A 72,089-nucleotide genomic window follows, 5' to 3' on the forward strand; every position below is an offset into this window, starting at 1 on the left:
TCGCCAAATTAATTGTTTTATTTAATTTTCTAGCAGAATTTCTTAAAGTTGCACAATCACCCCATTCCAATGTTTGATCCTAACATTAAAGAGACTGAGATTTAATGTGCCGCTTTACTTTTTTCTTACTTTTTTGGAATTTCTAAGTCAACTGTCGTCAGAGTGTTCAATAGCACATTAGATGTAATGTTTGTCAAATTATCAGATCTAATCTTATGGCCACCAAAATAAAATAAATTAATCTCCCGATACGTTTCAGAAATAACTGTAAGAACTGCACCTCCATCATTGATTGTTTTCGAAATATTTATAGAAAAGCCAAGTAACCTGAGATGCCGTGCACAGACATACTGACAGTACAAGCACCAAAATACCTGATTTCAATAACACCACAAGGTGTTATCTTACGTGTCAAAAGGAGGGGGTGGTCGCACAAGTGAAAAGCACATCACAGAAAATTGCGGCTTTCTTGATAAATTGTCACCAGGAGATGTCATTCTAGCTTAAATAATTTTGCATCGTGCAATATATATATCAACAGGAACTGAAATGATAGCCTACTTATATCAACGTCATATTTTTGTGTTTCTTCAGCATTGTTTCATGTGTGACATCCCTAACCGATAAGAAACTGAATAACAAATTATCATAGTCATGGATTTCATCAGTTCCCTTGCCACAGGTGTATTAAATGAAGCACCTAGATTAATGCAGACTGCATGGTGCTTGATTAATGCACCTGTGGCAAGGAACCTGTTGAAATCCATGATTAGGCTACAGCTGTCGCCTACTTTGTTCCCCCCCTTTAGTGTTGGAGCGAGGTCACTTGTTTTTTACATTGTTCAACGTCACTATTTGCATGAGCCATGACTAAGAAACATGTTTGATATTGTCGTAAGCCAAAACTAGAAAATAACTGTCTCTGACTGACTTAAAACCGCTAAGATTGGCACCTTACACTAAACGATCTAGTTGACGGGAGCGCACTGCGACTCCAGTACAACTCCCTTGATTTCTGTCCGATGTTGGAAATTTAGTCGCCGACTGTCATCACACCAAAATCGTACAATAAAGGGTTGGCTTAAGGCATTTTCAACCCAAAAAAGTTTACAAACTCGATCAAAGGACATCAAGGATTATAACTAAATTAATGAAATAGGTGTGGCATGGGATCTTTATATGGCCTTGGGAAGTGTGGTCAATGAACTCAACGGGACTTTAATGTCCCTAAAGAAACTGTAGTTGAAACTGTTCAATCTGATGTTAAAAGGTTGAATCAGCGATTGCAGGCCTAAACATAAATGTTCACTTTCATCTAATCTTTACTCACGATCCAATAGCAGCCGTCAAAAAACGTGTCTCTGTAGTCGGCCTAGGCTCTGCGATCTGTACACAAAAACAATTGCTACCAACCACTCACTACGAAGCAGGGTATTTTCCTAAACGAATATCTGGCCATCTACGTTTCCAAATAAAACTGCATTTACACGAGACCGTATTTTTTTTAAAATGTGTTTACACGAACCCGTGTACATACATGCTGTCATGAGCACGCCAAACCACAGTGGCAGTCTAACGATAAGCTCAAGCTCACATTAACAAATCAGAATCCTGAAAAGTTGCCCGAGCCACCGGAAACGGAAGTGTACTCTCTTCTTCGGATAGCAGCGGTAAAGCAAGTTGTTGTCGATACGACAAAAAGGGTCTGCACCAACATAAACGCGATGGCGCATCCATGATCACCTCAGCCCCAAAATGTGAAGTCGCACGTAAGAACATGTACGTCGCACGTAAGAACATGTCGCATACTGTGATGTTGGCTGCCCAAAACTCCAGTTTACAACCAAACGCATAAACGAAGTTTTAAAAAAAAAATCACTTTGGCCGGAGTTTTTTTGGATAACCGTTTTACGGGGCAAATTCTCCGTTTGCGTCTAAATGAAAGGCTCAAACGTAGGGAAATGTCTTCGTTTATAAAAATACACATGCTCGTGTAAACGGGGTCTCAATTAAACGGGAGGGAGTAGTGAACGTCAACAGAAATGACGTTACCCCTCTATCACTGATACAACCTTTAAAGTTCTCATTTAAAGGTCTCGTTTTAAATGTCAGGGCCCTCAGAAGTCTACCAATGAAGTGTGGAGCTACTTTGAGCCTTGTTAATGGTGTAAAATAGTAATTTATTTGCATGGCTAGCCCGATGCCCGAGACACTCCCATTGAAAGCCTGTTGGTAACATCGGCTAACTAGCGCCGGATTTCGACAAGCAGCATAACACATAACTAATATAACACAATACGACAATACGATAACTAACAACGGTTATGAAGAAATATGTATATGTTCCTGAAACTATGTACACTACCAGCCTAATTCGTTTCCAATACCTCAGTGTTGAGAGGACGAATTCAGGTCATAGCTAATGCTGACCATAATCTCCAAAGTAAAACGGTTAGCTTGCTAGCTAGCTATCTAACGGTGGAACTTGTGTACAACATAGCTATCTCACCTTCTAGTTGTAGAACGTAAGTTATGGAATTAAAACGAATTCCATAAACACACAAGAACTCTTACACCAACCTTATTTTGTGCCTTTTATTCATGTTTTTTCAAAGATTTAGTAAGCATGTGGGTCATGGACAGAAGGTGTGACCTGATTTTTTTAGCCTTCTAGCTGCTTATTAACACCCCCAAATCCAGCTACACCTTTGCAAAGGCCTAATCTATAAGGGAGTGTTTTACCAACACAAAACCTAGTTGGACTTATTAGTCACGTTCCGTTATTCTGGTCAGAGCTCATAGTGACTGTCCAAACATAAATGTGCATTTGGGGCTTTAAAGCTACTTATGGGAAATTAATTCACACAACACTAAATGCTTTGAACATATATTAACATTAATTTAATATTATAAAATATATATATATATTTAAAAACACATACACACACAAACAGTCAGGTGCTGCCTCTCTCCCACTGGCCCATTGGGCTCAGGGGAGGCCCTCTTTATCGCTGGTGGAGTCCTCGTCAGTGCTATTAGGGACCATCTGTGAAGTCATCTCATCTTGTTGGACCAGTTTCCTAGAGACGTCCAACCTGGACATCTCTATTAACCTTCCATTTTTTGTTAGGAACTTGTAACATGCACGCTGTGGTGCCTCCGTATGCCAGCACGAGCGGCCGACATGGTGGAGGCACCACCAGCCTAAAAACTAAACTAAAACCACTAAAAACAAACAACTTAAAACAATAAATATATAAATTAATTAAAACTAAGCTAAAACACAGTAATCCCACACACTGAAAAGGAAACAGCGTTTACCCGGGCAAGATGTTGAATTTCAAACTCCAAGGAGAAAACTGCTGCTTAGCACCGAAAAAGAAAAAGGACAAAAAACAACACACAAAAGACAAAATGAAAAAACACTAATATTCACAGAAAAAAACACCCCTTCCAGGCCCACCCCTCTTCGGACAGCCGCGAACCAAATGGGCCCCGATACAGCAGTGATCTGATAACCAGAGCGGTAGATAAAACAGAGTGGCGACACTCCCATAGACTTCCATAGGAAACAATGGCGGTAGATAAGAACAGAGTGGCGACACTCCCATAGGAAACAATGGCGGCGCTTTTTCCAGGCCTTTTCTGCCTGATATTGCCAGTGGTAAGTAGACGAACGTTTTTTTAATTGGCATATGCATTTCCTATACCAACTGCACTAGTAGATACTGGTATTGTTCTTTGAGGTTTTTGTGCTGCTTGTTTAACTGATATTTATAGCTTAAATATTGACCGAAATGTCAAAGCCAAAAGTTTGCCTGCAAACCTTGATGTGGAGAGAACAACTAATCAAACTGATCATGTTTGTGCATGCCCATAGCCAGCCACTCTGAAACAGTCAAAGGCTATTCAAAACGAGCCAGAAAGTCGAGACAGGACCCATCGTCAAAATTCATTTTGAAAATATTCATTTTGGAATGTGTGACGACACATTTCGCGGAAACATGAGTGTGATATGGAGAGAAAAGAAAAACGTGAGCAATTTGAATATCCTTCATATCAAGTAGAAGGCTAAAGTTAAACTTGAATGCTAAGCCTATATTCTTTAGGCAATTAATACAACTGATCCCTTTAGTTTTAGGCTTATGTGTATTGACGTTGCCAAGCTTATTCGTTGTTGCACTAAATAAAATTAAAATAAAAAAAATTATATAAATAAATATTGTCGTTGCTCTTAGGTCTTTAGGATTTAAGTTTTCTGTTTAAGGTGCGATCGTGAAGCGATTTCACTTGAGCAAGATGATTTTTAAGTTGAGCGGGGAGCGAAATTGAGCGGAGCAATCTGACGTGAATTTGAGCGGAGAAGCGGCCGAGTAAACAGCCACCTGAGCGAGGAGCGTGATATTCACACTGCTCAGCTCAACTCACTAGCTCTGTTAGCACTGGACAATACAATGACTTTTTGCAGGTCATCTCTGTGTTTATATCAAACTAGTGCAGTGCCCGTTCAAACATGCCATTGCTGAAGAAAACCCGTAGCTCAATTACATGCCCACAGGTATGCCTGCTTTAAAAATAGGATGATAGTGAAACATCATTCCAGCTAAGCATTCAATAATGAATAGGCTACTGAACATTATAATATATTAGCCTATAATTAATGTGGCCTCTAATAGGCTACATGTGTAATAAATGTAGGCATGGCTGCATGTGACATTTCTCAATCAGAAGAGAGAGATCAGAATGACATAAGCCTAACAACTGTTTTGAGTTAAGGCTAAATGCGGTTTGATGGGTTTCATCAGGTCCCTTTCCACAGGTGTATTAATCAAGCACCATGCAGTCTGCATGATAATCAAGATGCTTGATTTTATACACCTGTGGAAAGGGACCTGATGAAACCCATGAATAGCTTACTGAATAACTTCCTAATGTTATTAGAAGCGTCAGTTTATTGCACATACTTTTATTTTGAGTGGTCACTACATACCCGTGTTTGATGGCGTGATAAGTGACGTCGCTCAGTCTGCAAGTTGTTGTCTAATGTTGGCTATGTGGTATTAGCCTATCGCTCGTTTCAATTTGGGACGTTGCAGTCGGAATTGTTGTTTGTTTAGTCAAAGTCTCAAGTCCAAAGTAGCCTGGGGGGTATTCCATCAACCTCGGTAAAGGCCAAACCTGGCTTATTTCGATAAGTCTCGCTAATTTTAGTGAGAATTCCATTCCATTAATGAGGTTAACGTGAATCCCAGCTTGGTAACCATGGGAATTTATGCCACAGAACTAACCTGCTCCGTAGCAGATTAACTTTCAAGCTAAATTAAGCTGTGTTGCAAAAAAAAACAATCAGTCGGAAAACAAGTCCAAAAAGATGGTTCCTTCAACCTGTGCTCCGTCACCTAGCCTACAACTTCAAAAATAGAAGTAGGCCTATAGAAATGTTTTTTTACGACAGTGCACCAAGCATGAATTTACACATTCACTAGCTCCAAAGAATTCATGAAGATTATACGATTAAAAATGTTTTAACTTCACATGCGTGTGGTTCTAGGAATCGTGCTAGTCTACGTCACTTACGTTCGGTGGTGGTGTAACGTGCAACGAGATGGCATTGCAAAAGAATAACTTTCTTGCGTGTTCGCAGGTTCGCTTCCCATACGAAGTATTAAGGCTACATTGTTTATCACCTTGATAATGGCATTTTTAGTTATAATCTTTGATGAAAGACATATGTCTACTGCTGATAAAGGGTCATGCACATTTGGTAGGCTGTCCAGTGACTATATTATATCTGATGCAAGCCAAAGGATAATTATTCTGTAGCCTAGGCAGCTAATAATTAAAACTGTTTCATGTGTCTACGATTGTTCATGAATGTTAAATCAACTGTGTGCTACACAGATTAAATACTAGGCATAAATTGAATTGAAAGCCATTGTATTTCAGATCATTTTATTTCAAACACTTTGGGGACTTATGGGAGACAATAGGCTATATGTTAATTTATTTTATGACCACCTACACCTATAGACAGTAATTTGGAGTGAACTCTTTTAATATAAGAACATAGGTTATAGATAGTTTTGAATATATGCCAAAGTTGTTTTTGAGTTTATACTATTTATTCATTCACTTGTTTTGTTAAGCACTGTATAGTCTATGTGTTCAAGTGTGAAGCCAATCAAACTCGCAATTGATTTCAAACCATTACCATTTTAAATGTATGCTTTCATTATTCTCCAATTTCTGTAGGCAATCTATTTTTTCTCTCGATGTTAAATTTGAAAATCCTGTAGATGGCGCTTGCCTATCGAACAGAAATCGTCTAGTATTGTCTTAATTTTACGACGTATATCGTCTTTTCGTCAATCTACTGTTTTGGTCTAATTTTCTACCTCGTGCACGAGCAGAGATGAAGCTGAACTTCCCGCACCACAATAAAGAAGATGGAGCCACCTCAAAACAACCTGGCCAAAACCCATCCTCTCCAGGACCAGGAGAAGAAACTGATGATTGTACCGATCAAAGGCCTTCTCCTGGTCCACACTTAACACTGCTGAAGGCAGGCCTCTCTGCTCAGACCAGGCGATGATGTCATGCAGAAGGGAGAGGTTCAAACCACAACACCCCCCCCCCCCACACACACATCTGAACCTCCCCAACCACCGAGGCCATGGCTTTCACCACAACCTTGTAGTCCACAGCCAAGAGAGTTATCGGCCTCCAGTTGGCCAAACAAGTCACTTCCCCCTTTTTAAAAAATCTGACCTCATGGACAGGGGCAAGGAACCCCCCCTTAAAATTCTCCTCTAACACCTCCACCAAACCTGGACCCAAGATGCCCGGAAAAATTCAGCCGCCTCACCTGCCCCTCAAAAAAAGACCCCATTTCCCCCTTCAAAAACTCCACTCTCTCCACAACCTCCGAGCTCCCACCCCTCAACCGGGGCCATAGGGCCTCCCGCTCCCGAGACACCACCACTACCCGCCACTTCCTCTCTGAATTCTCCTCCGCCACCCAAGACTGGCAGAAGGCCACCACCCCTGCCTTCATGGCCTCCCACCCATGACGTGTGAAACCCTCCACACCCTCCATCCTCTCAACATGGCCCCACACTGCTCCCTGAACTCCTCGACCTCTCAAGGTGCAGGATCACCTGTCAGTCCATTTCTGAACAAGCCAGTACTTGTTCTAGAACAGGTTTCCATGGTGTGACAGCCATTCCGCAGCGATCCGGGCTCTATCCAGTGAGAATGTCATAGTAGGTTTACACATAAACAAACAGTGTGTGTTTTTTAACATTATCATTTTTAGATTTATAAATACACATATGTAATGGTTGTACTTGTACGCACATTTCTTTGTCACAGATGGACATTAAGCCAATTTCAGCAGAAATCGAGTAATTATGTACCAAAGTAGCTATGATTTTTTTTTTTTTCAATATTTAAAAAAATGTGATATCTCTACAAAGTATTCAAAGCTCACATCATTGGAATTTACATTTCATTATTTTTTACCACACATCATGTGCAAAATTTGTCTTGACAATACAGTCGGCTACTACAGATGACATTGCATGTACATTTGTGAATTGCCTAATACAACTCAAAATCATTTCAATGTTATACATTTTTCTCAAATTCACCTTAAAAACACAATTAATGTATGTGTTATCCATTTATAAATAATCAGTTGGTAGACATGCACAACAAAAATTACACAAACTTAAAGGTCTCATCTCATCGTTTTTTTTATTAATTTTGCAGTGGTCTGTAGTGTTGATGAATGCCCTGTGAGCCGGTTCTGGTGAAAAAAATGTTGTCCTGCGTCTGTTTCATGCTGTTCTAGTTTGGTGGGGAAGGTGGGCGGGGAGGAACGACTGGATTTCGCCTCTAGTCATGAATATTAATGACATGCTAATGAATTCACCTCTGATTGGCTAACAGTACTGTGACGCTTCCTCCAGTGCGACCTCATCCTGTGCTATGCTCCATATTCAACTTTACAGTGCTAAAACCTGGCTAAAACTCGAGTCAAAACTGTTGCACAAAATGTCTTCGGAGATACAACTTCATGTGTTTGATCCTAGTATCCGAGTAGGAAGAAGAACCGCTTCCTGATCGTTTGTCGGTGAACGTTGGTTTAATAGAATGGTAACAATTGCCTGTCAGCTTAAAATTTCTCCTAAAATCATCTTGCTTTCAAGTAATAAACAGTTGGAAACGTTTTAAAATAAAGACCTATTTCTTTACACAGTCAAAAGTGTTTGCAATCTTCCTAGTAGATATTTTACTTCACAACACAGGTACACACCCTAAATGCAGTTCAGCCACTGACCTAGCATGCTAATGCTATCGGAATAGATAGTATCATGGCATTCAAACCATAACTATCATTGAAAGACCACTTGGTCATAGCCCAATATATATATATATATATATATATATAGATCTAAATGCAAACGAGAACTATGGCTTTGATAGCCTGACAGAGGTTAGCCTACTCAAGTTCTTTTCTGTCACGTATGACAGAAAAAGTAGCCTACTATAGGAATCTTATAGTATTTTGGGACTAAATATTACAGTAATCTTATAGGCATACTATAGTATTTGGACATACTATAGGTACTATAAGACTACTATAGAAAAACTATAGCGGATACAGGATATTATAGAGTTATTAGTAGTACTTCTATAGTATGTCCCAATTATTGCTATAATAATTATTCCTATAAGATTACTATAATATTTTGTCCCAAATACTATAATATTCCTATACTACTTTTTCGTAAGGGGATTGCTCATGTAGTTAGAAAAATGGGCAACACCAGTTCCCCTGTTGTCTGTATGAGCCTGTACCCAGGATTAGAACCAGTCTGCCTTAGCATAATGTACTCTCTTCAAAATGCACTAAACATTCGTCTATGACGACTATGGCCCTCTGTGAGACAGAAGATATGAAAGGGAAGATAAACCTTTAGCTTAAAAGGGACAACAACTGATGAAACTCCTAAAACAAATATACAAAACAGGTCAATTTTCAATAAATAACTTTATTATATTTACATACAGCAGTGGTACTCACTCAAGTGTTCCACAAGTAGATGTGGTAAAATATAATAGATGAGTTGTTTGCAATATTGAACCAACTTGTATGTAAATCCAAACAGTTCTGCAACACTGATGTAACCTATGCCAGTTTAAATCATATGAATCCTCTGACACCATAAGCAAGGTGCAAAGACAACAAGCAAGGTAGTTCAGTGAGAAGGCCTATTGTGTAAATATACTGTTGAAGTAGGTCTACTGTTTTTTTTTTTTTTCTAGGTGGTCCATGAAACACTGACAAATAGTAATATTGCAGTCTATTAAAATAATGCAAACACAACACAAGAACATCCAAACTATGCACAGAATTAACAATGTCCTCTTTTTGCCAGACGATGCAGACATCTGGCCTACAGATCCTTTGTAAGATGGTGCTGGGATTATTTAGGGAAAAAGGTCTGAGTTGTTGTTTCGGCTTGTGTTGTCCTGGGTATCCGAAGGGACAACACACAAAACACATTCGTTGGCTGTGATGATTCTATTACATTGCTCATTGATTGCGCTAGAAGTTAGAAGATTATAGGTTCAACAAGCTAAATCTCTGGGTAGTGTGGTCATACAGTTTCTTATGAGTTTAGCTACACCAGGCACGTAACTGAAGCATTTCGTTCGCGTTGCGTCTTCTGCAACAATTAGCTTCCAATAGGTCTAATCAATGGAAGTAGCTACACCTGGCGCGTGGCCTGTAGGCTACGTTAAAAAAAATAGACCATTCCTCTAATGGATTTTACCAGAGCCCTTCCTATTAGACATTCTCTGATTTTACACGTCGCGAACAGAACACTTCAGTTATGTGCCTGGTGTAGCTTCCTGTAATATAGGCTAGCCTAAGCCTAGCTTGTGCCCTTTTCATGCATGCTAACGTGAAGAATATGAACATGCTATTTTGTAACAGACGTCAGGTGGAAAAGTTTGTTTGTACTTACAGCCTGAGCTGGTGGTCGATCATCATGACGGTACAGAACCAGGTTTTCAGAACATCGATGCAAAACCACTTTCTAACTGTAGGCAGTGACTGTGGTCGAAATGATTGGAACACAGAACTAATGTTGCACAACTTCGGTGGTGGTGTTCCAACGATAAATCCGAACCATTTCTTCCTCAACTCATGTTTCTAAGGCAAGACATGCAACATTGATGTGTTATTGCCACAAATAACACAGGCATGATTTTTTTCCGCCATGTTAGCAACTTGCTGTTAACGCCTACTAGCTGCAGAGAGACAATCCCCTAGCCGCAAAATCTTCCAGTCTTCCTGTAGGCGGTCACAAGCCAAGGTGGGCGAGGCCATGAATAATCAGTTTCCCTTCGGCCTCATTGGGAAGGGCTCTTTCTGATTCGCTTGTTTTTCCCGTGTATTTTCTTTCATTGGCTAATGCGGGCAATGGGGGTAGAAGATCATTTTCACGTGTAGCATGCATATGCAACTTGGAGTGAGCTATAGTATTTCGAAAGTAACAAGTATTAAACGGTTTCTCAGTGAATGAGACCTTTAAAAGGGGTCAAATGTTTCTTGATGTTAATTGACTTAACTGACAATATGGTCTGCTACTTAAAATGTTTGAGAACTTGAATTTGACACCTGGTCCACAATCATGTCTACTGTTTATTACTGTTAAAGACTGCATTTGGTACATGTGGTATGCATCTGTATTGAAAGTTTATTAAACTGTTCAGTATGAATGTGTGTACTTATACACCCCTAATATCTATTCTCCTAGCACTACAAGATGGCCTATACAGAACTATTGGCAGGATGCTGGCTGTGGCTTTCATCCAGGGGGGCTTGCCTGTTCATTTTTTTTCTGATAGACTTTATAGTCAAATTAGTGGACTACATCCCCAAAATACAGAGTAGAAGATGTAGTGGATTATGACATTAGATCAATATTGGAGAAGGTAGGTTATGCTTGAATCACTCTTTTTGGAGCATGATATTATGTTGGTGTGGGAAAGTCTGAGATCGGTGTGGTTATTGTTACTTCAAGGAAAACAAATTAGGCTACTGTCTTTAATGCACTGTCTGTGTGTCTGTATTTGTATTCTAGATAAGTACGGCTGGAACCGTGGAGGCTGCAAGGTTGGAGGTGATGGCTGCAGCAGAGACCCTGGGTGTGATGGGCGCGCTGAAGTTCATTAATAACCTTGAGGACCGAGATGTCGTTGTCCAAATTGCCCTTCAGTTTTATTTAGAAGACCGACTTGCCCAGGCTCTTACACAGTGAGTATAATCAAAGTCTTATAGGCAAGTCACCACTCTCTTGGTAACAGTTTCGGGTAGTTATTTCGGAACATTATGTCAATATTCAGTCCAACAATGTGGTTGGTTATTACGGCTTCATGATTTGGGGAAAATAGCTAATTCTGATTTTTCTGACTGATATTGTGATTGGCGATATTATTTTTTTTAATGTCAATCAATTGATTCAGTTCAATATTCCAAAAGTCTCTTTAATTTGTGCCACCCTTGATTGGTGAGCATGCACAAGATGCACAGCACCCCGACCGACTGTGAAGCTCACCAAGTCAGAATGTCTGGGCCCCTCATGCACTACACACACCCACCAACCAGAAGTGGCACAGTCTAAGAGGATGAAATTAATTTTAATGTCAGAAATGTGACAAAATTAACTCTGCTTACTGCTTGGTTGAATTTCCCATTGTCCTACATAATTTAGAAGGACCATTAACCATATGTTATTTGCACACCTTTGAAGTAGATCCATTTGTTTGGCCGTATCACACTTGTATATTAATTCGCTGAACTCATGAAGTTTAAATGACCATGTTGCATCCGAGCTGTAAAATGCAGATGTTCGTCATATGCTACAATGTTGCTATGTTCTGGAGGTGGCTTTTAGCTAGATGGATGACAGCAGGCTAAGTAAAATAGCGATGTTTCAAAGCTCATCAGAATCCTGGGATACGCCTGCAGTTCTACAAACAAGACAGTTTTAGCGATTAAAACAGGAACTGAACACAATGCAAGTGGCAACAGTGGAATAAGCGGGATAATGGACTCCACGGTGGTCTGTTCACCGAAATTAATGCACTTACGAGGTTTAAACAGCCCTCTGTTTGCTTTGGGGCCGTTTTACAACCTCGACCGTGCATTCATTTTGGTGAACAGACCACCGTGGAGTCCATTATCCCTTACATGATTGTTTGTAGCTTTTGCGATTAGGTAATGGGATGGCTCATATTGTGATTACAATTGCAATGGGGATAATTGTGCAGCCCTAACTTGCATTACAGGAAGTGAGTGGTAAACTGCCATATTGGCATTACGAGTGCTGTCTCCTCATAAAGTCTGTTTGTATAATGTGAAAATAATAGCTGACTACTGTAATGCTTCTGGGGAGTGTTTCACAGAAGTACTGTTTTCCCTTTGTTATAGGTTTAAGGAGGGCCTTTTGACATTGGGGCTCCTTGATGAGGTGATGTGCAACCCAAGAGCCTTCCAAAGAGCCTTTACACAACCTCCACTCCCACTGACCGCCACCGACCTGGCCAACCTCTTCACCCCAACGCTGTCTCCAGTGGGCAGCAACAGAAGAAGATTAGAGAACCGCACTATTGCCCACTGGAGGGATTGGTTGTTGGAAGTGGAAGGTAAGGAACTTGCCTGTATCATTTTTACCTATAATGGCCTCCTTACACCAAACAACTTTGACAAGATTTGGGAAAGATTCTTGAAAGATTGTAGTCTTTTAACTTATGCCCCCCATTCAAGCTTTACTCAAAAGACTACAATCTTTCAAGAATCTTTCCAAAATCTTGTCAAAGTTGTTTGGTGTAAGGAGGCCATAAGACGAATATGTTTGAGGCTCTGATTTGTGTTTTGTTTCTGTGTTTTAGAAGGTAACATGGACCATGTTCAAGTAGAGGATGTACTCGTCCTCTGCAGTGGAGCCTCCCGAGTGCCACTTTCTGGCTTCCCGGAGCCACCAATGCTGGACTTTTTCCTTGTTACAGACTCCAACAGTTTACCTCTTGCAAACACGTGTTCAGTCACACTAAGGCTACCTCTGCATTCTAATTATGCTGATTTTTCAAGGGCAATGCAGCTGGCTGTGGCTTGCTCAGGGGTATTTGGCTGTGCGTAAGGGAGGGAGGAGGGGTGTTGTTGGTGTGGGTGTGTTGTGGGTATTGGGGGGAGGGGGGTTGACTCCCACGATTTTTTTTTTTTTTTTTTTCCTGAAAGGAGCCACCAATGCTGGACTTTTTCCTTGTTACAGACTCCAACTCTTGCAAACACGTGTTCAGTCACACTAAGGCTACCTCTGCATTCTAATTATCCTGATTTTTCAAGGCCAATCCAGCTGGCTGTGGCTTGGTCAGGGGTATTTGGCTTTGCGTAAGGGAGGGAGGAGGGGGGGATTGACTCCCACAATTTTTCTTTTCTGAAAGTGTGTGTTTGAGGTTATGTATAGTTTAGGTCTACCTTTTTCACAGGTCCCTTGAGGAAGACTTCCGTTTTGGCCTGGATGAAGAAAAAACCTTCAAGTTTTGAGTCATTTTGTCAGTTTGACTGTGGCAAATGTGGAGTGAAGAAGTTTGTGTTCTCTGGTTTACCGCTGGCCCACTGTGTGTACCAGGCATTCTGTGTGGAATGGGGAGGGTGGAGGGCTGACTCCCAAGGTCTTTTTTCTTTTTTGTAATTAAAGAACCAGGTGTTAATAATTAATGTAAATGTGAAGTAGTTTGTGTACTCTGATTTACCACTGACCCATTGTGTACCAGGCATTCTATGTGGAATGGGAAGGATGGAGGGCTGACTCCCAATGTCTTTTTTTTTTTTTTTTTGTAATTGTAATGTATGGGTGATTTATTGGCCAGGTTTGTATTGGTCTCTGCCCTGCAAAATAAAAATGCAACTTCTTGAAAGTGTAACATTCTATTCAAACATTTGTGAACTTTTAAACATTATTCTCTACTATCTTAGATTTTAGTTTCACATTATAGACATGACCAATAGGGCTGCAAATTGTGGGTAACTAGTGTTGAGTAGTTGTGGACCATAGGAACTTTAATCATAGCCTATAGCCAAATATAAATACAATGCGAATTTATGGTAATCCTGTTGGTTAGACTGGCGACCCACAGCTGGATAAGCAGGTCCCCTGAGCATTATGCATTGCCAGACACTGTGGGCTTCTCTGTCCGCTGATGTTTTGCTCAAAGGTCTAGGTGGTCCACTACAAACAGTCAATCAGCCTTCATGCAATTTCAGCTCAAAACCTTTTAATTCAAACTGCAGTCCGAAGGATACATTTGTCCAGAAAACGTTAAACTTAGCCTAGAGGCTGGGATACATATTTACAAATTTGAAGATCTGAAGTGGGCTCATTCTTTCACACAAACATACGGGTAGTTTTTTACGAGGTAACCAGGTACGCCATGTTTTTGGAGGTGCAAACAAACACTGCGTTGCTATTGAGATTACATAGTAAGGAGCTAGCTCAAGGGTTATAAATGTATTTTGTTGTGTTTAGTTGTATAATGAAAGCACAGCTTTTATGGCCATCCATGCGTCTTCCCTTCTGGCTCTTTGGCTATGAATTTGGTAACTATAGCTGACTATTTGACATCTTTAGAACACTAAACAGGTGGAGGTATCAAACATTCTACATTTTTTGACGTTAATCACTCCTTTGAGGTAATTGCTATTGTCTATCCAAAGTAAAGTATCTGTTTTGAAGTTAACTTTGATGGTCAAATCAACCAAAACTCCGATTGTTTGCACCTCCAAGTGGTGTGTGAGGTAGGTCTGTGACGCGAGTTTGTGAAGAGAAAATGTGATAAGCCTATTAGGCCAGCCTATGGCATTTTTCATAGTTATGGTCCTGTTTTGCAGATAGTTTTGCAAAGCGACTAGGCTACATACGCATAATACATTTAAGCAACAATAGCAATTATCACTAATAACGACACAAATAGGCTAATGAATGTTTGTTTAATGAAGTTTCAACATTGTACAGTGTTCCTACATGTATTCATGTTCCAACACGAGCCTACATGTATCCATCATGTTCCAACAGAATAAGTACATGTTGCAACAATTCTGGGCACATGTTGGATACGTGTAAGTTCATGTAGGTATATGTAGGCTGCTTATAAAAAGGCAATTATTCTGATACATGTAAGTAAGGCGGGTGGTATGACGTTCGGTTGGTCGATGGGTTGGTTGATCAGATGGACGGTCGGAAGGTTTTTGGCACGATTCCCGCGCCATACGTTCGGGAAAATAGACCATTCCTCTAATGGATTTTACCAGACCCCTTCCTATTAGACATTCTCTGATTTTACACGTCGCGAACAGAACACTTCAGTTACGTGCCTGGTGTAGCTTTCTGTAATATAGGCTAGCCTAAGCCTAGCTTGTACCCTTTTCATGCATGCTAACTTGAAGAATATGAACATCCTATTTTGTAACAGACGTTAGGTGGAAAAGTTTGTTTGTACTTACGGCCTGTGAGCTGGTGGTCGACCATCATGACGGTACAGAACCAGGTTTTCAGAACATCGATGCAAAACCACTTTCTAACGGCAGTGAGTGTGGTCGAAATGATTGGAACACAGAACTAATGTTGCACTACTTCGGTGGTGGTGTTCCAACGATAAATCCGAACCATTTCTTCCTCAACTCATGTTTCTAAGGCAAGACATGCAACATTGATGTGTTATTGCCACAAATAACACAGGCATGATTTTTTTTCCGCCATGTTAGCAACTTGCTGTTAACTCCTACTAGCTGCAGAGAGACAATCCCCTAGCCGCAAAATCTTCCAGTCTTCCTGTAGGTGGTCACAAGCCAAGGTGGGCGAGGCCATGAATAATCAGTTTCCCTTCGGCCTCATTAGGAAGGGCTCTTTCTGATTTGCTTGTTTTTCCGTGTATTTTCTTTCATTGGCTAATGGGGGTAGAAGATCATTTTCACGTGCAGCATGCATATGCAACTTGGAGTGAGCTATAGTATTTCGAAAGTAACAAGTATTAAACGGTTTCTCAGTGAATGAGACCTTTAATTTTTCCACTTCTATTGACTAATCTTATTTTTGTCCTGTTTTTTACACATTTGCATAACACAGTCAAATCAACATGGTCAACAGCTAAATGCTTCACACTGAACATGAATCGCAAAACACTCCCCAGATTACACTCTACTTAAATGTCTGTTGTATTAAACAAAACCTGGTTTATCATTATACGCTGATATCCATAGCCTACCCGCTGGTTTCTCTCCAAAATCTCTTGACATGTTGATCTTTGTGATTAAAGTGATTGTTGTTGATCAAATGATCAAAAAATGTTTTGTGTGTTCAGATGCCCTGTTTTAAGTCATGGAGCCTCATGGCAGAATAACGTTACACTATTTTTGAGAGAAAAGAATCGTCAATCGGTCACATTTGACCACAAACACAACAGGAGGGGTTTTTTAAGTTCTGCTGGGGAAATGCCTGAGGTGAGAACGGTTCACAATTTGCAAAAGCTCATGCCAAACAGCTGAAAACACTTTTAAAGAAGTTTGTAGGCAGAGCATCAAGACAGCAAGTAGATGAACTAAGTACAGCACAGTTTTTAGGGTATGGCCATCAATAGCAGTAAATTCATATAAGGAGGCTACATTTTGTCTAGGCCTGTGGTGAACTCTGTTTCTCCATTTATGTTCAGCTTTCCTACATTCTCTCTTCTGATTTGCTACTGTTGTGATATTCATCCATGGTGTTTTATCCTTGGCAAGTTCTATAGGGTCTAGGACCCTGAGAATATTAGAGCTAAACACCAGAAACATCATAGCCAGAACGGCAGTTGTTGGGTAACTGGCAATGGTGTTCCCTGATGTGCTTCTTGGACCGTTTTCAGCACAAGTAGCTGAGTCAGAAAAGATTGCCAATTTTGCAGAGAGGTGCCGTCAGGCAGTAACTGAGGAAATGAATGCAGTCCTCGCAGCCAAAAAGAGTGGGGGGCTTCTGCCTATTGTTCATAAATATACCTGAGTAATAGGGGTGTAAAGATTAACCGATACGTGTAACGTGTAAGATACGGCTACATCGATACATGAAGCCCCGAATCGGAAAAAAACGGAAATGAACCGGTCGTTATATCGATTTACTTGTTATGAATCGGTTAACAGCGTTTTCTGCTCGCTCAGACTTTCATTTACGTTCCAACCATAGACAGTAAAAGAAATTGACGAACAGACTCCGTCGTTTTCAATGGGAGGGCACTGAGTCAAATAGAACGATTTTTCAGTTGGTCCCCCCACTACTGCGCAGACTCACACTTAACTTCGTGACGTTAGCCATCGAACTGAATCGTGTAACTCATATGATAGATACACAGAAATTCTTCTCACACTTCCTTCGCCTTCAAAGTCATCAAAGTTAAACATTTATTTATGTATGTATTATTAATATCATCCTCACCAACTCGTGTTAATGTTGAAGCTACCATACATGATCATCTTAAAAAACAGTCATGCTAAAACAAAACAAAAAAAGTTATAGCCTTGAAGCTAATCGTCTTTCCACTTTTCCGACCTACGGTCAATCCATCGAAAACCTCTGAAATGATTAGTGCCTTTATTAAAAAAAAATAGGTTTACTTTTTTATTATTATTAGGTTGCCTCTGTGTAATGCTTTACCTTAACATACGGTCGTGTATGCTAGGTTTTGCTTATGAGTTACCGTCATAGACAGTAAGGTGGACTGAGCTTCTTATCCAAACAATACGGTTATCTCCCTACGGCGCGAAAGAGAGATTACGTCAAAGCTAGCTTCCCTCCAACCGAACAAGCTAACCATTCTTCTTACGGGTAACCAACGTTACGGACGAGGTAGTGGAGTCTGTTTTGCCTTTGTAGTGTTTATGTGGATTACACAGAAGCTACAATATCGGCACAGGATATATGTTATATGAAGTTATGGGATTTCAAAAAAATCCTAGAATGAATGGGCTTCTATGGGAGTTAGCAGAGAGGTGGTCCCTCCAGCCTAAGCAGCGCGTTCGTCCCACTTCCGGTTTTGAAACTATACGTGGTACGGAATTGTGGGTAATGCAGTTCATTTTTGGTTACATTCATTGCCCAAAGTTGTCAAATAACCTCATTACCCATACATCTACGGCAACTTAAGCATGTGACAACTTGCACTCGGTCGGCTTTTGTTTTTCAAAATCCAGCGCGAAATTAAACATTCCTAAACAGCAATGATAGTCTGTAGAGTAGCCTTACCTTTGATGAAGGGATTTCCTTAATGTTAAATAATAATTTGGCCCTAGCTGCTAAAACGATGCACAAATTATTAGCCAATGATTTTGTTCATATTCACTCAGACTTGTGGCATTATAGGTTTCTGCATTAGGTCTACTGTTGGAAAAAAATAAGCCCAGATAGTTTATTGATTTGTAGGCCTATTTTATTCTTGTAGGGTAGGCTAGGCTATATGAGAAAAGGAGTTTCTTAAGCACTTTTATTTTGGTATTGTCTTACCTCAACAAGGCTACAGCTCCATGAAAACAATCAGATATAACTCTATAAAATCTGTGAAAGATCTATAAAGTCTATAAAAATGTATTTTTATGTTGTATTTGGCTGCTGTGTTTGACTGAAATGTAGACTATTCTTTTTTCATTCCAATACAGTATATGAAACAAACCTCAGTTTAGATAATCATATTCACACATTTTTTTGCCTAATTGACAACCATGACCATGATAATTGATAATATAAAATTAATGTGCACCATGAGCAAATGATAAAAAATCTTTCAGAATGCTTTCCATTCTTGAACTGCATTGAATTGAATCGAATCGTACTGAATCGTTTTTTAGAAACATGTATCTTTTCTTGTATCGAATCGTGCCCATGTATCTAGATGCGAATCGTATCGTCTTTTACATGAGAGATTCACACCCCTACTGAGTAACCATTTTGTTCTTGTTTTTTTTTATCACTCATTATGTGTATTAAAGTTCAAATGCCTTGATAGGTCACACAATACTGCAGGGTTTCCGTGGGTACAAGGATACAAGGAAGTTTATTGTCACATGCATATAGTTACTGGAAGTAAGAAATGCAGTGAAATTATGTCTGGTGTCAGCCTATTTGTGCATTAATGGGGGGGGGGGGGCAAGGAAAAACTCCCTTGGAACAATAACAGACTGCTTGAGGCAAGTAGGAACTGTCTCTTGAGCCAATGATATGTTAAAGATATAAGTGAACACAGGAGCTAACTGAGCAGCGCAGGATTTCAAAACCCTGTTAGAAATTCCATCCGGTCCAGTAGCTTTTCTACAATTAACCCTCCTAAAGGCATTGCTCACATCGACCTCAGAGACACAGAAAGGTGCATCCTCATGATTCATGGGTCATAGATTTTGTGAAAATTCAGGCATGAAAAAGCATTAACTTCGATGTTCAGAGGCATTAAAAATTATGTAAACTTGATGGAATAAAAATATTGTTTTTCAAGATTTATTTTGATTATGAACATCTAAATCGATTTTGATCGGAAGCATAACGTAATGGTTGACAGGCAGAACCTTTTAATTGGCTGCTTTTTACGGCTGGTGCACGAAGTCGAGACACCGGATGCTAGTAAGTCGAATACTCTTAAGGAGGGGAAACAAGGACAAATGCCTCGAACTGAAAAACATTGGGACAGAGTTGGAGCAAAAAGGAAAGGAACTAAGACATATGCATTAATGGGTCCCCATGGGTGGATTTTCCTCACCTGAATCCTCAGTGTGGGTGGGTGGGGAGGACATAGGGTATTTCCCCTTAGAAACCAAAGGCTGGCTACACCCTGTTTCAATACCAGCTTTCAGTTCAGATGGCGGTGCTTAAGCCCTCCTTACACTGACAGACTTGCAAAAGATTTGGAAAATATTTTTGAAAGACTACAGTCTCAGACCCTCTCACATCTAAAGACAAGTAATAGAGTTTTAAGTCACAGACTATGATTTTGCAGTGACTATGGGATCTTGCAGGGTCACTATTTACAAGACTGCAACTAGATTCCTTTAAATTATTACCCATCGTGCAATAGATATCAACAGGAACTGAAATGATTGAAATGAGCCTACTAAACTGAAAGTCATATTTTCGTGTTTCTGCAGCATTGTTTCATGCGTGACATCCCTAACCGATATAGAGTTGTTCTGTCACGTGGAAGAGCCGACTAATGATGTATAAGAAATTAAATAACAAATTATCATATTCATGGGTTTCATCAGGTCCCTTGCTACAGCTGTCGCCTACTTTGCCCCTTCCTGTTTGGTGTTGGAGAGAGGTCACTATTGGTTTTTATATTGTTCACGTCACCCCCAACCCTCTCAGCTTGCCCCTGCTCCCCTGGGCAAGCCCGGAACAAATGGTCTGGGCTGTTACACAGGCTACAAGTCTTTTTCGCTTTACAGTCTTTGACCTCATGGTGCCCAGCACCACACCGCCTGCACTGCCTCACCTGACACTCCTCGTTACGGTGCCCCAAGCCCCCACACCTCCGGCAGTAAACCGGTTGCTCCGGAAAAGACAAAAAACCCCGGTCAGACCCGATAGCAAAAATACCAGGGGGATAAAAAGGCTCCCCGGCCTGCTCGGGTCCTCCCTAACGCGAACAAAAAACTGCCACCGCCCCGTCCACATCCCAAACTTATTCAAACAACCCCTCACCTCTGAACAGTATAATTTAAAAAAACTAAGGATATCCCCGTCCTACACCCACGAGTTATAAAGGTGCACAACGGTCTCAAAGCATGTCCAAATAGTGGAATAACCAAAAGTCCCCTCACCTTGTGCTCATCCTTCTTCCTATGAAACGGCCCGAAAAAATCTGTGCAGTCCTTCAACGTGTGAAAACTAAAATAAAAAAATCCAGTTGCCAGGCAGTCCTGAAAGCCTTGTGAAAGTGAAAGTAAACCTTCTCCACCGTAATTCCAATTTTGTAGTCTGTGGAGAGGAGCGTAATGGGCCGCCAGTTCTCCAGCCTGGTCTCTTCCCGCTTCTTAAAGAGCAGAGTGACCAGGCCTGACCTCATGGAGGCAGTCAACTGGCCCGCCCCCAAACACCCCACCACCACCGCCAACAACCCCTCCCCAAGCAAATCCCAAAAGGTTTTATAGAATTCGGCCGTTAGGCCATCCACCCATGGCGACTTATCCCCTTTCATGGACCTCACTGCCTCAGTCAGCTCCTGCAACGTAAGGTCCACATCCATAACCCCCGCCCAAGACACCAAGCCCCTCACCATGCTCACTGCGCTCAGCAAACAGCGACTCGTAAAACTCCGCTGCCACCTCCGCCATCTCCCAGGGATCAGTTACCTTCGCTGTCCTCAGAAAACTTTTGCAACTCGCCCTTCAGAGCGTTAATCCCACTCTGAAAGTCCCCCGCCCCTGCTTCCCCCACAGCTCCTCAGACAAGCTCCTAATCTTCTCCGTCCTCCGAAGATTTTCAGCCGCCACCCACCCCCTGCAAAAACAAGTGACCTGCCCCTTCAGGATATGATCATAGATTTTAGGAGAAAACCTGGTTTTCCTCCACCCACTTTATATAAAAGGAATCAGCATAGAGGTGGCAGAGCAGTATAAATATTTGGGTACTGTGAGACAATAAACTCAAATCTATATATAAAGCAAGAAGCGTCTGTGGCACGCATATCTCGCTAACCGTTTGTCAGACTGACCTAAGATTTCGTATGTGGCTTGCGCGTGGCACAAAGGTGTGCACACTCAATTTTGAAGATTTTTGGATGCATATTTCAAAATATGCTTATTCACGTAGGATGTTTATCGCTGCACTGCACTGTTTCCAAGGGGACCAGTTTCAGGGGAGCTCCACCCCATGGATCGTGTACTGACAGTAGCTAGGTCTCACTTTGATGATAGTCAGTCGCAATTTAAAAAACGGATTACTCGGAAACCGCTTGTGGGTTAAGATGCAAGATGATTATCATGTCTGACCTCAACAATAAAAACTCCCTGTATGCAGTTTTCTTGCATAAAATGATTATGCGGATTTTGCAGCAACACGCCAACAAACACTCAAAATAAAAGTATGTGCAATAAACTGACGCTTTTTATTCCATCAACCTCGCTAATGAAGGCGGCGCTTAACAGAAATAGCCTGGCTTGAACTAGCGTAGACTTTCACTTGGGGCTGAAGCCGTTCCATTAACTCAAGTTATCGGCATCTTGGCCTCGTTTATTCAAGCGAGGTTTAGTTCAGCTTCATCTCTGCTCGTGCACAAGGCAGAAAATTAGACCAAAACAGTAGATTGACGAAAAGATGATATATGTCGTAAAATTAAGACAATACTAGACGATTTCTGTTCGATAGGCAAGCGCCATCTACAGGATTTTCAAATTTAACATCGAGAGAAAAAATAGATTGCCTACAGAAATTGGAGAATAATGAAAGCATACATTTAAAATGGTAATGGTTTGAAATCAATTGCGAGTTTGATTGGCTTCACTCTTGAACACATAGACTATACAGTGCTTAACAAAACAAGTGAATGAATAAATAGTATAAACTCAAAAACAACTTTGGCATATATTCAAAACTATGTTCTTATATTAAAAGAGTTCACTCCAAATTATTGTCTATAGGTGGTCATAAAATAAATTATCAACATATAGCCTATTGTCTCCCATAAGTCCCCAAAGTGTTTGAAATAAAATGATCTGAAATACAATGGCTTTCAATTCAATTTATGCCTAGTATTTAATCTGTGTAGCACACAGTTGATTTAACATTCATGAACAATCGTAGACACATGAAACAGTTTTAATTATTAGCTGCCTAGGCTACAGAATAATTATCCTTTGGCTTGCATCAGATATAATATAGCCCACTGGCAAAGCTGTCACTGGACAGCCTACCAAATGTGCATGACCCTTTATCAGCAGTAGACATATGTCTTTCATCAAAGATTATAACTAAAAATGCCATTATCAAGGTGATAAACAATGTAGCCTTAATACTTCGTATGGGAAGCGAACCTGCGAACACGCAAGAAAGTTATTCTTTTGCAATGCCATCTCGTTGCACGTTACACCACCACCGAACGTAAGTGACACGAGCGATAGGCTAATACCACATAGCCAACATTAGACAACAACTTGCAGACTGAGCGACGTCACTTATCACGCCATCAAACACGGGTATGTAGTGACCACTCAAAATAAAAGTATGTGCAATAAACTGACGCTTCTAATAACATTAGGAAGTTATTCAGTAAGCTATTCATGGGTTTCATCAGGTCCCTTTCCACAGGTGTATAAAATCAAGCATCTTGATTATCATGCAGACTGCATGGTGCTTGATTAATACACCTGTGGAAAGGGACCTGATGAAACCCATCAAACCGCATTTAGCCTTAACTCAAAACAGTTGTTAGGCTTATGTCATTCTGATCTCTCTCTTCTGATTGAGAAATGTCACATGCAGCCATGCCTACATTTATTACACATGTAGCCTATTAGAGGCCACATTAATTATAGGCTAATATATTATAATGTTCAGTAGCCTATTCATTATTGAATGCTTAGCTGGAATGATGTTTCCCTATCATCCTATTTTTAAAGCAGGCATACCTGTGGGCATGTAATTGAGCTACGGGTTTTCTTCAGGAATGGCATGTTTGAACGGGCACTGCACTAGTTTGATATAAACACAGAGATGACCTGCAAAAAGTCATTGTATTGTCCAGTGCTAACAGAGCTAGTGAGTTGAGCTGAGCAGTGTGAATATCACGCTCCTCGCTCAGGTGGCTGTTTACTCGGCCGCTTCTCCGCTCAAATTCACGTCAGATTGCTCAGCTCAATTTCGCTCCCCGCTCAACTTAAAAATCATCTTGCTCAAGTGAAATCGCTTCACGATCGCACCTTAAACAGAAAACATAAATCCTAAAGACCTAAGAGCAACGACAATATTTATTTATATAATTTTTTTTATTTTAATTTTATTTAGTGCAACACTGATAGTGCAACAACGAATAAGCTTGGCAACGTCAATACACATAAGCCTAAAACTAAAGGGATCAGTTGTATTAATTGCCTAAAGAATATAGGCTTAGCATTCAAGTTTAACTTTAGCCTTCTACTTGATATGAAGGATATTCAAATTGCTCACGTTTTTCTTTTCTCTCCATATCACACTCATGTTTCCGCGAAATGTGTCGTCACACATTCCAAAATGAATATTTTCAAAATGAATTTTGACGATGGGTCCTGTCTCGACTTTCTGGCTCGTTTTGAATAGCCTTTGACTGTTTCAGAGTGGCTGGCTATGGGCATGCACAAACATGTCCTTAAAACAACCCTTAACGTTCATTTTCAAAACTGTGCAACTCACTGAGTGGTTAGTGGTGTTCGTTGATTATTAAAAACAAATATATCGGCGCAATGTATGATTTCAATCTGTGTTATTTGCTATTGTCAGAGTTGAAAACTCAGAAGGCCTGAAAAAGGTGACATATTTCCAAGTCCCCCCTCGTCGGAAGATTTAAAAAAAATTTTTGATTTTAACACGTAAATGAAGGGATATCGGGAATAACCGACATTTACATTACATGCACATAGGTAGACCTGTGACTTGCGAAGCATTCAATAATGAATGTTTTGACACTTTTGAAACTTCCGCTCAATATTTGTGTCTGAAGCATAGACAGTCTCGCGGGGGAAAGACTACAACCATAAACAGACCCCCTTTCCGTTTCCGGTAGCACAGTAATATCAAGGAGCAATGAGTCTTCCAACAGAAATCAATGGAATTTTACAAAATGCCAAATAAAACACTAAACTATTTCGCTACGCTACTTGTTTTGGAACATCAACAAACATCACTAACCACTCGGTGAATTAATTGCACAGTTTTAAAAATGAACGTTAAGGGTTGTTTTAAGGACATGTTTGTGCATGCCCATAGCCAGCCATTCTGAAACAGTCAAAGGCGATTCGAAACGAGTCAGAAAGTCGAGAGAGGACCCATCGTCAAAATTTCGGTGTCCACCACTCTAGTTCATCCAAAACAAACCAGAAAAGGGACTCAAAGTGCTAAATACCAGAATTATCCTTTAATGAAAGAATCAACAAACTTGGACGCTGGTTCAGTAAGTGTACCATTACCTGAGATAATGGGTCACCCAGGGGGGTTATCAAAAGGAGGTTTGTGTATTTTAGGAAGTAAATAAAATGTAGCCAAGGTGGGGTGTTCAACTGTCATATATTTCATTTCACTCTCAATAATGGGTTAAAATGTTATGAAAAATATTGGTCAGTTCAGACAAAGGATTACTTTAAACTCTTTCATAGTGTTTGGTTTTTAGTTGTCTTGTCGCCTCTAGGATATACATGTCTTTAGACAAAACCACTACAGCCCCACCCTTTTCAGCAGGGTGGATAAATTATATCATCAATCATAGAGAGCTCCTTAAGAGCCTTATGTTCACTTATCAAATTAGATTTCTGTGTGGGTCTGGACCAGGCATCAAAGAAGTTCTGCACATTAAAATTTTCTTACAAAAGGCGACGAGAAGGATTTGATACCATACAGTGGGTCCCAGTTAAAAATTGACACTTCATTCACGATCATGGTGAATGGTGAAATGTAAGTACAACTGCAGCCGCTTGGGGGCAGCATAGTCCGCTGTGGAGTTCCACGGTCGAACCAGACGGCGCATTCGACAGCAAGGGCTGTGATTGGCTGAGTTTTCAGTGCGTTTCTCTGTGTTTTTAGCAGCCCCTGCAACATGCTAGTCCACTGTAGCCTAAGCCTTGTACATAATGTTAAACATAGTTTTGGATTCAGTGGCAAGATTTCTTGATTGTACAGTGTCTGTCTCTCAGTAATGTTTTAAAATGAGAGCTTCGTCAGCTGGTAGTAGGCTACTTTGTCGGTAGTCATGAGAAGTTCGCTTGCTAACAGAACATAAATATGCTGCCCAGAAACCTTGTGAATAGTTCTGATTTTTTTTACTACACTAACGAGGTTGAAATATAGACTTTGCCTACAGCATCTCCTTAACAGTAATGTTAACAAAATGACAGCATTCATATGACAAAGAAAAACGAATTCGGTCACTCAAGACTGTGCCACAGCAACCAGTGTAGGCTACAGTCCTACCCAATAGGCCTACTCGAAGCAGATAGCGTTGTCTGATGGTCGAGTGGGTTAATGCACGTATTTCCAGAACAGGTCTGCAACTTTCAGGTAGTTCTGAGTTCGAATCTAGGCAGGAGCAGAGCCATATAAAGGCCTAGGCCTATTGTTATCATTTTTTGCAAGGTGTTGCTCCTGGCAATACTTGTTTATAAGACGTTTGGTGATTAATTGATAGCTGTTTTTGGGACACGTTAAACGTTCTTTATAATGAGCGCATCCAGGGAGTAAAACGACTGTTACGCGCTGTTACAACTGTAGGCTACAATGATTGCAATACAAAAATATGCGCGTGTTAGTTTAGTTAGTTTTGTGATGTTTTGCACTTTTGCCTCAGGTTTGAGGGCTTTTTTGGCAAGATTGACCTTGGTTAGACTCTGCATATGTTATTTCTCCGTATGAAAAATAAAGTCAATTTTCGACACACGTCTGTTATTAGTTCAATAACAAGTGTTGCTTGTTAAAACATGTGACTAGTGAAACTCAAATGATTTTAGAAATATTTAGCCAAAGCCAAAAAGTGTTAGAGAGAAGGAGAGACGCCGGTGCAGCTCAGATGTCTTCTTAATTTTCTTTATTCTTTAGTAAAAGGTGCAGAACATTATTAAACGTTTCGATGTTCGTTAGTCAAAAACATCGACACATCGAAATGTTAGTCAAAGTTTAATAATGTTCTGCACCTTTTACTGAAGAATAAAGAAAATTAAGAAGACATCTGAGCTGCACCGGCGTCTCTCCTCTCTAAAATATCTGTCCTGGCCTGGTTGCAACGGATTGTGGCCAAACGATAGAAGCGCGGAGAACCCTCCTTTGTCTACCAAAAAGTGTTACTTTGTGCCCCACGCTCCCCCACTGCTTGTGAAAGAAGGGGATGGGGGAGGGGGGCTTAACGTGAAAAAGCTTAATGTCACAAAACGGCAACGAGTCGTTTTAGGCTACAGGCCTTCATAATGGTAGGCTACAGGAAGTGGGGGGAGGGTATGGGATGACCAGAGCCGTCATCTATCGTCTTTCCAGGCACACAGCTCGTTATATAGCCTATCGACTGCCTTAACAGATAGGCTTTGCTCTTGGGTTTGGCCTTACAGCGAACTCAATGCTCTTGTTGCTTGCAGTTTGTTAAATAAAGCGATGCAGATTACATTATTTATTTCTGATTAATTGCGTCTTTTGATGTATTTTGCAACATTTGCTTGTTAGGCTGGGCTACTGTCAATGTCCTGTACAGGTCAATGTTCAACAATTGCTGGTGTAGGCCTAGGCTATTAATCAATTAGGGACTGTTCGTTATTTATTTAATTAAGGGGCTACCGGAGGAGTTTTGGGAGCGTTAGTCAAAAAAGACGTGACCCTCCCTCGCCAGCAAGAATTTTTTCTATGACCCTCCAAAGTGATTGAGAAAAAACGCATGACCCTCCCCAGTCCCAACAATTTATTGATGCCTTAGGCTACTGGGTCAATTTGGGAGCTTGCATGCTACGACTCCTTCCTTGAAAGGAGTTTGCACAATTTCACAAATAATCACCGGGACCGAAACAAACCTGTCAACTTTTCCCGGGTTTATCGCGTATTTTAACTTTTTCCTCGCTGTCTTAGGAGGAGCTGCAGGGCCGTCGCAAGGGGATGCGAGGCCCTGTGCGAACTTGACAGATGCAAGGCCCTTTTCACTTACGTGCATGAAATCATGCGATAGCTTACAAGACTACCGTCGGTGTATTTTAATAGTAGCCTAGTCTAATAAGCTACACCAGCTTGCCTTTAAGAGGGGAAATTCAATTGTATAGCCTATAACATTAGCTGAGTCACATATTTGGCCATATGGTGTTTATCATAGGCTACATCACGAAACCAAATAGTGTAACAAAGGCGAACGAATTAATTGGGCATGAATCATTGTGCTGAACGGTATTTGTGAATGAGCAGAAACACACACGACATTCAAACTATTGATAAGATGTACTGGTCTGTATCTATAGGCTAACATTGGACAAATAAATGACACTGACTCGCCATATCCTGACTCTGGAAAAAAAACATTTTCTTGCTTTGCCGCAAACTCAGCAATGAAATCATAGGCCAGTTTGCAGGTAACCTAACGTCTTTTTCATAGAAGGGAGAGCCCAGTCTCTCCTGTGACATGGAGGTGCGCAAATAGTTTTTAATAGCCTGTTCAACTTCGAAAAGCTTCGTTCACCCGATGCCAGTCACTGATCGCAATTTCAAAGTTCGGAAAGCTTCATCTTTTTAAGTTTTAAGTGCAGTGGCCCATATCTGCCCCCTTTGGAATTATATCTCGAGCCTATTATAAGGTCCAGTGAGTTATGTCCTGGGATTCGGATGTGCTCAAAAAGAAAAGAAAAAACACTTTTTTATAGATGGTTATGAGGAGCAATGTGAGAGAGAAATTTGATGATCATTGATCGTTGTTTTGGGACGTTAAGCCTTTTCCATAGGCGTCAGTGAAGGAGATTGAAGAATGACCATTTTTTTATACGAAAATATTTCTGAACTACAAAAACTCAGTGTCATTCAGACTCAACCCTCTTGTTGTTTTATTAGCTTTTTCGTTGTCGTTTGAACCTTGGCAAGCAGGCATGTTGCGGTTGCAATTTAAGTGAAATTTCTACAGTAGGCCTACAACATGCTGTTAGGCTGGGCTACTGTCAATGTACTTGTACAGGTAAATGTTCAACAATTGCTGGTGTACAGGTTATATAATCAATTAGCTAAATCATTTGTCCAGCTGTTTAAACATTTTTTCGTGCTACATTCAAACGCAAAAGGTGCTTTGATATATTTTTCGTTTGAACGTCGGCAAGCAGGCATGCTTTGGTTGCAATGAATGAGGATAATTACTTTTTTTTGCATTATTTTGAATATGACTCGCTCCAGTCTCAACAGCACGTACTTTTTCCACACGCTAAGTTCTAACACACATAGGCCTATCCCCTCTCGCTTTCTCTCTCTCCATCCCTGCACACGGTGCTTTCTTAAAGGAGCTGCACCATTTTACAACAATTGCATCTACATTTTCATATTAGAATGTTTTGTCAAGTGTAAGCTTAAACTACCGTGATCAATTTAAGTTCCCGTGCCCCGTCATGGAAGCAGTAAGTCAGTCGCATCAAAAATAGTAGTGGCACCCAAGTGACACCTTGTGGTTGTTTGTGTCAACTGCAGTTTGTGCCATTTCTGCTGAGAAAATGGGGTGCGTGATTCATGAAGGAACCCGTCCAAACTTAACAGGGACCCACTGTAGGTGTAAACAAGGATTTAGGTCTAAACAAAGGGTTCGAGTCAGTGCTGTGGGGTATACATCAAAGCACGTTAGATATATCTAGGCTATGTAGACATCAGGGTTTCCATTGTCCGGTAATTGGCCGGAAAAAATGAAATGTCCGACAAAATTAAATCTTTCCGGTCAAATTGTCCGATTGAAATTGGCTATCCCGTCCCCTAACGCAGTCTGAATTTGAGAATAAGCCTTAATACGTAAGCCTATATTATACGTCCTCTGTCTATGTTTTTAAATGAACAGGCTCTACCGTTTGAAAAGTAAGCTATTAAACAACACGCATAGCTATGCTGCATTTCAAATAGGAAGCGCACGCTTAAAAAACGTCCATGTTAAACAACGAACAAATGAGTGAGGCGGTTCAAACATGGCCAGGCCCAGGCAGACTAGCCTTAAAAGTTTTTTCAGAGGCCAGACGTGATGGATGATAAATTGGTAACGTCTGAAGCCTCAGATGTCCGGTCAACTCCACCACCACCAGATAAAAAGTAGAAGTGTCGGGCGTATCTGTCGGAATCATTGGACATTGGAAGTGGAGTTGCGGGGGATGCGGCCGCTCCAAGACACTGTCATTCTCCGTGTAGCCTACACTGGACATGCAAAGTGTTCTTTACCCAAAGCATACAGTAGGCCTGTGCGTTCTCTGTCTATGATCTGCAGGGTTAGGGCCTCCTCGACGAGGAGATTACTGGTCCGCGGATAATTTCTGGCACAATTAAACGGTATCATTGAACCGCGGCCGAAAGAAAAAGAAACTAAACATTTCCCAGAATAGGAAACATTTCTTGATTTATTGTTATCAAATAAAGAGGCATAGTATTAGGGGGTAGTGGTGTGAGCGCTCATTCTTGTATGTGCGCATCTGTGTAAGTTAAACAGTCACCACTGGAGATGTGGAGAACGTGGGTAGCAGCAACAAACAACGTAGCCCTTTTAAAAGAACGAACAAAGGGACTCTTGCTGTCCATGAAAAGATACTGGCTAGATCTTAGGCATGTTTAAGTTAGGCTAATGAACATGTTGCATTCTAGGTTGATTATGTCATTCTTAAGGTAGCCTGTCTCCAGTTTTCCTCAATTTGACTAATTAAGAAGCAATAATATATTTGACCGGCATATCATCAAAATGTTCGGAAAATGAAAACTCTGCCGGTCACTTTGACCGTCACCATTTTTTTTCTAGCAGAAACTCTGGTAGACATATCGAGGCTTCACAAAGCCTTGACTCAGGGGTATATGTTAAGTGATACTACGATAGCAGTTATGTGATATATTTGTCAAACTAGGCTTTCAGCTCAGATCTGTGCGCATTCTCGATGTTGGGATGACGTTGGCCAATCATGAAACGTGGAGACGCACAAGACTGCCTCTATTTAAAAACAATTACTTCCGCATTCATGAGCGATAGCTTAATCTACACTGCAGTCATTTTTTGTGTCTAACCTATAACATCAAATAAATCAATTGTCATCAGTTGTTGTATGGTATGCACGTCCATAGTAGGATATTTGCACGCACAGCACTATTAAAGCGCATTCGAGATCCAAAATGTTAGTAGAGGGTCTGAGCTCCACCTGTAAGATATATGACAGAATCCTACATGTAAGAGAACTTCGTTTTTAAGACAATTGATTGGTCAGTGGGCGGTAGATTCCACAATTTGAGCTATAATTTAGCACATAAAATCCTTCCGACCAGGTTTGGTTGATAGCATAAGATACCATGGTGATATAGCGACACTAAAACAGATCCACTTTCGTGTCACAGCATACTCTGGCTTTGAGCGCAACATACCTTGCTAACCCACTAATCGAGATTCGTAGTATACCCCACTGGTAGTGCTGTCAGAATTATGAGGTATGTTGTCAGAAGTAATGTCAGAGTTGACACTCGTCTCGGAGCAAGCGTAATTGTGTACCGACTTGTGATAAAACGTCTTTAAGTGTAATTTGTGGTAAAAACGTAATAAATCCACTCTAGTGTTCAACAGGCTGGAGGTATGAGTGGGTACAAAGCACATACCCTTAGACAATACAGACAGTTGCTCGTTGGACAGAGGCGTATCAGAAAGGTTGATTACCGAGGATATTTCTTCCTCGATAGTGGTCTCAGTGCTGGTCCCTTTCCCTCGGTGGCCGCGGCGTGTCCTCTTGGACCTCGATTAAAGTTCTCTCGTTGAAGGAGTTTTTTTTCTTTATTGGTTCTTTGTATTTTTACTTTTTTCTTTGCTCATTACGTTGGTTTCCCCAATCCTGTAGACCTGATTGCCTCATTGGGCTAATTTATTGTATTTTTACTTATTATTTATTGTAGGCTAATAGACCTCTGAAGTTCGCCTTCAAAAAAGAACCAAAACGGCAATCTTTGCCCATATAAGGACATCCGGTTGTTAATTGAAGCAACTACCTATGGCAAGTTGCATTGCAAGTTAGCTCTGGGGTAGCAAATCTAAGTCTGCCGCCTTCACGTACCGGAGATCACAGTATCCACTCGAAGGCAGAGGACAAAAGTGTGTTCAGGAAAACGTCTGCATTTCAGACTTTTTCATCCCCGTGTTTAACAGGTGCAATAATTCAAAATCCCCATGTTATTTTCCCATAGGAAAAATCGCCAGACACCGGATGTCAAAGATGGCAGGCTTTTTGTAGGCGAACTTCAGGTCTATTGAATGCTTTCGGACTATGGGTGGGGCTTATAAGCGGGGGTTGATAATAGAGTTTATGGTGCCAGAACAGAATTTGGGGTCTATGAGAATGCTTATTTATAATGTCAGAGAAATGTTTGGCTCTGGCTTTTTTGGCTGCTTGATAAATCACCAATGCATTTTTTAAAATTTCAAGAGACAGTAAGATGGTTTTTCTTCCACTTTCGTTCAGCTTTTTGACAGGTCTGTCTAAGAGAGCGGGTGGGTTTATCCAACCACTGTTGGGATGTGATTTTAGGGGAGCCAACAGAGTTTAGGATATCTGAGCAGGAGGAATAGAAGAGGGAAATTAATTCATCTGGATTTGAGGAAAGTCTAACAGCAGTTGAAAAGGCAGATTTCTGGAACATTTCAGAAAACTGGATTGCAGTAAGGGAGTTTAAAGTGGGAAAAGTGGCCTGGGGTTCTATTTGTACACAGACGTGGCCAAGAAATTGTCATGAGCAAGGTTAGTGACTGGTTACATAACTCATGCCTTACATTAAATGTTAAAAAAAACTGTAACCATATTCTTTACAAATAGATCTAAACTTAAAACTTATTCTGAAATTTTAGTAAAAGGCCAGTATATAAAACATGTAGATACATTTAAATACCTGGGGGAAACTTTAGATTCAACACAACGCTTTAAAAGTCATGATAAAAACCTGTGCAACACACTGAGATTTCATTTAGTAAATGATGGTCCTGGTCGGCCACCCATGGATTATACATGTAGACAATCAACGGCAGGCGATCCTGAGCAAACAGCTGCCGCACCTGGAGTCCCCTGGTCCTGTCGTCGTCCTTCTTCTCCTCCCAAACCGACATGAAGCGAAGTTGGCAAGAACCAGCCTGCAGAGGAAAACCCCCATAAGCATAATTACAACTAACATTAAGTCCCCAGGAGTCGATCCTGTGCCGCCATCAACTTCCACCCGGGATCACTGGCCGCCTCACGGGGCTCCGTAGAAGGCGAGGCCATGGGTTCACTCGCCCCCTCCGCAAAACCATCCGATGAGACCACAATCACGTCGTTCTCCCGCTCCCCTGACGGAACGTCGGCCCCATCAGAGACAGGGGAGGGGGGCCCGCCCTCAACCGGGTGGGAGTCCAGAGATGGCCTAGCCCCTCCGCCCGAAGATCCGTCTTGACTGTCCCCAAGCCACGAAGCGGGACACCCCGGCTACTCCCAGCTCTCCACCTTCATGTCAGGATCCCCCCGAACCGCCAGGCCCCCCCACCCCCCAGGGGGGGAGAGGGCTCCGGAGACTTATCTGTCTACGTGTCTACACCACAAAAGCGGCAGCGACTCCCCAAGCAATCCTTCTTGCCATGGCCCAGACCTCCACATCTCCTGCAATACTCCGGCTGACCAGGGTAGTACAGGAACCCCCGGTTGGTCCCAATGGCGAATGACCCAGGCGGATGGCGTAGCTTCCCTGGAGCCCCCGGAACCTGGTGGAAGGAGACCAGGTAGCGTCGCCTCCCTGTCCAGACTCCAAAATTATCCCTCAACCTGGTCCCGCCCTTCACCACCTTGCAGTGCCGCTGCAAGAAGGCCTCTATGTCACAGTCCCCTACGTAGGGATTGTACATGTGGACCACCAGGGGGAGGTGCTCCTGCACGTACAATAGATGAATCCCCAGGCTGCCTAGAACGACATGTCCCGCTTTCATCTCCCACTCCGATGCCAACCTATAACAGTACTGGAGGGAGTGAAAGGTGACGTCAGAAAACCCGCTTGCAGTAAAATCCTGGAAGCAGAAAAGCTTCCCTGGCTCCAGGCCGAAGACTGTCTTCAAAACCGAGGACATGGTGAAAATCCTGCCAAATTGTGCCTTCTGCTCCAATGTTGCGTTGCCCAATTGGGAAATCTGAACCGAGTTTCTTAACCGCACCACGAGGGCCGCCACCGATACCTCTTCTACTGTCATCGTGATCCCCGGGCGAACCCTGCCCCCTCCACCCCCAGGGACATGGGAACCCCGCCTTAAAGCCGCTGCCAGAGACTCAATGTACAAAACATACAAGAGAGGGGACAGAGGGCAGCCCTGCCTCACACCCCACCTCTGCATAACCTCCCTGGACAGAAACCCATTTATCTTAAAACGGCTCATTACACCACTGTACAGCCTGCCGATCATGGCCCTAAACCCCCTCCCAAATCCTATCCTTTCCATGGCCGACCGGGTCAAAAGCCTTCTCCTGGTCTAACCCCAGGAACGCCTGTGGCAACCTGCGTTGGTCGGCAGCCCACAGTTCTGCCCACAAAACCAGCACCTCAGACCAGGACATTGTTGCTTAGCATGCCCACGAGCCCATTTCATTAAAATCCCCCCCTACTACGATCACCCTGTTCGTGTGGAACAATGGCTCTAACGCCAAAATCACCCTCTCCCGTCCTACCCCGTCCCTCCAATACAAAATCATCACCCAGTAGGAGGATCCCCACCCCATCAGCCCTGGGATTTCCTACACTCCACACCGGCAACCCCATATCCCATTCCCCAGTAACCCGTGCAACATCAGCCTCCCCCGGCAGATGACTCCTGTAAAAACAAAACATCAAAATGCACAGTCCGGAAATGCTGGAATACAGCCGCCCTCTTAAGCCCATCCACCATCCCTCTGACATTCAGAGTCAAGACTTTAAACACAGACATAATACAGTATATAACACACCAAATGTCCAAACCACCCAACAAGTCCCAGGTCCAGTCCGCTCTCAGTGCCCCAAGACATTAAAAAGTCTGAGATGAATCCAGTCCCCCGCCAGGCTCCTTGACACCGCTGCCCCCCGACCAGGGCCAATGGGGGGGGGGGGGGTTAGAGACCGACTCCCCAGCCCCCCCGTCCCTGTTCCCCAAGGGCAGGAATTGGTTGGCCGTGAGGACAAGCCCCTCTGGCTTCGCCGTCTTGGGCCCACGACACTCCTTGACCTCAGTAACTACAGCAATTTCTAACTTTCAAATGGCTGTACAAGTACTGTATAGTGCTGTCTTGAGCATGTTCAGGTAGTGTCACCGAGTTCTGACCTTTTTTTGCATGGGAAAACACTGAGAGAATAAACAGCTAGAAATTGCTGTAGTTAGTTTATCAGGATGCATAGTATCTTGGATCCATGAAATGAGTGGCCTTTAAAAATAAAAATCTGCCTGCCTCTATGGGAATTTAACTAGGGGTTAACATAGAGGTGCAAATTCTTATGCACCCTTTATAGGAAGGAAGAGCATTTATTTATTTATTATACATTATTCATTCACAAAGGAAATTGGTGTCCTTAAAGGTTGGATATTTCCTCAAAATTTTTTTTTAAATAAGGCATTAAGATCAATTTCCAAAAGATGATTTTATATTCCTCTTTTTAGTCAACTTTAGCATGGATTCAAATACTTATTCTCCCCACTGTATGTTAATAAATAAGATAAATAAAAACTAGATTTTGTCTGTGCCTTTTTGGACAAAATACAACTATGTATGGTACTGATTATGGTCTTGTGTTTTGTGCAATTTTAAGGAAGGGGACTAATAATTTTCACTCTATGACATTCGCCCTAACATCAACACCCCTTCATTACAAATCTTGCGAAAATTGTAATACATTTACCAAGAGCATCAGCCTGTTTCACTGGTGTGCTGGTTATCAGTGGGTCAACCCCTGCCTCTGGGGAACTGACACTGCTTCTTGAGGAGAGAATGGTAGTGGATGCACCCAGTGTTGCCAACTTAGTGACTTTGTCAAAGTCTGCTTTATTGTCAATTTCTTCACATGTCAAGACATACAAAGAGATCGAAATTACGTTTCCCACTGTCCCACGGTGGAGACAAGACATATTTTACCAATTAGGACCACAGACAAACATAACGTTCAAGTAAACAATATAAAAAGTAAAAATAAGAAGGCACATACAATGAAGAAAATAAGAGCAGCAAAATTTGAGTTGAAATTGTGCATACAGTAGACAGTCAATATAATAGTGCAAAAGTCAGGCCAATAAATGGCTGAGGTAGTTCTGTTTGACCTAAGTATGCAAGTGGCATAGTGGTGCAAGTTATGTAAGAGTAGCAGAAGTGTGTTCAGAAGTGTTTTCAGGACAACAGGACAACAACAACAAGTTGCAAAGTGTACAAGTGGAGTAGTGCAAGGTAGCCATTGTGGGTCTAAAGTCCAGGATGTTATGTAGCTGAGGGTGGAGGGGGGAGAGAGTTCAGCATCCTAACAGCCTGGCTTGACAGTTGTTCCTACTCATCTTGGATTTGCGTTAGTGAAACGAGTTTAGCTAGGATGACCAGACAACGCTATGTCAAACCTCGCTTTATCACTTATCTTGGATGTCTTAATTCTGCCTTTGTGAAATACCCCTCTGGTGACGTAATTGATATGCAAATTACTGCGTGACGTCATCTAGCGACTTTTAGCTACTTTCCATTTGAAATAGTTGGCAACACTGGATGCACCGGAGTCAAAATCTCCCTCGTCTTCTTCCACTGTGGTTGCAAATTCAAGGCGTCTCTTTTTCCCCCTTGCTGGAGTAGCCCCCTGGGATTTGTGTGGAGTCCTGATGTTTTGCAGCCTCTTGTTTAGTCGCTTAAAAACTTCGAACTAAAACATGAAATTCAAAGACCATGAGCAAACATTAAAAAAAAAAATGAGAACAAAAGACATGGACTAACAAACATTTTTTTTTTTTTTTAAAGGTTCTTTTACAATTAAGGTATTTATTTTGCCAAAAAACAGGTGTACTAGAGGGCCAGGAGCAATTGGACTACCTGTGCAACCTCTGTAGGCTCCAGATACTGGCTTATGCTACTAGTACTAACACTGTCCCAAACCAAATGCAAAGCTAGTGAAAAATCAGTCAAGACAGATAAAGATGGAAAAATTACCAGTTGCCACCACCACCTGTAAAGCCATTCCTGTTTTGGGAGTCGTCTCACAGTTGGCCCTCTAGTACACCTGTAGTAAATTTCGTTGACATCAAAGCAGGTGAACCTGATTCACAACCACCTGTGTTACATAACTGGCCAGATCAATATCCCACAAATGTGACTGACTTGATGCTATACTCCTATGAACCAGTGTTTCCATTTTTTTTGAGCAGTATATAACACCCGAGTAAAAAAAAAAATACTGGAGAAAAAGTTGAGCAAAACAAAAGATCAAATTACCTGTAGTGGCTACCCTGAAAACCTCAGTGTGGAAAAGTGTTCAACACACACAAGGAATACTGTTGTTCAAACTGTTCCCTTTATCACTAAATTTGGAGGTTACATGAAATAGATACTTTAACCAGTGTTGGTTAAGTTAGCCTTAGCTAACAATTGAGTGAGCTGCGTAGCTATGTTTTTCAAACGGACTTGGGCCAACAACTACTACGGTCGTTGATTTTTTTTTTGGGAACTCTATTATGAATGGAAATGAAGTATATCACGATCGAAAACTCATGAAAACGCACAATCTGGACATTTTATCATTACACGGTTGCCGCTTTGGGTCCAATCAGTGACTCATGCACGTCAGGTCAAAACCAGGCCATTTTCGTGGGTCTATCACTAGGTGGCAGTCTCGCCAGGTCTCGCTGATCACTTCCCGGAAAATGTACACAAGTGAGTAATAGGCAACACTTCATATTTCATGAAAGACGTTATCTCCATTTCTAGAAAAAAACAGCGATTTTGATGAAAACTAGCCACTGTTTAGCTTGGGATTTCTCAGGAACAGAGGCGTTTAGAAATACACGGTTTGCACCCACCGAGAACTTAAAGTCTCACCTTTTAATCGAGCTATTGTATGTGTTCATAGCTATAACACAGAATATGCTGTGGCTGTACAAAAATCATCAACAATGGTCTAGATTGCTGGCATTCCAGGACAAAGCTCCCGAAAACAGCTTGGCATTCAATGAGTTAATCATAATTACATTCATTTATTGTAAAAAAGTTCAGACAATACAAACCTGTTAGCTGTTGTTTCACTTGCTCTTCCCTCTATTCAAAAGAACGAATCAACGATAGATTGAGGATGTAAAGAGGGGGCGATTCCATGTCTTCAGTCAAAAACGGTACATATGTTTTTGTTTTTTTTTTAGTAAAAAACATCTACTATTTAGTAAAGAAACCTTACGAGCAAGTAATTTGCATTATGAAAGCCACCCCTACGGTTTTGATATGGAATTGTCGCGCGGGAAAATTCCTGAGGTAGCACCTGGCTGCAGTATAAGCAAGCCACTGCCATTCCGATTTGAAAAGTGCTACAGTAGCCTAGGCCTAAGCATGGCTGGTTGGCGCTGTCTTATTTGTAGGGCATTTATTGCATTAACGTTGAAGGTACTTTTAAGCCATATTAATATGGCACATGGACGTAGTAAGAACTTTAGTGCAATTTGTGGAATTAACCCTCTAGGCGCCACAGGCGACTATAGTCGACAAGACGCGGTACTGAATAAAACGGCCGATTTAGTCAAATAGGGTGTCATATTTCGTTCGACTTCCACTCCACTAGATGGCAGACATGTCATACGTCATCCCCGAGTCGAAAAAAGGACACTCTTTAAACAAAAGTTTCTAGCTACAGCGCATTGAATCAGTGCTTGAAATACCGGAGCTAGTGTGCGTGTGAGCCACTTTGTCAGAGCGATATTGTCAACGTCAGCGAGTATTTGCATTAGATTATCGTCTAATGGCATCAAAAAAGTTTACCTGAAATGAAGTGTTGGGTCTTCTATTCGCGGACCCTGATTCTGAAGGGGAATATCTGCCTTCAGAAAATGACGGTGATTCGTTTAGTGAGGCTTCAGATGCGTCCCTGCCTTGCAATGATGCAGCTGGACAAAGTGAGAGTTTACTCCATAGTTTAGGTTACACCAAGCACAAACGTTGAATCGTTTGCCCAATGTCACTGGTGGGAATAATGTTTCACGGGTTCGGAGTGTTCATCGGGAAGTTAGCAGGGTGTTAGTGGTGTGGCGAACGAGGCTGGAGGTAGCCTAATATCCATAGCGCTAGCTTCTGTCTTCTGAACGTGTGCCTCTCCACAATCGCGGCGACAGTAACGTGGTGGAGCCTTTGTCTAATGCCACTGGGTATGTTAGACGAGGTCGAAGTGCTCATAGGACAGTTAGGGGGGAACGTAGTGGCAGTGTGGGGAGTCACAATGAGAATGACAGTAGGCCTAGTCCGAGCTGCGCAAATTCTCTCCACTCGGCGCGCGCGAGGCAGATCTGGCCATGCTGCTCGCATGGTGGAGGTGGTGACACGCTCTCTCCCTCTCCCACACACACACACACACACACATTAGGTCATGCATAGTCTATCACAAGATGATGGGAATGCCGGCCCTGTATGGATAGGGATAGGGAGTCATTATCTCTACAGCAAAAGGCCTGCTACATAAAAAAAAAAAAGTCTGCCATTTAGTAATGATTTACACTGTTGATTTGCTATCTACTTCCCTGATCATTTAGGACATACAGTACACTATGTGTTCCTTTTTGTGTGTTCATGTCCTTGTGATGTGTGTGTCTTTGTCAGCTAAGAAAAAAAACAAAAAAACATCAACAAAAACAACAAAAAGAAAAAAAATACTAACATTGTCTCTTGTCTTGTCTCGTCATCTCACTCCTGATCTGTGCCTTGCCGTGGCAAATGAGCTTTTGAACTAAACAGGTCTTGTCTACTTGTGTTTGTGTGTCATCTGAATAATATATATGTGCCCCATACATGGAATCAGAGTGCCTACTGTATGTAGTAAATGGAAAATCTCTACAGCAAAAGGCCAGTCTACCGCTACATGCATTTGGTTTGTTTCTGCCATTTATTAGTAATGATTTACACAGTTTGTTCACTACTTACTATTTACCTGAGCATTCAGTATTGTGCAATATAGCATACAGAAGGTGAGGGACATTTTGGGGGGAAAGAAGTGGTGCATTTTATCATTCAAACATGCAACTTTTCATGAAAATTCTATAATCCAAGATGGCCGCCACCATATGACGTCATAATATGCAAATTAGATATAAACATTTAATCTCTACATACGCTTTGGGTCATCCTTAATATTTCTCTAATTTACAGAAAGTCTCTATCTCTTATCACTTTTAAGATATAGCCTTTTGAAATGAAGATGTCAAAATTGATCGTTTCGGAAAAAAACCTCTGGCGCCTAAAGGGTTAATGACTGCAGAGAACAATATTGAGTATTCAATTCGCTCTACTATCACATCAGACGCAGGCACGCCTCGTACTTGGCCAATGGACGTCCGCCCTTGGAGTGCATGCCATTTCGGTCAGGCTGTCTTGGAGGTGAAAGGTTCGACATATCAATTTTTTCAAAATGTATTACACCCACCAGCAACCAAATTAAAGAGTCGACCTCAAGTAGTGTTACTACTAGTGAGGATGTAACTCGCAACGAGGACGTCTTATTGCAAGAAGATGATTTCCATGGTGATGAGAGAGCGGGAATGTCCAACCAGGACCAAGTCCACAATCACAAACATGTCAATGAAAAGGTAGGCACTGATATTGAAGGCTACAAAGTCCAACATATTGGCTTTTATTGTGATGCAGCTCAATTAGTGTGAGATGGTGCTTATAGCTATTTGTTTATTGGCTAAAATAGGATATGCTCTTATGATGGGCTATGATTTTGCTCATTTAATTTGTAGGATACTTTTGGCATGACCGCATGTTTGGTCCGATAGGCCTATTCTGATACACCTTAAAAGAATAAGCCATTGCACATATAATAAAAGGGTTAGTCATGGAAAAATGTTGACGAGATATTTATTTTGGAATGGGAAAATAATAATTCCTCTCAAAATGAATGGTTTGATTATTTGAAGGTCACAACACAGTTATACAGCTGAATGTATTTCTTTTGACAGGACTTGTCTAGACATGCAGCTGCCTTCACTGTGGATGTACATGAAATATGCCGTCTTTCTTGGGTAAGCTACTTGCATTTAGTAATTTAGCAGACTTTCATCAAAAGCTTCACAGAGGAGAAACCATATTGTCACATTCATATTAACAAAGACTAACCGTGAATACTACTTAGCATTTTACAGTCTTATAAAGACAGAGTAGAGAGAAACATTTAATATTGGTAGACTACTGTAATCATATTTTGTAGTTTGCAGTCTTGAGAATTTACTGATTTAATGATAAACCTAATTAAATGAGTGATTTGTTTATTTTGTTCCTCTTTCTACAGAGGAATGTCAACAGCATTGTGTCAGAAGTGCAACAATTTAATTGAATCTTGTAGAAACCTTGAGGGAGAGAGTGAAGGATGTCTTTGACAGACAAGGCCATTCAGACAACATTGAGCACCTCCGAAATGAGGCACTTGCAACATTTGATGACTTTTCAGATCCATTCTCCTCGTTGACCACAACATACATGCAGGACCAAACTATTAACCCTAGTGGACATTCCAGTAGAAAATCCAATAGGGAGCCTACTGGTCTGAAATGGTCTGTACTGGTTCCAACTGGGTTTTTTACTGGTTTATCCAGTTAGTAACACCAGTTGAAACCATTTAAATACCAATAGAACCAATAGAACTTTTGGACTGGGGATGCTCACCATTTAAATCCAGTTGAAACCAGTTGAATGTAACTGGTGTCTGCAATTTCAATGGTTATGGGTCTCAATTGGTTTAGTAACTGGTCCTTCTGGGACGTCGTTGGGGAGGACCTGTTACAGGTCTTCCAGGTGGGGGAGGAGGAGGGGGGCTATCCTCTCTCCATGCGGACAGGGCATGTCACCCTTCTCTTTAAGAAGGGCGATCGGAGAGACCTGGCTAATTGGAGGCCCATTACAGTCCTCTCAGTAGACTATAAGATCTTGGCCCGGGCGTTAGCTGTGCGCCTGGGGTGGGTGTTGGCACAGGTTGTGGGCTCGGACATGTAGCGTCCCGGGCCGGTTGTGCCGTTTAAATCTGGCTCTGACGAGGGACTTGGTTAGCTGGGCCGACAGCGGGGGGTGCCACTGGCTTTACTGGGGCTAGACCAGGAAAAGGCCTTTGACCGAGTCGGCCATGGCTTCCTGCTGGCGGTCATGGAATGGCTGGGGTTTGGGGCGGGATTTAGGGCTATGATCGGCGGGGTATACAGTGGTGCCGTGAGCCGGTTAAGGATTAATGGGTTCCTGTCCCGGGAGGGGGGGGTGTGAGGCAGGGTTGCCCTCTGTCCCCTATCCTGAATGTGTTGTACATCGAGGCATTGGCGGCGGCTTTACGGCAGGAGCCACGGTTGCGGGGGTGCCATGTCCCTGGGGGAGGGGGCAGGGTTTGCAAAGTCTCGCTGTATGCGGACGATTGAACCGTCTTCCTTAATGGGGCGGGGGAATTTGCAGTGGTGGATGGGATTTTGGACGAGTTCTGCCGCATGTCAGGGGTGGCAGTAAATGTCAGTAAGTCCTCGGTCTTGCTGGTGGGGCGGTGGCTGCGGGAGGACCCCTTGGTACGAAGTGGGAACGTGTTGGGGGTTTCATTTGGTGGGGTGGGGGTTGCTGCAAGGAACTGGGCCGACATGCTGGACTGAGTGAGGCTGAGACTGGCTAGGTCTAGGTATCTTGTGAGTGTTTGGTTGTATGTAATGATTTAATGCTTTTGTAATAAAACAAACTAAAACAGAAAAGAAAATCTGTTCTTATCAGTTTAATATCCGATACATCCTCTACCCGAGGACTATATATTAATCTGATTTTTGGAACAGGGAGACGGAAGAGGGGCTTGCTCCGTCCGCTCCACGCATTGACCCGGTATTGCAGTGACTCCAGGAACGGTGCACATCCCTTTGATTGTGGAAGAAAAGAACCCAGCCAGCCAGCGGAACCAACCTCTGGGACTTCGGAACCCTCCTTGATTGACAGCCAGCAGACACGTGAGTCCTTGCCAGGTCTTTTGCTCAACCGTGCCACCTCCCTTTTCGGGCCCTTTTGGGTTTTCCCGCCCTTTTTCTCTTTTTTTTTTTTTTATAAAATAAATAGCTGGATGAACCTGTGTTGTGACTGGAGCATGTGTGTGGGAGGTGGAGAGACTGAGTGGCAAGGCAAGCCACGCCTTGGCTGGGGCAGCACCTTGGAGTCACCCTCGCGTCCATGACTACCGCCGTTCTTGACCTCCATCCAGCGTGCCCTGGGGCAGCCATCGCTCGGGTTTCTCTTCATCTCGTACAAATCTTTTGCCTTTTACTGTATATTTCCATGGAGGGGAACAGCCCCGAGTTTACGGTATTTTTGGAAGCTCTGCTTCGGCGGTGCTGCACCTTTCTGTCCAAAGTCAAGCGTGATGTGGGGGGTCCGCTGGGTGGGGGGGGGGGCGGGACAAGCAAAAGCTGACCCCCCAAGTAACCCTCTGAGTGGCGGGGCCCTCGCTAGGGGGGGCGCCGGACCCCGTACAGTTGTGGGGTATCACTTCTCGGCCTTTTGATTAAGATCAAGTGGGATCTACTTTCAAGCGATTGTGTTGATGGCGACATCAGGAAGGAGTGGGCTGGCCAGCCAGGCGCGGTTGAAGTTTACGGTGCGTTTGGTAATGGATGACTTGGAGGAAGTGAAGAGACGGGGTGACTCCGGAGTTCGTGATGGATACTGTTTTGGTGGATTTTATGGGGATTTCGTTGGATCGGTTACTTTGCCTGCAAGATTTTTCTTCTGTTGGATTTATGGACTTCAGCTTTAACACGTTGGCGGATTGCACCTTTTTTTCCCGCAGAGTTTAATAGGAGGCGCACTGAAGACCAGGTGAGGGGCATTTCACTAATTCCTTTGTTTGGCCATGCTTTCACCCCTTTGTACATTCATTTGTACAATCCCTGGGTGCCGCTGGAGGTGGTGACTACATTTTTGTTGAGATACTGTGGGACTGTGAGGAGGGGGTTCGAAGTGCGTGAACTCCAGGGGGGTGTGGAATGGCAAGAGACAGTTTATGGTAAAGTTTAAGGAGGATCCAGAGGAGCCTGTGTCCTTTCTGCACCCCCCTGGGGTTTTTAGCCTGGGCCCTGATAGGAGCTTTCTGAGCTACCCTGGGCAGCCTGTTTATTGCAGGCGGTGTGGGCAGAGGGGGCATGTGAAAGCGGACTGTTTGGGGGAGCGCTGAAGGCGGTGTGGGACGCAGGGGCACTAGGCCAGGGACTGTGCAGCTCCAAAGACTTGCAGCCTTTGCGGGAGCGGCGAGCACCTCTTCCGGGAGTGTCCATCCCGGAGGAGGACGTTTGCAGTGCTGGTGGGGGACGAGGACCGGCGTGACTGGCCTGAAGAGGAGAGAGCCGAGAGGCCTGCTGTGCAGGCTGCTGCGGAGATGGCTGGAGCAGTGGGGGCGGCTGTAGTCGATGGAATCCTTTCGCCGGAGGCCGAAGTGGTGGCGGCGATTCCTTCACAAGACCTGGTCACCCCTCCCTTCAGTCTGTTGGGGGGGAGGCCGGCCGGGTGGAGCAGGAGCTGGGGAGGTCTGTGCAGGCATGGGTGGCTTGCCTAGCCTAGCTAGCCTGACTAGCTCGGTCGCAAAGGGATCGGCCGCATGGCACGGGATGGCCTTCAGAGCTCCCTCTGGTGGACCAGGAGGAGGGTGCGCCTTATAGCTCTGTCTTCATTTCCAATGTGGGCTTCGAAGTGGAAGGCCTGAGCCCTGTGCCGGGGTCCCTGTCATGGGCGGAGCAGCGTGACATCGAGATGGGGGAGTCCAAGGTGGAGAGCGCCGGTCGCCGGAGGTCTCGGAGGCGGACGGCTGGGAGACGACTGCGCCGAAGGTGCAGGCAGTGTCGGGAGCGGATAATGGGCCTCTGTCGGGGGAGCAGCGCGATGCTGAGGAACAGGGGGAGGGTGACCTCTCCCCAGATCCAGATGGGCAGCGGGTGGAGTCGGAGGTGATTGAGTCGGCGGTGCCTCGAGGTTTCTCGAGAACAAAGGGAGCAGCATAGTCGTGAGGCTGAGGGAGGGCCCCCCCTGGCGGTGGGCCGGGATGGAGAGCTGCTGCCTTCTGGGACGTCGACACCTGGTGGTTCGGTGGGCGGAGACGAGGGCCGGCGGAGCCGTGGAGTGGGGTTCCATCCCGATGTCGGAGTTGGGGCAGATGGAGCTGGAAGCGGCGGTGGCGCAGAGGGATGAGAAGCGGCCTGCGGAGTCGGAGAGTGGTCTAGGAGGTGCGGTGATTGGGAAGGTGGATGTGGTGAGTGGAGGGGCGGAGGGGGGCTCCACGTCGAAGGGGCCCGCCATGCTGGAGATGAAGATCAAGGAGGCCATGGGGGCCATTTCGTCGCCGGTCCTCTTCGACTCGTCAGGTGATGGGTCTTCTGTGGCTGAGTCGGGTGAGGAGGACTCAGAGGCGGCAATGGTGACCGTTTCCAGCGACAGTGAGACGTCAGCGCAGGAGAGTCAGAGCCCGCAGCAGGTTGTGCGGCAGGCCACTGGAGCGGTTCGTGACCTTCCCCGCCTTCCGGGAATGACAGGCCCTGGAACTGGTGGTGGAGGAGGCTGAGGTCGTGGAGGTGATGGTCGGAACAGCAAATCATGAGTTAGATATGAGTCTTTATGTATTAGACTGGACTTTGGCTGTGGGGTGTTACAGTGGGCATCGCTTTCAAATGGCCACTTCAGTTGCGCATTACGAGGCGTGAAGCTTTAGTACCACTTTCAGCCACTGTGCGTCGCTCTGCCACTGTACATCGCTCTGTCAGTAGCCTGACTGCCGTCCCTTCTGAAAAAGCAGGAGGCTAGGCTACCTTTAAACGTAATTGTTACCGAGAGGAATCCCAGCCTACGAATTCAATAACAAATTAAATCATAATTAAACATTACCTCGATTAAGGCTACTTGGGTATGGCTTAAGGCTTGACTACACGGTGGTAGCGAAAATCAAAATCTGCTTTTGATAGCCTACCGGTGCCGCTCCACAAAACGAAAAAATATCTTCATTTGCTGTCTATGTTATTGTCAGTGTTGGGGGTAACGCAACTACGCAAATCAAAACAGTGTCTTAATTTGCCCTACTTCTTGACTGCAATGTAGTCAATTGACTGCTTGTCATTTTTATTTTTCTGTACAATAAACAAATACATCTGCTTTATGCCACAGAATTACATTCATATTTGGCTGACTGCAGACGCGCCACTTCCCTCCCCATATTCCAAGATTAAGATAGTAGCCTATACAAAAAGCACTTCATACTATCATAAAAAAATAGTTAAAACGAATAGCTATTTGCAATTTGACAAAACACTGGTCCTCATTTTGCGAATGCGAGGACGATATGAGCCTGTTGCATTTAGTTAGATGTCCGAGTCACGCATAATGTTTGAAAACCACTGGTTTCAAACACAATCACAATAATTTAACACACGACAGTTGGATAGCCTACTTCATCATGTCCCCATGCCTACATTTTTGTGAGTAGCATAGAGATCGTTAAAAACAATAAAGTATGGCTCTCCGTTTGGGACATCGAAAACGTATATTTTTAATAGACTACCGTCGAAGATGCTGACTTGCAAAAGCCTCGGGATAACACGTTATCTCCACTATCATCAGTCATGCCCCTTGATCAAAGTGGGGAATGAAATAAAAGTTAGAGAACCACTGGCTTAACAAGTTACCTGCAGTCAAGAACACAGAATCTGTTGCAATATTCTGATGATCGGCGATGATATCGGCAAATGGTTTGTTTTCCAAAGTAAGAATTTCACTTCACCATGCACCTTCAACAATACCTGGCCTACCTGGTATCATTACAAACATTATTCTGTGTCCTAAAACTGGCATATTTTATGGCATTGTGTCATTTAAGTTCGTTGCAAAATCTAGAGAAATGTGTGAGGTGGTCAGCGGGGGACAATTGAGACACACATTGGATTGTGTTATTACTTGAACATTCCACACTATCCACAGGTGTGGTAGGCCTATCAGGGGCAGGAGGATTACTGTTAGCGCAGGCTTTATATAAAATTCTTCAACAGAAGGCCTCGAATGTTGTCTTGTTTGTGGAGCGCTTTGCTTCGCTTCTGTAATCTCGGCTTCATTGAAAATGAGGGCTTCCCTCAATGACCCTCCGTACTGTACTGTATGTGTGTCTGTTTGTGTGTGGGTGTGTGTGCATGTGTGTGGGAACATTGGTGGTAAGTTGTAGGAGTGTGTGTAAGGAGATGTCTTTTATCTCCTGGATGAAAATTATACTCTTTCCCATTCACTTCCTATGGCGGTCATTTTTGACCGTAAACAAAAAAAGTGTTTCTACGTTGAATAAATCACTCAAAATTCAAAGAAAGTAGTCAAAATAAATTCTATGTGTTCAAAAGCCTTTTGTGAAGGATATCATAAGATCTTGAGGCAATCTGATGAAAAATGCCATATTTATGGTACAGGGAATGTGTAAATGGGTCATTTTTGACCAGAACAGTGTTAAAAGGTTAAATAACAATGATCATCAGTAATATTCAACCATTAATTTGGGTAAATGGGCAAGCGTGACCACCTTGATTGGCTGATGATTGTAACGCGGGCATGATTCCAAACACCTCCCTTACGATGATGAGTGACAGGTGACAGGTCTCAGAATGCGTGCGCTACACAAGGACGGAAGATGATGAATAACTGGGGCCGTAGGCTATTCACAAAGGCTTTTATCTTACTACTAGGAGTAGGCTACTCCTAAATCGCAATTAAAGATTTTAGATTGGAGTTTTCTCTTAAAAGTTATTCACAAAGCCTTTCGGACAACTCCTAAACTAGGAGTGAGTCTTCATGGCTATGGATGACGTCATTACTCATGCACGAGCTTGACTGAAGTGACCACCTTGATTGGCTGACGATTGTAACGCGGGAATTCCAAACACCTCTCTTCCGATGATGACTGACAGGTGACAGGTCGGAGAATGCGTGCGCTACACAAGTAGTGTGAAGGACGGAATATGATTAATAACTGAATAAAAAGGCCTAGCCTAAATGAATAAAGAGTAAGGCAAAACAAATAGCCTAGTAGCCTAATGAAACATAGGCCTATGGATTGATGCAGTTTTGCAACATTATTAAATTAATCTGTCACCATATGCCTAGGCTGCGTTTGCAAAGAGGAGAACATTTTAATTTGATTCACAATGAAACGTTACATTTCATTTACATGTTAACAATGAGTAGTTTTGGTTGTTGTTGGTGGCGTTATTGTAGCCTGGTCTTTACCGCCTGTGACTATGTTTCTCTTCGTCATACAGTCTGGAACAAAGTAATAATAATCTGTCTCCGTAATGGGCGGATGCTTATTTTGAGGTTTAAAATCATTGGAGTTCCCTTAACCAATCAGCAACGTTTGGTAATGACGTATGCTGTGCGCCGGAGTTCAGGCTCTTACACTTACCACTTCCGCTTCAGGCTCTGCTTCCCACTTCTGCTCTCAGTAGTAAACAGACCGCTGGCTAGTATGCAGGCTACCTGACCGCAGGGGCAGTCTCTTCGTAGTGGATATATCTCTAACTTGCGCCAGCCACAGACCGAGAGTTGTATACCAAAAGAGTCACGTAGCTGAGATTATTATCAGCTCTTGTCACACGCCAGTTTTCCCTCTTATCTCTTCTCGCCGCTTATCAGACGATTGTTGTTCTACGCAGCACGGTGACTTCGTCGGAGCTTACTTCGTTCTCCACGGGTTGTTCAGACTACACTCTCGGATAAGTTGGATTGTACTGACGACCTACGTGTTATTTAACCTGGAGCTTGCCTCGGCATAAAACAACGCAGCCTACCTTGAGCCATGCTCTGTGACTGGCTAACGTTACTGTCCACAAGCACGGTAGCCTCGCCTGGAGCCCAGCTCGGCCACAGGCTAGCCTCTGTCAAACACAAAACACGGAGCGTTTTGCCTTGAGCCCAGTTTGGTAACCGCTAGTCCCAGTCAAGCACAATCACAGCAGCCTTGTCTTGAGCTCTGCTCGGTAACCGGCTAGCTCACGTCAAGACACACCGCCTCGCCTTGAGCCCCGCTCGGTAGGATAGCTAGTAGCTAACATTCCATTCCTTAAGTAGGCCTATGCCGCATTGATTTTGTAAAGGTAATTTGAGAGTAGGGGGGAGAATAACGAGCAGCAAACGTTTATTTGAAAACATGATAAGTAGTGATGCATGTAGTAGCCTGCACTTGTGCGTTTAGGTTTAGCTATCACCATCTGATAAATCAAACTTTTCCCAAAGCCAGTTGGAAGGAAAGTTATAAGACGTCCTTGCCATTTATAAAATTGACAAGACAAGCCTCTTGTTCCTGCTTTAATTGCGTGATGCCCTCGAGAGTTGAGACAACTTCGCGGATAGCTTCTAGCGTCTCTTCCTCCGTCGCCATTGTTGCTATGCTGTTGAACTACAAGCTTCGCTGGACTACAAGCAACTCGGCAGGCAAGTTCCGCGTCATCACTCAACTGTTCGCTGATTGGCGCGGTCGTACGCGAACCGCATACTGTCGGTTGGGCCAGACTACGTGCGAGGCTGAAATCAAATTTTGGCCGGAAGTACGTAGGATGGTAACACCAGGCTAGCATTATTGCATCCCTTTTATGAATGCAAAATTGTTCCCTCGCGATTGGAAGCTCCTGTTGCGCATAGGCTACGCATTTCAAAACATCGCAACGTAAAATGCCACAAAAAAGCTGTTTATGAATAGGTCTTAGTGAGTTAGGAGTCCTCTCGACTTAAGCTGTCCCAGACTTAGGTGCTACTTTTAGGTCTAAAATGCTTCGTGAATTACTTTTTGTGAAAAAATTAGGAGTCCTAAAGTTAGGAGTGACACGCCCATTATTTTTAGCAGTTGCTCCTAAATTCGCCAGTTAGGAGCTACTTTTAGCCTTGAATAAAAAGGCCTAGCCTAAATGAATCAAGGCAAAACAAATAGCCTCATAGCCTAATGAAACATACGGATTGATGTTCTATCTTTGTAACAATATTAAATTATTCTGTTACTATGCCTACGTTTGCAAAAGAGAACATTTTAATTTGATTCACAATAATGTTACATTTAATTTACATGTTGACAATGATTAGCCTAGTTTTGGTTGTTGTTGGCGGCGTTATTGCATGTTAGTTATGCCTACAATGCAAAATTGCTTCCTCGCGATTGGAAGCTCCTGTAGCTGCATAGGATTTCAAAACCGCAGGTTTGTGAATAGGTCTGTGAGTAAGGAGTCCTCTTGACTTCTTTTAAGCTGTCAGAGGTGGGAAGGTGTGATTTTTTGGGGGAAGGGCCGGATTAACTGGGCACAATTGTCTGATGGCCCCCCTTCCCCCCAGCCAACGTGAATCGGGTGGTTAGTTAATAGGCCTATCGTGAAGATTTTTCCTGCCATCTAAGGCACGAGCGCATCTGTGAGGCCAAGCCTCACCAAGTAGCTCGTTTGTTTACAACTAACATTCCATTTAATTAAACTGCTTTATAGGCTATGGCGAAATAGTTTTCAACATTTTGAATATTAGTGTCGGGTGAATTGAAATGTTCTCAAAGTAGCCTTATGGCTGAAAGCTGCTTGGGATCCCCCCCGTCAAGCAATATAACCATACAAACGCGCTTCCTGCACCCATTGTTTCAAAAGGAGTAATTTTGGCTTTGTCAGAGCTGTGGACGGCACGGCACGGTATGCCCAATGAAAATAATGAACGCAACACAAAACACAGACCCCGCTTCTCTCGCATCAGTCACTGACATGAACGAAACACAGAACCCGCTTCTCTCACGGCAGTCACTGACAGTAACCTAGAATAAATGCATGGGGAAAAACACTTCCCCATGACAAAGACATCGTAAAACACTGAAAGTTAATATTTTGTCACTAGCAACATACATCTGTCCTTTGTCAAATGTATTATGTTCCAAGTAGCCTATGCGTAATTCTGCTTCATAAAGTTGAACAAATAGCCTACATTTGCTTATTTCACAGAAAAATATAAATAGCCAGTTAGGGTCTACAGTGCAGAGTTGGTAAGTTATGGTAGGCCAACTTGCAGTGAACATACAAACAGGGGAAATTATTTCTCTTGCAGCTGAGTAGCCTCAGGTGCGCACGTAGACATAAGGCCGAACATCCAAGCGCCAATGAATCGTGCTCTCACGACAATCACGTCGTTAAACTTAAATAGGTTAACATCACTAAGTTCGCCTTCAAGCAAGGAAAACGATGATTTGAAGACATCTGTTTCGTTGGAAGGGCAAGGGGTAGCAACAGGGCAACACAGAGACAGGCCCGATGGCAGGGCTGTTATGAGAGTATTAAAGGGGAACTTGGCAACTATTTCAACGTAATAAACCCGTTTAGAAATCATTTGAATGGTTAAATGACCTGTTCCGGTGAAAATGGTGACTTTCCCCGCTGCGCCTAGCGTCCTCAGGTGAAAAACCAACCTTGCAACATTGAGACTACCGTCCCGGAAAGAGAAGTGAGAAACAAGAAACTAGTTTTAAATCGTGTTTCTTACCTTGTAACATCCACATAGTTCTGCCAAACTTATGCTAACCGTTCGCTAGCTTGTAAACAAATCCATGTGCTTTATCGTTACCTTTTCCCACAGTTTGAAATAGCATAATGCACAATTTCTCCAGCAGAGGGGGAAATCCTGCCAAGTTTCCCTTTAAAATATGGGATATTCTACGGGAAAACATTAAAACGGCAAGACAGCGGGGGAAAGTTAAAATACGTGAGAAACACGGAAAAAGTTGGCATGCATTGTTTCGGTCCCCGTGCACAGGGATTATTTGTCATATTATTAATCACATATGATTATTAGTGAAATTGTGCAAACAGGCGCAACACATTTGAAAAGGAAGGACTGGTAGCATGCAAGCTCACGGGAAAGATTGATTTATCACAGTGTGTGGCTGTGGCACGGGCGGATGACAGCGACAATTGGCAGGGGAGGGTCATGTCTTTTTTAACAATTCTGTCGGAGGGTCATGCAACTTCCAACTGAAGCACTCAAAATTCCTCCGGTGGCCCCTTCAATAAATAACGAACAGTCCCTAGATTGCTGCTGGGCTATATGTCTTGGTTCATGTCTGTTAACAACTCATTGTCAAACGCATAGTCTATCTCGCGGTTGCATCCATTACAAACAAACATGCAATGTGAACGTCTGGGATTGGGGAGAGCACTTAAATGAAAAACACTCTTTAATAATAAAAATAAATAAACTGCTAATGAAGTAAACTTGTGACCATCAAAAATCGTTTATCGCCTGTAACTCCGTGATAACAGGACGTAACAGGAAGGCATTTGGCTGAGCAACGGAGGTTAATATGCTCTATATCAGGGGTCTCAAACTCAAATGAGCTGGGGGCCAATTCTCTGTCTCAACGTCATCTGATTGGAGGGCCGGCTATTTCTGAAAATGCAATGTTCTTTTTTTCAAATACCACACAAAACTGCAAACAGAAAAATGAAAAACATAAAAACAGGTATGTTTGTGTGTTTCACACCAAATAAAAATATTTCCTCTACCTGGCAAACTAGGCATCAGGGTTAAGAAAGCAACACCATTGGATTTTTATATCAACATTTCAAAAGGCCATGGCTTGAAAGTGGTCAGAGATAAAGTCCTACTGTAAATGTAAAAATCTGAGTAAAACAAAAGTTTATGAAGGGGGTAAATTTACCCATCTAATTTGTCACTGGATGGCAAGCACCTCAAATTATGCACCTTTTAGTAAATACTGGATGAACATATTTAAGCAGGTTTACTTTACTTTTTTCATATTACCCACATAAATTAACAGGAAAACACCTAAGATGTATACCAACACCTAAGATGTTGTGGTTTAGTAATAGATTACTACAATATAGGCCTACAATAAAGTATTCTGGTCAAACAGTTCCTATCGCGGGTAATCTGCAGTACCCAGAAGTTCCGTCGCATCATATTGCGGGTGACTTTGTAGTTCTTTAGAGCCCTATTTCTACTAGCCCTGCTGTCTGTACCACATCCATTACGGACACTATCATCACGATTACCACTGCAACCTCCAAGCTATGTTGGGCAGAGGGTCGAAACAAGCATGGTATGCTTAGTGGACACCGTTGTATACACGCACCTCCATTCACAGACGCACCTTGACCATCACGGTCATAGACGATCGATCATAATCTCCAAAAGGATATTCTCCTTCAGAATTAGAATAGGTGAATAACATAGCTTACCTAAGACTTCATCACACGTGAACGTTTTTCAACATTTGGTGTAGGCCTATTTCTGCTTAATTTCTGCTTCAATTTCTGCAACACTATGGCCTGCATCGCTTCCGCGTCATTACAAATGCACGTCTTTGTGTTTCTCGCGTGTAATACAAGTATTTCCTGAAAACTTTGCGCAGCGATTTTGGGTTTGAATCAAGCTCTGGATGTCTTGCACATAGTGGAGCAGAGTAGGCCTACAAATGAGATTTGTCACCGTACCTGGATCTATCGTCTATTTTAATCAGTATCGTTTGTCGCAATTAATAGCCTCAAGGGCCGGATTACATTATTATTTTGTCATACGTCGCGGGCCGGAATTGGGCAGGACGCGGGCCGGATTTGGCCCGCGGGCCGGGTGTTTGAGACCCCTGCTCTATATTTTGTCCAAATGATGTCTGTCTATCATCGTTGCATTCGGAGAAAACCAGAATGTTTAATTTGTCCTGCGTTTCTTTTACGGCTGCAAACGGGATTCACTCGCAGTTCACCAAATATTTCTTTATTAGGGCAGGGCAGGCATATTTCTGGCTATTAAATTATTTCTAAACCAGTCTGCTAAAGTCTAGTGAAGTCTGTGTAGGGTTTTCCAGGCTCCATTTCTTTTTACGAGACACCCTGCTCACTTGAGCCATCTACCGGTTGTTTGGGTTGTTGCAGCGTCTCACTGGAAAAATACAAATTAAAGTCACGTGATCCCACGTGCGGACCGCGAGTGAAGCTGGCCAAGTCGAAGCACTGCCCACTGTATGTTGGTCTTTTTATTTTCTGTGTGTTTGGGGAGTGGGTTTGCTTACTGTTTTCTGGGTTTTGTTATGGGGGGTTAACAGTGCCATCTGTAAATGTGTGGGGCTTGGAGGATTGCCTGAAAAGAAGGGCTGTGTTTTTTTTTTTTTTTTAAGTCTGTACCTGCTGACGTTTTCTTTTTGCAGGAATGCCACTTGAGGGATATTTTCAGGTTTGCTGGGGATTGGAGGGAGGGGAATTCTGCATCGGTAGTGGGGTCTGTGAGGGAGGATGGGGTGGGAATTCTGTTCAGGAACTCAGTGACAGTGGAGTCTAATGTGTGTGTAGTGCCGGGGAGGGTTTTGTGTGTCTATGGGTTGTGGAGGGGAGTGCGGGTGAGGTGGGTGAATGTGTATGCGCCTAGTGTTCGGGGTAGGAGGTTGGGGTTTTTTGAGGGGTTGGCTCCACTCTTGATGACCACTAGGGTAATCTTTTTTGGGGGGATTTGAATGTGTCTTTAGATGCGAGGGGAGCTGGGTCGGGTGAGCTGGAGAAGCTCTGTGGGGATTTTGGTTTGAGGGATGCTTTTGTCCATTTTGCGACCATCTTTACAGGGACTGTCCAGGGCGTCGGAGGTTGTTTTGCCGAGGTGGCGAGGGCTGGAGCTAGCACTAGCGCTGGGCTAGTGCCCGGGCCGCATGGCTCGGGGAGTTCGTTGGAGCGCCATCCGGTGGTCGGAGGGATTACTGCGGCAGTGGAGGAAGTTCCAGGTCGGGGGTCGCCGCTTGGTCTCCTCCTGGTGGTGCCGGAGGCCAGGGTTCCAGCCGACTCGGGAGATCCGGGTGTTCCGGGTGCATATGTGCTGTGCCACATGGAGGAGAAGGCGTGTAAGTTGCCTGCTTCTAGGAGCAGGAGTTGGGTGCCAAGGGAAGGGACGGGTGGGGGTGGTGGTGAGCGTTGAGTTTGGGTTTCACTGTTATTGTTTATTATGTCTGAGGGGTTTAAGTTTTGTTCTTTGAATGTGCGGGGATGAGGGATGGCAGGCTCTGGGTCAGAGGAAGAGCTGCTGGATGATGGTGAGGAGACTCCCCCGCTCATGTCTACGGGGGGGGGGGGGGGGGAATTGAAGCCATGGCGTTGACGGCGCCGGACGCCTCTCTTGGCTTTGGGTCGGAGGGGGCGGACTGGGACTTTGAGGCCATGGACCTTGAGGGGGGTCTGGGGGAAGGGCCCTCTGGGGAGGGGTGGGGGTAGGAGGGAGCGGGCATGGGGGGTGAGGGATAGGAGTTGGAGCCCGGGGGGGTTTGACTGGGGGAGCGGGGGTTGCCAGTGATGCGGCAGGCAGTAAATAAATTGACGAGGTTAAGTAAGGGGAAGGGGGGGAGGCAGTGAGTGGGTTCGGTTTTGGTTTTGTGTTTTGCTTTTTGTTTCATATGGGATTATGTTAATGGGGGGATGTAATGATGTTGATTTTACTGGTTGTTCATTGAATGCCAGGGGGTTGCAGAATGTATTGCAGAGGAAGGCCTGTTTTGCCTCTCTCCAGACTGTTAAGTTTGATCTTATGTTCTTGCAAGAATGTCATTTACGGGATATGGGGGATGTTTCTGTGCTTGCTAAGGACTGGGAAGTTGGGGATTCTGTGTGGGGGGTGGGTAATGTGGATGGGGTGGGTATTCTGTTCAGGGGTGGGCTTTTTACTGTGGAGTCTTCTGTGTGTGTGCTGCCTGGACGGGTGTTGTGTGTTGATTGCGTGTGGGGTGGGGATGAGACTGATTAATGTGTATGGTCCTGCGAGGCGGGAGGACAGGGCTGATTTCCTGGCTTCCCTGGAGCCTCTTTTGCATACGGGTAGGGGGGTGGTTTTGGGTGGGGATTTCAATATCTCTCTAGATAGAGGGAGGGCAGGGGAGGGGGCTCTGGAGCTCAATAGGCTGATTGCTGCGTATGGGCTTGTTGATGCCTTTAGGGCGGTGGGGGATGGTGGGCCGGGATACACGTGGTGTAATTCTCGCGGCATGGCATCGAGGATAGATTAACTGCTGGTTGGTGCGCAGTGGGAGTGTGTCTCCTACTTTAGCCTGCCGGCGTGGCAGTCTGATCATGTTGTGATTGGGGTGGTTTTGCGGGTGGGGGGCCGGGGTTCTGGAAGGGGGCCTTGTGAGGTTTCCTGTCGAGCTCCTGCAAGATGGGGCCTTTTGTGACTGGTTTAGGTGGATGTATAAAGGGTGGAGGAACCTGTGGGGGCTTTATGGGGAGTGGGGTATGTGGTGGGAGGACATCAAGAGGAAGACGGCTTGCTTTGTGAAGGGGTGGCAGCGGGTCAGGGGGCTGATCAGGCGCAGGCTTTGTCTGCCCAACTGCAACGGATGTGGGGGGATATTGGGCGTGGTTCTGCCTTTGACTGGGGCGCCTTCGAGGGGGTCTAGGCTCAGTTGCGGGGGCACTTTGAGGCGCAGGCCAGGCACCGTATGTTGCTGGCGGGGGTGAGGCGGGCCACACTGGACGAGAGGCCATCGGGGTGGTTTTTCCGCTCCGTGCGGTGTCTGCAGCAGCGGGGGTTCATGGAGGGGTTGCGGGTGGGGACAGAGGTTGTGACCACCACGGCTGGTATGTTGGCCGAGGTGGAGAGATTCTATGGGGATCTCTTCGCTATGTTGGAGGGGAAGGTGTCCCTACTTTTCAAGAGGGGTGATAGGTTGTCCTTGCTGAATTGGAGGCCTATCACCCTCCTTAACGCCGACTATAAGTTGCTGGCAAAGGTAATTACCACACGGCTGGGCACAGTCATGCCCATTGTCGTGCACCCGGATCAGATGTGTGGGGTGAGGGGCAGGATGGCCAGCCTCAACCACGTTCTGATCAGCTATAGCCTGGGTGAAGGAGCGTGGCTTGCCCTTGGCGTTGTTGGGGGTGGACCAAGAGAAGGCGTTCGATAGGGTGAGCCACGCTTTCCTGTTTTCGATGTTAGATAGGATGAAGTTTGGGGGTTATTTTCAGGGGTTGGTCAGGCTCCTGTATACGGGGGCAGTCAGCAGGGTGTCCGTAAACGGTCACCTATCGGTGCCTGTGCAACAGGAAGGGGGGGGGTGCGGTAGGGGTGCCCGCTGTCGCCACTCCTCTACGTCCTGGGCTTTGAGCCACGCCTCAGGGGGGTTACACCTGCCAGGAGGAGGGGGGGGAGCGCGTCAAGGTTTCCCTGTACGCGGACGACCTGACCGTTCTGCTGACCGACGACGGTGAGGTGGGGGTGGTGAGTGGGATTTTTGGCCGGTACGGGGAGCTTTCCGGGGCTAAAGTCAATGACGGCACGTCCTCTGTATTTTATTGCAGGGCATGGGGGAAAGGAGGGCCCCGTTGGGGGGGTTCGGCGTCTGCTCTGGGGGGATGAAAATCCTGGGGGTCCGTTTTTACCGGACTGGCAGTGCGGCACTGAATTGGAGGGAGAAGCTTCGGGATTTGGTGGCTAGGCTGGCGAAGTGGAGGGGCAGGGCTCTGGCCCTCGCTGGCAAGTGCCTAGTCGTAAAGATGGATGTCATGCGCGCGCTCAACTCTTTGGGGTATGTGTTTCCCCCGCCGCCTAGGCAGGGGGTGGTGTTGGAGCGGGCGGTGTTTAGGTTCATCTGGGGTGGGGGGACTGAGATGGTGCAGCAGACACATATGACCAGTTTATGGTAGACATCGGCGCTCTTTAACCGGCGGTGCAGGTAGACATCCTGCCGCTCTTTAACCACCTGGCTGTGGTCTTTCCCATGCCATTTATTTGGGGGAGGAGGTTAGAGAGGGAAGCGTTTGCGTTTGTGTGGAGTGGGAGGACGGAGCTGGTGGCGAGGGAGGTAATGTACCGGAAGGTGGCAGAGGGGGGCAGGGCAGTACCTTGCTTGCCGGCGAGGGCCACTGCTCTGTTTGTGGCCTTTCAGTGTGGGGTGGCAGGGGGAGAGGGGGTTCATAAGGCTAAATTCTGGGGGAGGTTCCGGCTGGGGTTCCTGTTATAAGCTGGTGGTGCCTCCACCATGTCGGCAGCCCGTGCTGGCATGAGGAGGCACCACAGCGTGCGTTTTAATTTTATAACAAAAAATGGAAAGCTAATGGAGATGTCCATATTGGACTTCTCAAGGAAGTTTGTCCAACAAATGCTGGGTTTTAATGCATTTGAATTGAATTGTTTGGTGACTCTGCCTGGGAACAAAGGGTTTGACGTTAGCTTTCGCTCTGCTTCACTGCTCAATAGTTTTTGGCAACGGTTTGTGACTTGTAAAGACCAGCTCTCCATGTTTGAAGTTGAGAAACTTTCGGATAACTCACAGAAAGTGGTGATTGTTTGAATGTTCAATGAAACTGTGACTGGAGAAGACATTAGCACATGGCTGGCTAGATTTTGCGCGGTTCGTAGCCCACCAGTTAAGGTTTTGGACGAGGACGGCATTTGGAACTGCTCGTGGAGAGTTCCCATTAAACAATGGGAAGACCCGAGCAGTTACCTAGGCCTCCATCAGATTACGTCTATGTGTTGGGAGAGAACCGGGGCTACATCCACTACCAAGGGATGCCTAAGCTGTGTCGCAAATGCAGCCAGCTTGGGCACCTTGCCGAAGCGTGCCAAGAAATTGTATGCAGGAAGTGTAGAGAAATTGGGCATCTTTTCGAAGATTGCACAAATGGCAGAAAGTGTAACCTCTGTGGAGTTTCATCCCATCTCTACAGAGATTGCCCTAGCTCTTTTGCCAACAAGCTAAAGGCTACCAAAATGGCCGCCCGGCCGCATGGCCCAGAACAAGAACAGGAAGAGAAGGACGAAATGGAGGAAGGGGTGGTCCCTGAAGTTTTGGAGGGAAACCTCCAGCCAGCTTCAGGGACTAGCCGGGCGGCTACGAGCAAAGCTAACACCCAGGCAGAGTCAGAGCAAGGATTGGAGGCCACACCCTCCCAGCTGGTGGTTGAGGTTGCTGTACAGGGGTGCGGGGAATAGGGTGGGGGTAAATGGAGTACCCTCCCATTTTTTTCTGCAGGCCGGGGGGGTGCGGCAGGAGTGTCCCTTCTCTCCGCTCCTGTACGTTATTACGTACGTGGTGCACCTTGACCAGACGTGTGGGGTGCGTGGCCGGATGGCTAGCCTTAACCACGTCTTGATCAGGGATGTGATGGCCTGGGCGGGAGAGCGTGGCTAGCCCCTAGCTTTGCTGGGGATTGATCAAGAGAAAGCGTTCGACCGGGTGAGCCGCGCTTTCCTCGTCTCAGTCATGGAGAGGATGAATTTTGGGGGGCCGGTCCATGGGTTTGGTCAGGCTGTTGTACCAAGTTGTCAACGGCCACCTGTCTGACCCAATGCGGCAGGCGGGTGGGGTGAGGCAGGGGTGCCCTTTGTCGCCGCTCCTTTATGTCTTGGCGATAGAGGCGCTGGCGGCACGCTTGGGGCAGGAGCCGCGCCTTGGTGGCGTTCATCTGCCGGATGGGGGGGGGGGGGGGGGGTGAAGGTGTCTTTATATGCAGGCGACCTGACCGTCCTAGTGACAGATGACTGGGAGGTTGGGGTGGTTAAGGGTATTTTCAGGGAGAATGGGGAGCCATCTGGTGCTAAGGTTCATGAGGGCAAGTCGTCAGTTATGTTCTGTGGTGCGTGGGGGGAGAGGAGGGCCCCGTTGGGGGGTTTTGAATTTTTGCCCAGATGGGATGCAGATTCTTGGGGTGAATTTTTACAGGGCTGGAGTGCTGGGTTGAACTGGCGGGAGAGGCTGAGGGGGCTGACGACCCGGCTGATGAGGTGAGAGGGAGGGCCTTGTCCATCACGGGTAGGTGCTTGGTAGTCAAAATGGACCTCATGCCAGCTTTGAACTACCTGGCGTATGTCTTCCCCCCCCCCCCCCCCCCCGCCGAGGCAGAGGGTGGTGTTGGAGCGAATCTTTTTCCGGTTCATTTGGGGAGGTGGGATGGAAATGGTGCAGCGTGCCAGAATGCTGCAGCCGGAGGGTAGTGGGGGACAGGGCCTGTGGGGGACAGGGCCTGCAGAGTGGCCCTCTCAAGCTGTTGTCCTTGTCTGTGGCTTTTCATGCAAGGCTGGTGCTGGGCGCTTTTGAACATCCGGCGGCATATTTTGCCAGGTTTTGGTTGGGGTTGGACTTTAGGTCTTTGTTGGCCCTGTCTTCCAGGACTCCCTGGGCGTGGGAGAAGCTGCCCCACTCCACCCGGGTGGAAAGCCTCCTAAGGGCAGAGCCCTGGTTGTTAGATGGTGAGGTGCTGGTGGACCATCGACGTGTTTACAGGGGACTGGTGGAGAGGAGAGTGCCTCCACCCGCTGTCGGGCCGGGGGTGCAGGGGCAGGTGCGGTGGGATGTCATACACGCCAGTTATGTGGATGGACAGAGGAAGGATATTGGGTGGTTGGGGGCTATCGGCCCCAACAGGGGCTTTCTGTGGTACCCGGGCCAGCCAGTTTATTGCAGAAGATGTGGGACTCGGGGCCATACGAAGGCTGACTGCGGTGGGAAGAAGTGCTGTAGGCGGGGATGGGCACGTGGCACAAGACTGAGCATCCGAAGGTCTGTAACTTGTGTGGGGAAGACAGCCACCTCTACAGAGACTGCCCAACGCGGAAGAGGTCCTTTGCGGAGGTGGTGAGTTCGGGAGGTGTTTCTGCTGGGCCACAGGAGCACGGTGCAGGTGAAGAGCTGGTGGAGGGGCCTGATGGTCAAAATGGCGCTGTAGCTTTAGCTTCGGCTAGACAAAGGGCTGCAGCGCCGCATGGCCAGGCTGCTGACTCGGGACTGCCCCCGGTGGTGGATGTCGGAGGGGAAGTGCCGGAGGACTGGAGGGCCTGAGGCGTCGGCGGTAGGAGGAGGGGGTGCCGGTGTCCCCTGCTGGTGGCGTGGAGGAGGTGGTGGCTGATCTGGTGCACAGGATGCAGAAGAATGCTGAGGTCGGTCTGCTGGAAGGTGGCCCGGTTCCCCCTGCTGGTGGCATAGAGGAGGTGGTGGCTGATCCGGCTGCGCAGGATGCTGTGGTGGCTCTTCTGTCGCCATTTCCAGTGGTGGAGGATGCTATGGAGTTGACGACGCAGGACGTCTTTGGTTCGGTGGACATCTCCAGCGTGGGAATGACAGCATTCATATGACAAAGGAAAACGATTTCGGTCACTCAAGGCTGTGCAACAGCAACCAGTGTAGGCAGCAGTCCTACGCAATAGGCCTACTCGAAGCAGCTAGCGTTGTCTGACAGGTTAATGCACGTATTTCCAGCACAGGTCTGCAACTTTCAGGCAGTCCCGAGTTAGCATCATTACTCCAGGCAGGAGTAATGATGCAACGTTTTTCCTTTAGAAATCTTTTTATTTAATAGAAGTTGTAGCCTAGCCTACTACAGACAGTCGATTGGGTGTTCTGAAGTAGCCTAGGATTAGGCTGGGTGTAGGCTACTTTGAATTTCTGCGGGGCCGGGAGCATTTGTTTTTAAAACATAACTTGCATCTTTCCATTCCAATCATTATTAGGCCTAGGTCTATTTTTATAATTTTTTTGCAAGGTGTTGCTCCTGGCAAGACTTGTTTATAAGACGTTTCGGGATTAATTGATAGCTTTTTTTAGGACACGTTAAACTTTCTTTATAATGAGCGCATTAAATGACTTCAGGCTACTTGTGCAAACCCTGGATAATTTTATTGCCACACAACATATTGGTGGCATTTGTTACATTAACTTCAAAAAGCACCCCTTCAGAAAGCTGCACTGCTTGTGAAAGAAGGGGGTGGGGGAGGGGAGCTTGCAGCTAAGTGTCAGAAAAATGCATGCAACACAGAACCCGCTTCTCACATCACTGACAGTAGGCTATAGGTCTACAGCATATGCATTGGGAAAAACACTTTGAGGATAAGCGCAGCATCAGTTTGTGACGTTGTTTAGTGTAACCTCATGTATGAAAACTAGTATTGGCGACAATTTTTTACTGTTTTAGTATGTATGCATCATGAGTATGCCAGCTCTTGCAGGTAAACAAAATTTAGAAAAGACAAAAAAAAAAAAAAGAACAAACACACACACCAACACATCCTAGATTTTTTTCTTGGAGGAATTTACAGGATCCTTCAGCCAGTCTTCAAAGTTTGATACTTCATCAAGTGTGGTGAAGGGGAAACTGGACATCAGGCACTTCAGGACAGTCGGTGTTGTTGATTCCAGGCAGGGAGTTCACTAAAGCTATAAGTTGCTGTTGTTGATGTCTGAGATATTCCAGCATTTGAAGGATGTAAAGTTCAACTGCTGAAATAAATACATAAACTCCAACAACACTTACTTTCTTTAAAGGTATCCTATGTAAAACTGAAATGACATGTTCGTGGAAAGCAAAAATGTGCATTGTATCGTATTGTATTGCATCTGGAATGCAGTCTAGTTTTCCATCCTCCTGCACAACCTACTGCCTTCAGTGATGTTTAGAAGATAGCAAGTTCCTTATTCCTGCCAATACATTCAGATATTAAAGCAACAAACAATTGCAAAACAAAATATCTGCAACAGAGAAAATGGTCATTACAGCCACCATGACCAAAATGCAGTTGATATGCAAATGGAAACCACAGAGGAACTTACGAGAACAAGGTATTTGGTCCATCCCATATTGCCCAATCCTGAATGAAAAATTGAGGCGTCAGAGAGAATGAGGATTGAGCAGGCGGCACTGGTGATCGTGGAGATGTATGATGAAAGGACCTTGCCCTAGTAGAAAAACGCTGGGGAGAGAGAGAGAGAGAGAGAGAGAGAGAGAAAGATAGATACTTTATTCATCCCAAGGGTAATTTAAGACACCCAATAGCTTACACACACAAATCAAAAATCGCTCACAGAAATCGGAAGATGACGGGCCATGTTCCGTAGACACAGGAGCTGACTGGGGACGAGGCACAGACCAAGGAGAAGACATGGTCTTGGCAGAAGAGTGCTGAGGAGAACATTAGGGCTGAAACGATTCATCGAGTTACTAAAATAACGAGGCAAAAACTCTGCCTCGAAGCCTTGTTAAATTCCTATGACGCGCACTATACGCGCAGGGATCTGATTGTTCCACACGGACCGTTGTTCAGGAAGCACACCACCCTAGCTCGTGAATCGTGATACATTCTGAATTAGCTCAAGATGTCCATAAATGGCAGTGAATGTCTAAAGTTTTCAAGTAAAGTTTTGGGATCATTACATACTCAAAAAGGAAAAGAACAAACATCTGAACCGAAAACATGCACTCTATGCTGTTTCACCAAGCGTCAATAAAGTAGGCCATCTATCAATCTATCTACCCTATCCATCATCTATATACGTAGCCTATAGCCTACATTGATGTTGGCTGATTTTAATCACACTGTATTTGTAGCGATGTCGTGATATAATGTTTAGCTTTGACGTTTTTAAGTAGTAAACTTATTCACGTTCAATTGCAAGACCGTATGCCTAAAAAAGAACTATTTTTATACACACATGCATGCACCCTCATCTTCCCTCACGTACCACACGCGTGCACACACACACACAGGTAATGGTAAAATTATTTGTTAGTAGCCTAATGGTAGGCTAGTTTTTAGTAGCCTAATGGTAACATTATTTGTTAGTAGCCTAATGGTAAATGCTGCAGGTGTAGAAATCTACATAAAACAGATATTTACTTTGATGTCAAGTCTAGATTACAGCATGAAACTTGTGGAAATTAATACATTAAATTGCTTTCCCTCTTCTCTCTCCCAGCACTTCAAAACATAGTATGGGCAGCTTTGTTCGACCAGCTAAGTCATGCACAAGAGGCTGCAATTTTACAGAGAGCATTCTGAACATTATTTAATTGTTGGCACTGGCACTTATAAACACTAAATGGGTAAATTGCAATAAATGGGCTTAGTTTTGGAGCCAAATGTTGGAGTTAGAATAAATACCTCTGTGCCAATTGCTTGATAATTTTACAGCCATGTCGTTTTCGTTATGCATTATTTGTTTTGGTTGTTTAACAATGCAAAACAAAAATATCCGATTAATCGATCGATAAAGTGCTAGATTAATCGATTACAAAAAGAATCGATAGCTGCAGCCCTAGAGAACCATAGATACTCTATTCATCCCATGGGTAATTTCAGGCACCCAATAGCTTACACACACACACACAAACATAAAGTGTGGCTGCCAATACATTCAGATATTAAAGCAACAAACAATTGCAAAACAAAATATCGGCAACAGAGAAAATGGTCATTACAGCCACCATGACCAAAATGCAGTTGATATGCAAATAGGAACCACACAGGAACTTACGAGAACAAGGTATTTGGTCCATCCCATATTGCCCAATCCTGAATGATGGCCTAAAAAATGTAGAGGCGTCAGAACTGGCTTGGAATCTGGGTGGAGAGAATGAGGATTGAGCAGGCGGCACTGGTGATCGTGGAGATGTATGATGAAAGGACCTTGCCCTAGTAGAAAAACGCTGGAGAGAGAGAGAGAGAGAGAGAAAGATAGATACTTTATTCATCCCAAGGGTAATTTAAGACACCCAATAGCTTACACACACACACAAAACGGAACAGATGACGGGCCATGTTCCGTAGACACAGGAGCTGACTGGCGATGAGGCACAGACCAAGGAGAAGACATGGTGTTGGCAGAAGAGTGCTGAGGAAAACATAGATACTCTATTCATTCAAGAGTAACTGCAGGCACCCAATAGCTTACACACACACACACCAAAAATCACTCACAGAAATTGGAACAGATGACGTAGACCCATGTGGCGTAGACCTAGGAGCTGACTGGTGGCATGGTGAAGACCAAAAAGATGGCATTGTGGATGTGGATGAGGAAGAGCACTGATCAGATGACTGACTGTGTGGTAAAGTCCAATGAGGGGTCATACAGCAGAGGTGTAAAGAAAGGGGACATAAAAAAATGATATCCAAAACTATAAACATATCAGCACAGTTGTATGCCAACAAATTGCACTTTGTATTTTTGGTGAAATGCAAGTAATCAGGTGTTCATAATTGAGTGAAAGATTAGCGATGCGAGTGACCTTTAGACAATTCAAATTATAGTTTGATCTTTGAGAGGTAGGCAATGATGCTAAATGACAAGTGAAAGGTAGAATAATATTCACATTTCATTTACCTGGGTGTTAAATGTCTGAGGAGTTTACCTTGGAGGGGATACTCTTTGTGGTGACGATGACCGATATGGAGGTGGGACTGGTGGTGCATCCACAGGCAAGGATTGGCTATAATTCAGCGGAACATCAATAGGCGGAGATTTATCCCGGTTGCTTTAGTCTTCTAGCCTGGCGAGCCAGACCCACATTAAAATGTAGGGTCTGGGCACTCACCGTTCACAGTGCTCAGTCTGAGGGGCGGGATAATCAGTTGTCTTTCAAATTCCCTCTGCACGCAATAGGATATTTGTTTTCAAGTAGCAGGGAATTCAAGCCAAACCGTTGCAACTCTGCCATCATTCATTATGTTAAGCCCACCAAACGACTCTATTCACGATTTCAATGTCCTGATTAAGTTTCGATTTCTGGAGCTCACAAGCCAACGGAGAGTTGCTAGACTAGCCCTCGCTAGGGGCGCGTGTAGATTTCTAGGCTATTAGTCTTCCAGAGAATCCAATTCACCAAAGTGTTTTCTCTTTCTATGTTTATGAAAATATCTGCATTAATTACGAAAAATACTTATACATACACAAAATACAATTCAGTAATCTTAATAGTGATCACTGGTTGGATGAAACCAGCTTGAATTTCCCCGTGGTGATTAATTAATTATTTATCCATCCATCTATCTATCTCTAAACACTGGATCTGACTCTGCAATGAAATGGTGGCCAACCATATAATATTTGTCAGTGCGCCAGCATAATGTAACCTCAACTGTAAAGCCCATCTCTTGATGGACTAATCAAGACCATTTTCTCTATTTGAAACAAAAAGGCTTATCTTAATGTACTTAAAATGAAAAATAAACATTTATCTGAAGGCCACACTTACACTGTACTATGTCTCCTCTGGATGCGCTGTGTGTCTTCTTCATGAACCGAGTCAAGGTCTGATGTTTTAAAGCTCAAAGCCTTCTTCATTGCTTGCCTTGCTAACAAGTAATCACCTATTATACAAAAAGATAAAATAAATAAAAAGTGTCAACATACACACAAGTAGTAAGCCCAGTTAAGCAGTCAGTAAGGCTGAGTCTACAGGCCAAAATGCCATCATTTTACCCAGTAGAATCTCCCACTGACAGAAATCAAGCCCAACTAAATTCCTTCATAATGTAAATCCTGAAGTTGGACTTGGCTATATATGCGTTTCCTTTACGGTCATGACTATTTACACTGTAGATTCATCAAAACTATTAATGAACACATGTGGAATGTGTGAAATCACTGAAAACATGTCTTCAAAGTTGCTATTGTTTTTATTCACCTTTTCTGCTGTAAGTGCATGTTGTGAGATAGATAAGAGAGATAGATAGAGATAGATAGATAGATAGATACTTTCTTGATCCCCAGGGAAAATTCAAGGTCTCAGCAGCAGCATACATACAACAAACACATTCTTTAACAGCAGAAAGAGTACTTAAAGTATATAATATAAAAACACAACTAAGCAGTAAGGACAGTAGAAGATAAAGAATATGCTAAATATACTAAAATATGTGTGTGATGTCTGTATGCTACTGAGACCCTGAATTTCCCCTTGGGGATCAATAAAGTGTCTATCTATCTAGCAAGTCATAACTTGAGAAAAATCTGTATCTGTGGGCCAAATAACTTTGCATGCATTCATTCTATATATATATATATATATATATATATATATATATATATATATATATTAGTGGTGGTGGTCATAGATTAATTTCTTTAATCTAGATTAATCTCACTAATCTTGGAATTAATCTAGACTGGCTGCAGAGCAGGTTCTTCTCCTTTCACCAACTCACTTAGCGTTGCACACACTGGCTGCAGAGCAGGTTCTTCTCCCTTCACCAACTCACTTAGCGTTGCACACACTGGCTGCAGAGCAGGTTCTTCTCCCTTCACCAACTCACTTAGCGTTGCCCACACTGGCTGCAGAGCAGGTTCTTCCCCTTCACCAACTCACTTAGCGTTGCCCACACTGGCTCCCTCTCTGCTCTGGGCCCTTGAGGTCCTTAAGTCATGGATCTAGAGCAGTCGCCACCTTTGATGAATGAAAAATAATAATTATTGATTGATGAAAATTTCACTTTCCAAATCCAACCTCCATATGTCTTCATGACTCATTCATCTATTCATTGACCGATCTACTGTCTTAACAGTCTATAATGGTCAAACAATGCAGTTATCTTCTGGTCAGTCTGACATACCTTAAGCATTCCAGGTTTATTTTCTCCCTCCGCTGGTTGAGGTCCTTGGTGAAGGCAGCCTTGAATCCCACAATATAGGCAGGATCATCTGAGATCTTCATCAAGTGCTGGAGGTGGCACAGGGCAGGTAAAACAGGTGTAATAGTTGGCTTAGGAGAGCTGGACCAGAGTGCAAGGCAAGTAGCGGCGAGGTAAATTTAGCACAAACAACAATCTTTAATCTGAACTAGAAAAGCATTTCCTGAAGGAAATACAGTGCATGAAAATGCAAAAATATGATGTAAAATATCATACAGAGTAAAAACAAACTATATTGGTTGCTAAGTAGATGAGGTTTAATATAGTTGGAATGACTGAACAGTTAAATAGGTGGATAGTTTAAATGGTTAAATTATTTAGGTAGATAGTTGACGATAACTGACAGTTGGAATGGCTCTAATGTTTGCTAGCAGTTATGCTAACTATGTTAACAAAGATAATAATGTTAACAAAGTTACTATGCTAACTAGCATGCTAACATGCTAGCATGCTAACTATGCTAACCATGTTACTTAGCTAATCGTTTTTAGTAGTTTTGCTAAAAATGCTAACTAGCATGCTAACATGCTAGCGCTAGCATGCTAACTATGCTAACCACGTTACTTAGCTGACTTAGCTAATCGTTTTTAGCGGTTTTGCTAAAAATGCTAACTAGCATGCTAGCATGCTAACTACGTTACTTAGCTGACTTAGCTAATCATTTTTAGCAGTTTTGCTAAAAATGCTAACTAGCATGCTAACTATGCTAACCATGTGACTTAGCTAACTTAGCTAATCATTTTAAGCAGTTTTGCTAAAAATGCTAACTAGCATGCTAACTATGCTAACCATGTGACTTAGCTAATCATTTTAAGCAGTTTTGCTAAAAATGCTAACTAGCATGCTAACATGCTAACTATGCTAACCATATGACTTAGCTAACTTAGCTAATCATTTTAAGCAGTTTTGCTAAAAATGCTAACTAGCATGCTAACATGTTAGCATGCTAACTATGCTAACCATGTTACTTAGCTAACTTAGCTAACTAGCTACAGTGGGTAGGAGTCATAGTTGATGACAAGTAACAGTTACAATGGCTGAACAGTTAAAAAGTTCAGTAGTTTAAAGGGTTGAATTGTTTAACAGTGAAATATTGTAGTGAGGACTTTTATTTTGAAACAGTTTTTGGCAGAGGAAGCAGTTGAACAGGATGTGTAGTCTTAATAGGGCCAGTTTGTATGCTTAAAGCCTGAGACTGGCAGTTGGTCCAGGTGGCCCGAACACCTGCCATAGGATTCTAATTGCTTAACGGCCGTATTGTGATGTCATAATCATAATGTTAAGTCAATGGGGAAATTTTGATTAGTTTTTAATTAATAGTTTAAAAAGTATAAAAGTTACAAAGTTGAAAAATACATAGCACCCATGTCCTAAGTAAGACCTACGTAACATAGTTTGAATGAAGTTTCTACGTTAAACGGTTGAAGCTGCATTAAATGCGTTAGAAGAAGAAGAAGAACTAGAAAAGCATTTCCTGAAGGAAATACAGTGCATGAAAATGCAAAAATATAACGTAAAAAAATCATACAGAGTAAAAACAAACTATATTGGTTGCTAAGTACATGAGGTTTAATATAGTTGGAATGACTGAACAGTTAAATAGGTGGATAGTTTAAATGGTTAAATTATTTAGGTAGATAGTTGACGATAACTGACAGTTGGAATGGCTCTAATGTTTGCTAGCAGTTATGCTAACTATGTTAACAAAGATAATAATGTTAACCAAGTATGCTAACTAGCATGCTAACAATGTTAAAATGCTAAGTATGCTAACCATGTGACTTAGCTAATCATTTTTAGCAGTTATGCTAAGTAGCATGCTAACTATGCTAACCATGTGACTTAGCTAATCATTTTAGCAGTTTTGCTAAAAATGCTAACTAGCATGCTAACATGCTAACTATGCTAACCACATTACTTAGCTAACTTAGCTAATCATTTTAAGCAGTTTTGCTAAAAAATGCTAACTAGCATGCTAACCACATTACTTAGCTAACTTAGCTAATCATTTTAAGCAGTTTTGCTAAAAATGCTAACTAGCATGCTAACATGCTAACTATGCTAACCATGTTACTTAGCTAACTTAGCTAATCATTTTTAGCAGTTTTGTTAAAAATGCTAATTAGCATGCTAACATGCTAACTATGCTAACCACATTACTTAGCTAACTTAGCTAATCATTTTAAGCAGTTTTGCTAAAAATGCTAACTAGCATGCTAACATGCTAGCATGCTAATTATGCTAACCACGTGACTTAGCTAACTTAGCTAACTAGCTACAGTGGGTAGGAGTCATAGTTGATGACAAGTAACAGTTACAATGGCCGAACAGTTAGTAGTTTAAAGGGTTAAATTGTTTAACAGTAAAATATTATAGTGAGGACTTTTATTTTGAAACAGTTTTTGGCAGAGGAAGCAGTTGAACAGGATGTGTAGTCTTAATAGGGCCAGTTTGTATGCTTAAAGCCTGAGACTGGCAGTTGGTCCAGGTGGCCCGAACACCTGCCATAGGATTCTAATTGCTTAACGGCTCTATTGTGATGTCATCAGCCCATGTTAAGTCTATGGGGAAATTTTGACTAGTTTTTAATTAATAGTTTAAAAAGTATAAAAGTTACAAAGTTGAAAAATACAAAGCCCACATGTCCTAAGTAAGACCTACGTAACATAGTTTGAATGAAGTTTCTACGTTAAACGGTTTAAGCTGCATTAACTGCGTTAGAAGAAGAAGAATAAGAAGAAGAAAAAGCCTTGGAAGAACAGTACAGTGCATTTTCATGCACTGTAATAAGAAGAAGCCTAGGAAGAACAGTACAGTGCATTTTCATGCACTGTAATAAGAAGAAGCCTAGGAAGAACAGTACAGTGCATTTTCATGCACTGTAATTAAACACTACAGCAAACCACGAAACATCAATGACCAACAGGGGACTGAGGGAAGACAAAGGGTTTAAATACACAGGGGTTAACAGGGCACAGGTGAACAAGGAATAAGACACAGGTGGAAACCATAATTAAATTAACAAGGATCAGGTGAGGGGCGGAGACACAGGCACATGGAACAGAGACACATGGCAAACAAACGAAGGAGCACATGGCACAAGACACAGGAAGAAAACAAAGCAAACAGGAAGACAAGAGGAGCAGACATGATGGAAAAACATTAGATGGGGAGAACAAGACAAGACAGAACAGGAACTGATCCTGACAGCAGGATACATACTTATCCCCACCAATTTTTAAAGCTCTTAATCACATTACATTTAAGGGCACGTGTTTCTTAAATACAAAGTGACATTTAAAAGAACTTGTATGCCAATTCATGAACACGCTATCTTTGTAGACCATACCTGCATGGCTCCAGCAGTTTCTCTAGCTTTGCCAACTTCTCATATTCAGCATTTGTTGGGAAGGCCAGAAGGGGTATTTCACAAAACCTAGATAAGGGATTAAGCTGGGATTTTCAGGTCATCCTGGATGAATTCAGCCTTGACATGGTTTCACAAAAGAGATGGCACATAAATTACCATGGGGATTTATTCTCTGCACAGCCAAGCTAAGTTAATTCTAATGGTAATTATGTCGTCTTATTGGTTCTGCTAGCTGTCATTCACATCAGACCTCCATGCTAATTTTTAAGGAGCTTTATTCCATTTATAAACTATTTGCTAAATGCATTTGCTCGGAAAACAAAACAGATTGTCTGCCTACTACCATATGGTTATTATTTTAATTGTGATAGCCTTATAATTATTAACATATGCCTAGGTACTCATTGTTTGCTTATTTTATTGATAGACGTTTGATGAATAGCCTAGGGCCTACTGTAGTTGATTGGGAGTGGAGGGGCAAGTTTTCGAAGGTATTTTCAACTACAATATTAATATTGGTATATCATACTATGTGCATATTTGCAGTGGCAAGCGCTTTCTTATTGACGTTGCGTGCCGAGACAAGGAAGCACTAACACGTGGGTGCATACGTAAATTTGCATTCAGTTGGTCTACCACGCCTACTTCCTACTGTTTTACAGAAATAGCCATGATTCCCCATTCCAAAAAGGACAACTTTACTTAATTGTTAGTCTATATCAAAAGCCGTTGTTCACTTTGTGTGAATGACGCTATATTCCGCGTCTTTTTTATTCCAACCGTGGGCAGAAACAAGAACGCGCACACATCCTGAATTACTTACACCTGACTTGACATAGTCGCTCCTACTCATCCTGGATTGGCATTAGTGAAACGAGTTGAGCTAGGATGATGAGACAACGCTATGTCAAACCTCGCTTTATCACTTGGATGTCTTAATTCTGCCTTTGTGAAATACCCCTCAGATTGTGCTTCTGCTGAGACAGCGTTGTGTGCAGTGCGTCTCTGTTGCGCCTCACACGCTTGATCATCTCAAGGGTGGAATTCCACCGTGTTGGAACATCTTGCACAAGTGGCTCCTGAACTTGTCCAAGGGAGGCT

The 72,089-nt window shown here is 43.6% G+C and overlaps 1 protein-coding gene, 2 long non-coding RNA genes and 2 other non-coding genes across 5 annotated transcripts; 3 read left to right on the plus strand and 2 right to left on the minus strand.

The window, feature by feature from the left end:
- Positions 1-11,107: 11,107 nt before the first annotated feature.
- LOC121691404 (G2/M phase-specific E3 ubiquitin-protein ligase-like) lies at positions 11,108-13,286 on the plus strand. The gene is made up of 4 exons (XM_042071175.1): positions 11,108-11,332; positions 12,509-12,723; positions 12,970-13,231; positions 13,271-13,286. Exons 1-3 carry the CDS (start codon positions 11,202-11,204, stop codon positions 13,215-13,217), a joined length of 594 nt encoding a protein of 197 aa, XP_041927109.1. The 5' UTR covers positions 11,108-11,201; the 3' UTR covers positions 13,218-13,231; positions 13,271-13,286.
- A 29,585-nt stretch (positions 13,287-42,871) lies between these two features.
- LOC121704253 lies at positions 42,872-43,064 on the plus strand. Its single transcript, XR_006030357.1, has one exon. It is a non-coding gene; the product is annotated as a U2 spliceosomal RNA (small nuclear RNA).
- A 354-nt stretch (positions 43,065-43,418) lies between these two features.
- On the plus strand, positions 43,419-43,532 carry LOC121704452. The gene has a single exon (XR_006030538.1). It is a non-coding gene; the product is annotated as a U5 spliceosomal RNA (small nuclear RNA).
- Positions 43,533-62,463: 18,931 nt separating this feature from the next.
- Positions 62,464-63,123, minus strand: LOC121692393. The gene is made up of 3 exons (XR_006025257.1): positions 63,015-63,123; positions 62,763-62,902; positions 62,464-62,630 (listed from the first exon to the last, which is right to left on the minus strand). It is a non-coding gene; the product is annotated as an uncharacterized LOC121692393 (long non-coding RNA).
- A 1,366-nt stretch (positions 63,124-64,489) lies between these two features.
- Positions 64,490-65,460, minus strand: LOC121692415. The gene is made up of 3 exons (XR_006025259.1): positions 65,341-65,460; positions 64,907-65,030; positions 64,490-64,820 (listed from the first exon to the last, which is right to left on the minus strand). It is a non-coding gene; the product is annotated as an uncharacterized LOC121692415 (long non-coding RNA).
- Between the last annotated feature and the right edge of the window lie 6,629 nt (positions 65,461-72,089).

Source organism: Alosa sapidissima, chromosome 2 (genome assembly GCF_018492685.1).
Source record: "Alosa sapidissima isolate fAloSap1 chromosome 2, fAloSap1.pri, whole genome shotgun sequence".
Lineage (NCBI taxonomy): Eukaryota > Metazoa > Chordata > Actinopteri > Clupeiformes > Clupeidae > Alosa > Alosa sapidissima.

Coding starts and splice junctions, on each gene's coding strand:
- LOC121691404 (XM_042071175.1), top strand. CDS start 11,202: ATGGCTGCAGCAGAGACCCTGGGTGTGATGGGCGCGCTGAAGTTCATT. Junction 11,333..12,508: donor CTTGCCCAGGCTCTTACACA/GTGAGTATAATC, acceptor CCTTTGTTATAG/GTTTAAGGAGGGCCTTTTGA. Junction 12,724..12,969: donor TTGGTTGTTGGAAGTGGAAG/GTAAGGAACTTG, acceptor TCTGTGTTTTAG/AAGGTAACATGGACCATGTT.